The following is a 72,089-nucleotide window of genomic DNA, read 5'->3' on the forward strand; positions in this document are numbered from 1 at the left end:
ACATACAGACACTTACAAACACACACTGACATTCAGACACTAAGACTTACATACAGACACTTACATACAGACACTTACATAAAGACATTTACATACAGATACTGAGACACTTACATACATACACTTACATACAGACACTTACATACAGACACTTACATACAGGCACTTACATACAGACACTTACATAGACACTTACATACAGACACTTACATACAACCACTTACATATACACTTACATACAGACACATACAGACACTTACATACAGACACTTACATACAGACACTTACATACAGCCACTTACATACAGCCACTTACATACAGATACTTACATACAGACACTTACATACAGACACATACAGACGCTGAGACACTTACATACAGACACTTACATACCGACACTTACATACAGACACTTACATACAGACACTTACATACAGACACTTACATACAGACACTAAGACACTTACATACAGACACTTACAAACAGACATTTACATACAGACACTGAGACACTTACATACAGACACTTACATACAGACACTGAGACACTTACATACAGACACTTACATACAGACAATTACATACAGACATTGAGACACTTACATACAGACACTGAGACACTTACATACAGACACTTACATAAAGACACTGAGACACTTACATAGACACTTACATACAGACACTTACATACAGACACTTACATACAGACACTGAGACACTTACATACAGACACTTACATACAAACACTTACATACAGACACTTAAATACAGACACTTACATACAGACCCTTACATACAGACACTTAGACACTTACATACAGACACTTACATACAGACTCTTACATACAGACACTTACATACAGACACTAAGACACTTACATACAGACACTTACACACAGACATTTACATAGAGATACTTACATACAGACACTTACATACAGACACTTACATACACACACTTACATACAGACACTTACATACAGGCACTTACATACAGACACTTACATAGACACTTACATACAGACACTTACATACTGACACAAACAGACACTGAGACACTTACATACAGACACTTACATACAAACACTTACATACAGACACTTAAATACAGACACTTACATACAGACACTTACATACAGACCCTTACATACAGACACTTAGACACTTACATACAGACACTTACATACAGATTCTTACATAAAGACACTTACATACAGACACTTAGACACTTACATACAGACACTTACATACAGACACTTACATACAGACTCTTACATAAAGACACTTACATACAGACAATTACATACAGACACTTACATACAGACACTAAGACACTTACATACAGACACTTACATACAGACACTGAGACACTTACATAGACACTTACATACAGACGCTTACATACACTTACATACAGACACTGAGACACTTACATACAGACACTTACATACAGACAATTACATACAGACACTGAGACACTTACATACAGACACTTACATACAGACACTGAGACACTTACATACAGACACTTACATACAGACACATACATACAGACACTTACATACAGACACTTACATACAGACACTGAGACACTTACATACAGACACTTACATACAGACACTGAGAAACTTACATACAGACACTTACATAAAGACACTGAGACACTTACATAGATACTTACATACATATGCTTACATACAGACACTTACATACAGACCCTTATTATACAGACACTTAGACACTTACATACAGACACTTACATACAGACTCTTACATAAAGACACTTACATACAGACACTTAGACACTTACATACAGACACTTACATACAGACTCTTACATAAAGACACTTACATACAGACAATTACATACAGACACTTACATACAGACACTAAGACACTTACATACAGACACTTACAAACAGACATTTACATACAGACACTGAGACACTTACATACAGACACTTACATACAGACACTGAGACACTTACATACAGACACTTACATACAGACAATTACATACAGACACTGAGACACTTACATACAGAGGATGGCCTTAAGCCCTTTTTTTTTAATCCGAACCGGGACCTGGGGAATGCGCAGGTCCCCGGTTCGGATAATAATAATATTCACTGGCGTTGGCCGCGAGCGGGAATCGAACTCGGGTTGGCAGGTTCGTAGCGCAGCGTGCTGACCGCTACACCACCGCTCCCCTTCGCCAGGAGCACGGCGACATCACCACTCCAACCACAGCTGCACAATCAACAACAACAACCGCACAATCAACAACCGCACAAACAACAACCGCACAATCAACAACAGCAACGCGCGTCGCGACGCGAAGCCGCTTGTGAACGCCTCGGCGGGGCGCGTGGTGGCGGTGCCCTCTTTGCGAGGCTTTCTAAGATTGGTTTCACACGACGGCTGTCTCCCCACAAGTAATCTGTCTCATCGTGCCGCAGGGCCCAGGTGCCGCTAGCGGGCGCGACGTTCGCCACGGCTGTTTGAATTTGGGTTCTCGAGCGTGTGATTGGAATCGGGTGAATTAATGTTCAACGCTGCTTTTTTCATCTCTCTCATAACGTTGAGCGTAGGCGATCAAACCGGCCTGCAACCACAGCCACCTGGGGTGGTTTACTCTCCCCCCACCCCCCGGTTGTTGCAGCCTTTCCAGAATTCCTGCCTAAATTAAAACGTCGAGTTTAAATTTCGCTTTAAAGCTTTCGTGACTGCAAGGATTCATCTTCTTTGGTTCTTTCGGTAAGGTCACGTAGAATGAGAATAAAATAATAAAATAACACAATAAAATTCTCACGACGTTTCGGCCACAACGCAAGCGGCCGTCTTCAGGTGAAAGGTACAGACCTGTCGGGACAACAGAGCTTCAATGTCTGTCATCCCGTTAGGTCTGTACCTTTCACCTGAAGACGGCCGCTTGCGTTGTGGCCGAAACGTCGTGAGACTTTTATTGTGTTATTTTGTTGTTGAGTTTGCGTGCTAAGATTGGTCCACAGCCACACACCAAGATCCTACAGGGACGTCTCTATCTTTAATGTGGAACACCGGAATGGAGTGAAGTCACAGCTGACGCATCTGAATGCATTCCTGTATTCCCCCGGAGAACGTTTCACCCCACACGTACGTGTGTGCGTATATACGTCTCTTTATAAAATGAGTGCAAACCTGCAAGGGAGGAAATATTAATATAATTACGTGTAAGTTGAAATGGATTTTTGTTGTTGTCAAGGACAAGGTATGCCATTTGAGCCTCTGATGCAGCCGGACGTCATCAGTAAATGTCAAAGCAGCCAGACGAACTTCCCTCAACACGAGCAGCAGAGAGATTGTCAACACCGCTGGCGTTTCCCTTTGTACCCCAACTCCCATCGCTCGCCTCTTTTATTTTTACGCACAATTAAAGAGTCATTGCCCGAAACGCCGCCGACTGTATACACGTTTAAACATTTTGATTTAAAGCTTTCGTGACTGCAGTGATTCATATTCTTAGCTCTTTCGGTAAAGTCACATAGAAGAGAAACAATAAAATAATAAAATATATAAAATAATATATCTTATTCTTAGTTTTTTCGGTAAAGTCACGTTGAAGAGAAACAACAAAATAACAAAAATATATATAAAACAATAAAAAATTCTCACGACGTTTCGACCATAACTCAAACGGTCATCATCAGGTGTGTCGGTTTGCATAAATTTATTTTGAAAACGGCATATTTATTTATTTATATATAAAAAATATAACGTTTGCGTCACGCGCAGCGATTGGCAGTTTGCCCAGGACTAGTCCATCTATTTTTTGAAAAGAGGAGGGGGGAGACGAAATTTGTTTTTATGTATGCTGTCTGAAAGCCACTGTAAGCGTGAACAATCAATCAAGAACTGAAATGATTTATCAAATCTTTCCAATGATTGCTAAGATAGAATCCATCTTCTCGGTTGAAATTGTCTCTGTGCCTGTATATGTGGATAGCCTCATGAACGAATCTCTCATGGAAGCCAGATGGCTTACAAAGAACCTCCGTCTTGGAAAAGTCAATGGCATGTGAGCCTACTGAATTAGAACAATGATCTGCTACGGCCGAGGTGTTGGTCCTACCGTGTTGAAGGTCTGCTTTATGTTCACGAATGCGGTCCGAGATATGGCGTTTGGTTTCTCCAATGTAACTACTACCACAGAGGCAACTTAGTTTGTAGACACCAGGGTATTGTATGTCCGGAATCACATCTTTTACAGACGGAACCAGATCACGGATTTTATGTAATGTGTTGAAACGGACCTGGATCTTGTGTTTATTCAAGATTTTGGAGATCTTTTTTGTGATCCCAGCAATGTAGGGTAAAGTGATGGTTTTGAAAGGCTCCTCAAGAGGGTTCTTCTTCATGGTTTGAGTGAGTAACCATTAGCCCTAAGAGCTTGGTGTACGTGCTTGAGTTCACTGCTTATGTGTTCCTGGTCGGATATGCATTGGGCTCTATGATACAGAGTCTTGATGAGAGAATTCTTCTGTGATGGATGGTGGTGGGAATCCGGTTTCAGATAAGCATCCGTATGGGTAGCTTTCCTGTAGACAGAGTGGCTCATTGAACCATCAGGTCTCTTTTTAATTAGGACATCCAAAAAAGGTATCTTGCCATCTATTTCGACTTCCATGGTAAATCTGATGGCTGGGTGTATGGAATTGATGTGGTCGAAGAATTGGTCTAGAGCAGGCCGGCCATGTGGCCAGATGACAAAAGTCTCATCCACGTACCTCTTCCATAAGGTTGGGCGCAGAGTGGCAGTCTGGATGGCGTCAGTCTCAAATTTCTCCATGAAAATGTTAGCTATAACTGGAGAAAGGGGGGAGCCCATTGGGGTGCCCTCAGTTTGTTTGTAGAAAGTTCCATTCCAAGTGAAGTATGTATTGGTTAAACAGTGTCTCACCAGGGGGGTACCTCAGTGTTTAGTCCTTGATGAACCAAGTCTTCAATGATTGCAATGGTGTCAGGTACAGGAACCTTGGTGAATAAGGAAACTACATCAAAACTGACAAGCAGGTCTTCTGGGGACAGGGAAATACCCTTGATTGTTGATACCAGGTGAGTAGAATTTTGTACCGCAGAGGTGGTCTTTCCAGTGAAAGGACGCAGGATTTCAGACAAAAAACGAGCTAGTTTGTAGGTGGGGGAGCTGATAGTAGAGACTATGGGACGAAGAGGTGTATCAACTTTATGTATTTTTGGTAAGCCGTATAATCTTGGTGGCCTGGCAGCAGAAGGTTTCAACGAAAACTGTTTAGATTGATTAATTAATGCGGTTGAATCGAAATTATTTTGTTGGTTTGTGTGACGAGGCTGTTGGTGGGATCTCTTTTTATTTTTGTATAACTACCATCGTCGAGTAATTCTTTAATTTTGTTGTTGTATTCTATTTTATCCATGATGACACTAGCATTGCCTTTGTCAGCTGAGAGACGTCAACAAAGTCGTAAATAATCGCAGTAACAGTTCCATTTCTGATGGTCTGAAATCCGTTTTAGCTAAAGGTCTAAACTTTGCTGTCACACCGAGACACTTACCGGTTAATGATATCATTGCCCATGTCGACGTTGCACTCAAGGGCTTGAGTCACATCTCTGCAGACGTAGCAAGATCTGAAATCGCTGCAACCCTCAAAAACGCTAAGTTGCCACCTAGCAACATCAGCAAAGACAAACGTTTTGAATTATCTCAATTAAAAAAGAGGGATGATATTGTCGTTCTCTCAGCCGACAAAGGCAATGCCACTGTCATCATGGACAAAACAGAATATAACAACAAAATTCAAGAACTACTCAACGATGGCAGCTATACAAAAATAAAAAGAGATCCCACCAACAGCCTGGTCACCAAAACGAACAAAATTATCTCTGATTCAACAGCATTAATTGATGAGAACAAACAGTTCTTGTTGAAACCCTCTGCTGCCAGACCACCAAGATTATATGGCCTTCCAAAGATACACAAAGAAGATACACCCCTTCGTCCCATCGTCTCTACTATCAGCTCCCCCACCTACAAACTGGCACGTTTTCTGGCTGATATACTGCGACCTTTCACTGGAAAAACCACCTCTGCGGTACTAAATTCTACTCACCTGGTATCGACAATCAAAGACATTTCCCTGTCCCCAAACGACCTGCTTGTCAGTTTTGATGTGGTGTCCTTGTTCACCAAAGTCCCGGTACCTGACACCATCGCTATCATTGAAGACCTGGTTCATCAAGGACTGCATACTGATGTACCCCCCCTGGTGAGACATTGCTTAACCAACACATACTTCACCTGGAATGGAACTTTCTACAAACAAACTGAGGGCACCCCAATGGGCTCCCCCCTATCTCCGGTTGTAGCCAACGTATTCATGGAAAAATTTGAAACTGACGCCATCCAGACTGCCACTCTACGCCCGACCTTATGGAAAAGGTACGTTGATGACACCTTTGTCATCTGGCCACATGGCCAGCCTGCTCTAGACCAATTCCGCGACCACATCAATTCCATACACCTAGCCATCAGATTTACCATGGAGGTCGAAAAAGATGGCAAACTACCCTTTCTGGATGTCTTAATTAAAAGGAGACATGATGGTTCAATGAGCCACTCTGTCTACAGGAAAGTTACCCATACAGATGCTTACTTGAAACCGGATTCCCACCACCATCCATCCCAGAAGAACTGCCTCATCAAGACTCTATACCATAGAACCCAATGCATTTCCGACCAGGAACACATTACCAGTGAACTCAAGCACGTACACCAGGCTCTCAGGGCTAATGGCTACTCCGACTACACAATCCGCAAAGCCATCACTCCAGTCATGAAGAAGGATCCTCTTGTGGAGCCACTCAAAACCATCACCTTACCCTACATTGCAGGGGTCACTAAAAAGATCTCCAAAATCCTGAATAAACACAAGATCCAGGTCCGATTCAACACAGTACACAAAATCCGTGATTTAGTTCCATCTGTAAAAGATGCTCTTCCAGACATACAGTACCCGGGCGTTTACAAACTAAAGTGCCTCTGTGGTAGTAGCTACATTGGAGAAACCAAAAGACATATCTCGGACCGCATCCGCGAACATAAAGCAGACTTGAAACACGGTAAGACGAACTCCTCGGCCGTGGCAGATCACTGTTACAATTCAGTGGGCTCACATGACATTGACTTCTCCAAGACGGAGGTTCTTTGCAAACCAACTGGCTACTATGAGAGATTCGTTCATGAGGCCATTCACATATACAAGCACAGAGACAATTTCAACCGAGAAGATGGATTCAGGCTTAGTAACCACTGGAAAGATGTGTTAAATCATTTCTGTTCTTAATTAATTGTAATTTTACGATGACCTTCAGACCGCAGCTCTTTCGCCAGCATTGCCTCTTAATACCTCTCACACCACGGTTAATGGTATGGTTTACAACATGGAGTATACTAGGGCTTCGCAGCTGTCTCTCTCCCCTCCTCTGTTCCGACCATGGACGAACTCGTCCGTCTGAACGGGGCCCGTAGCTATCCGTGGTACGGAAATTTGAGGGTAAGAATCCACCCATTTTTTCGCCATATAGCATTGTGATATATAACGACTTATGGTTGGTAGCTTAGCTGATTGGAGAATATAGAGTTTATTGATAACATGAAGGTAATTTATATTTTAGTTTTTATTGGTTCACTATATAGTACTGTGAATAGCTCAGATTTGTAGTCATTTCTGTGACCAGTCACTAGCAAATCACCCAGTTATTTCAATGCTAAATTCGCCTAGTTATTTCAATGCTAAATTCTCCTGTTTTGATTTGTACTAAGTGCCTCGGTGAATGTGTATGCTCTGACTTCAACGTAACTATTTCTGTAGCAGTTACAAGCGAATGCCTTAATTTAGCTATTTCAATGCTAAATTCTATGCTAATTCCTTTTAACAATGGGTGCCTCTGCGGATGTGTATGCTTTAACTTTTAACATAGCTATTTCTTTGACCAGTCACAAGCTAATCATTCAGCCTTTTCAATGCTAAATTTTATGCTAATTCCTTCGTCAAGGCTCTTTGTTCCTCTCACACAGCTTAAAAGCCGTGATCTGAACGTGGCTCTCTCACTCCAGCGCTGTCCTACCAGACAGTCTCGCTCCCTTCACCTGATGAAGGCCGCTTGTGTTGTGGCCGAAACGTCGTGAGAATATTATTGTGTTATTTTATTTTATCAATTTATTATTTTATTCTCATTCTACGTGACTTTACCGAAAGAACCAAAGAAGAAGAATATCATTCCTCTTTTTTAATTTATATAATTCAAAACGCTCATCTTTGCCAGCTAGCAACCTCAGCAAAGATGAGCGTTTTGAATTATATAAATTAAAAAAGAGGAATGATATTGTAGTTCTCTCAGCTGACAAAGGCAATGCTACTGTCATCATGGATAAAATAGAATACAACAACAAAATTAAAGAATTACTCGACGATGGTAGTTATACAAAAATAAAAAGAGATCCCACCAACAGCCTCGTCACACAAACCAACAAAATAATTTCTGATTCAACCGCATTAATTAATCAATCTAAACAGTTTTCGTTGAAACCTTCTGCTGCCAGGCCACCAAGATTATACGGCTTACCAAAAATACATAAAGTTGATACACCTCTTCGTCCCATAGTCTCTACTATCAGCTCCCCCACCTACAAACTAGCTCGTTTTTTGTCTGAAATCCTGCGTCCTTTCACTGGAAAGACCACCTCTGCGGTACAAAATTCTACTCACCTGGTATCAACAATCAAGGGTATTTCCCTGTCCCCAGACGACCTGCTTGTCAGTTTTGATGTAGTTTCCTTATTCACCAAGGTTCCTGTACCTGACACCATTGCAATCATTGAAGACTTGGTTCATCAAGGACTAAACACTGAGGTACCCCCCCTGGTGAGACACTGTTTAACCAATACATACTTCACTTGGAATGGAACTTTCTACAAACAAACTGAGGGCACCCCAATGGGCTCCCCCCTTTCTCCAGTTATAGCTAACATTTTCATGGAGAAATTTGAGACTGACGCCATCCAGACTGCCACTCTGCGCCCAACCTTATGGAAGAGGTACGTGGATGACACTTTTGTCATCTGGCCACATGGCCGGCCTGCTCTAGACCAATTCTTCGACCACATCAATTCCATACACCCAGCCATCAGATTTACCATGGAAGTCGAAATAGATGGCAAGATACCTTTTTTGGATGTCCTAATTAAAAAGAGACCTGATGGTTCAATGAGCCACTCTGTCTACAGGAAAGCTACCCATACGGATGCTTATCTGAAACCGGATTCCCACCACCATCCATCACAGAAGAATTCTCTCATCAAGACTCTGTATCATAGAGCCCAATGCATATCCGACCAGGAACACATAAGCAGTGAACTCAAGCACGTACACCAAGCTCTTAGGGCTAATGGTTACTCCGACTATACAATCCGCAAAGCTATCACTCAAACCATGAAGAAGAACCCTCTTGAGGAGCCTTTCAAAACCATCACTTTACCCTACATTGCTGGGATCACAAAAAAGATCTCCAAAATCTTGAATAAACACAAGATCCAGGTCCGTTTCAACACATTACATAAAATCCGTGATCTGGTTCCGTCTGTAAAAGATGTGATTCCGGACATACAATACCCTGGTGTCTACAAACTAAGTTGCCTCTGTGGTAGTAGTTACATTGGAGAAACCAAACGCCATATCTCGGACCGCATTCGTGAACATAAAGCAGACCTTCAACACGGTAGGACCAACACCTCGGCCGTAGCAGATCATTGTTCTAATTCAGTAGGCTCACATGCCATTGACTTTTCCAAGACGGAGGTTCTTTGTAAGCCATCTGGCTTCCATGAGAGATTCGTTCATGAGGCTATCCACATATACAGGCACAGAGACAATTTCAACCGAGAAGATGGATTCTATCTTAGCAATCATTGGAAAGATTTGATAAATAATTGCAGTTCTTGATTGATTGTTCACACTTACAGTGGCTTTCAGACAGCATACATAAAAACAAATTTCGTCTCCCCCCTCCTCTTTTCAAAAAATAGATGGACTAGTCCTGGGCAAACTGCCAATCGCTGCGCGTGACGCAAACGTTATTTTATATATATATATATAAATAAATAAATATGCCGTTTTCAAAATAAATTTATGCAAACCGACACACCTGATGATGACCGTTTGAGTTATGGTCGAAACGTCGTGAGAATTTTTTATTGTTTTATATATATTTTTGTTATTTTGTTGTTTCTCTTCAACGTGACTTTACCGAAAAAACTAAGAATATGAATTACTGCAGTCACGAAAGCTTTAAATCAAAATATAATATATCTTCTTTGGTTCTTTCGGTAAAGTCACGTAGAATGAGAATAAAATAATAAATTAATAAAATAACGCAATTAAATTCTCATATATTTTATTATTTTGTTTCCCTTCACGTGACTTTACCGAAAGAGTGAAGAATATATACGTTTAAACATTCTAAGGCCACGGTGTTGTTAAACGTTTTGCTGTTGTGGGTAATTATAACCGTCATCAGGTTGCGAGTGTGACATTTAAAATGCTTATTGCCGCATGAGCCGAGTGGAACGGTGGCGCAGTGGTTAGCACACATCCCGGATTCGATTCCTCGCCCACGGCGGCGCGCATCAGTGGCAATATTCGAACCGGTCCTGGACCTGCCCACCCACCCCTCCCTCCCCACACACCCCTCCCTCCCCACACTTCACCAGCCCCCACTGGCCAGAGTGGTCAAATATGGTGAATCACCCCCCCACCACCACCATCACGACCGACAACAACGGCGTGCGGAAGGGGTGAAGTGACCGTGACCATCATCCAGCAGTGGGTCAATCAAGGACTGACTTCAATCTTTATTTAAAGATTTCGTGACTGCAGGAATCCATACGTAGTAGGTAGAAAATAAAAATATATATTTTATTTTATACCTACGTATAAAATAAAATGTTATTTCGGTAAAGTCACGTGGCTTTTCCGAAAGAACCAAAGCGTAAGGACTGACTTGGTCCTTACATTACGGAACACGTGACAAGCCACAGCAATGAGCATCACCCCCCCTGTCCCCCCCACCCCACACACACTTCCGCTCATACACGTCACTTCCGCCCACGCCCCTCAGTTTCACTTCCTGCCCACGCCCGTCACTCTCTGCCCACGCCTCACTTCCGCCCAATTACGTCACTTCCGCCCACGCCCGTCACTTTCACTTCCTGCCCACGCCTCACTTCCTGCCCACGCATCACTTCCGCCCACACCTCACTTCCTGCCCACATCTCACTTCCTGCCCACGCCTCACTTCCGCTCACGCCTCAATTCCTGCCCACGCCTCACTTCCTGCCCACGCCCGTCACTTCCGCCCACGCCCCTTGGCTCTGCTGTTCGGTGGCTGAGCACGTGGGTGGGGTGGGGGTGGTGGTGGGGGTGGGGAGTTTCCCACAAGTCGACGAGAAGCGAGCGAGTGGCGAGCGGCACATCCGAAGGGCGACTCCACTCACAGTCGCCCAGGGCTCCGCACCGCCTCCACGCCCCCCGAGGTAAGAGACGGGACGCGGCGAGGATGGAGCGGTGGGGACGCCCGCGCCGTTCCTGGCCGTGCCCCCCGGTGGTCGACTCGGCCTCGAGTGAGCTCCTCGTCGGGTGCGGCCCTGGCGCTTGGTCCACCCTCCCGCCTCGTGCAACCTTTCCCCGGCCTTCGCGGCCCTGCTCGCCGGCAGCGCTTTGCCCCCGGCGGTCTTGCCGGAGGCTACCCGGGGGATCTTTGTCTTTGGGTACATCGAGCGTGACCTGAGACAGTGGGGGCCGAAGTTTGACTCCCTGCCGCGGTGAACGCGACGAGCGGAGAGAGCCTCGTGGCGTGTACACAAATCGATTAAAAAGCACCAGTCGGAATTTCGATTTAAAGCTTTCGTGACTGCAAGGATTAATCATCTTTGGTTCTTTCGGTAAAGTCACCAACACGTAGAATAAGAATAAAAATAATAAATTGATTAAATAAAATAATAAAATTCTCACGACGTTTCGGCCACAACACAAGCCGTTTCAATGCTAAATGCTATGCTAATTCCTTTGTCAAGGCGCTCTGTTTCTTCTCACACAGCTTAAAGGTCTGAGCTTGGCTTTGTTCGCTCCAGCGCTGTCCTCCAGACAGTCTTGTCCCTTCACCTGATGAAGGCCACTTGTGTTGTGGCCAAAACGTCGTGAGAATTTTATTGTGTTATTTTATCAATTTATTATTTTATTCTCATTCTACGTGGTGACTTTACACAATACCTCCAGTCAAAATGTAAACAAAAAACATACTATGATAATATATAATGCATTGACCTTGAAACTGATTGGTCCACACCAAGGGACGGCTTTCTTTCTAAGGGACAATGCCACATATATTATCATAGTATGTTTTTTGTTTGCATTTTGACTGCAGGTATTGTGGTTAATGCAGTAGACATGATTCCTTGTTAAAAGGTTTCAGTTTTGTTGCCAGAAAAAAAGGGGAAAAACCCTATTATTATTACAAATCGTGCGATTGATAAAGAGTTGGAGCCGTGATTGGAATACGTGATTGTAGCGTTTGACCAAGGCGAAATGCCGAAGTCGCTCGCGACACTGCCCCAGGCTTGGGGCTTGAGTCCCCTGCTGATGTCTCTGTGCGGCAGGATGTGGCGATCCACTCGGCATACAACCTCGCACTCCCCACCAAACATTCCCCGTATCCCTCCCCCCACCTCGATGTCCCAAGATCCCCGTCCTCTCATCCCCCCCCACCACCACGATCCGATTGTGTCGGGAAGATTCCAGAAGAATGGATTATTTAATAAAGAATTAAAGCTTTCGTGACTGCATAAATTAGTTACTGGTTTTTTCGGTAAAGTCACGTATGTAGGAATACCATAACGTTATATTAAAATAAATCAATCACGATGTAAAGGTAACTTCCCCGTAGAAGTGTGTTAATAAAGAATTAAAGCTTCTGTGACTGCATAAATTACTCATTGGTTTTTTCGGTAAAGTCACGTATGTAGGAATACCATAACGTTATATTAAAACAAATAAATCACGACGTTTCCTCCTGCCCCGTCCTTTCTCTCTGGCCCCTCCCCCCACCTTCACTTCTTATTTAAGGCTTCCGTTTCATCCGACCTCACTTCTCTGTCCGTCCTTGCCTCTTGGTGTCTCTGTATTTCTGACTTGTACCTCGTATTTGTTCACTCTGTCTATGCTGGTATGTTCAATCCAGAGGTTGAACACGAAATTTAACACTCTTCTGAAATTCGTGGTCCGCCAGGTAAGTGTCTGTGTTGTTGACCTGACTGGTTGTGTATCACGTAATTTTCCTTAGGTTTGTTGAATTCTCGTCTCTCCTTGTTGTATTTGCCTCCGTGATTCGTTTCTTACGCCTGATGAGGATCGCTTGTGTTGCGGTCGAAACATCGTGATTGATTTTTTTTTAATATAATGTTATGGTATTCCTACACACGTGACTTTACCGAAAAAACACAATGAGTAATGTATAATTTGTCTCATTGTTTTATCCCCGTTGTCTGTGAACTCGCGTTTGAACTCTGCGGTTTTGCCTTCGTCTCGTTGCGCCCCCGCGCGGTCCGTCTCTTTGCCGAACAACACTTGTGGTGATCGCATCGGTGCCCATCGAATGGTCGGCGATGATACCGCCCCCCCCGCCTTGCTGATCTCGACGCGGCGGTCATCGTTGTCGTCAGCCACGCGGTCATCGTTTTCGTCAGCCACGCTCGATCCTTGGCGGAGATGAAGACGCTCCCGCCAACCCACGGCCGTCTCTCAGCGGTCGCTGGTGACGACGCACCAGCGATGTAACGCGATGCACGGCATCTCCCGCCCGCCTGTGCTTAAACACAAAACGTGCGCGCTCCTCCCGCACCCCCCCCCCTCGCAGATCGCATCGGGGCTACGCTAGCGATGACAATGATGACGACGATGACGACGACGATGTTGCTGCTGCTGCTGGTGGTGATGACGGGGGCGGCGGCGGCGGCGTCGGCAGACGTCTCGCCGATGCCTTCACCGTCCCAGCCGCCGTGCGGGCTGTGTCCCCCGGGCCACCACGTCTCGCTGCCGTGTTCCACCAAGGCCAGCGAGCAGCAGCAGCAACAGCTCCTCCTGGAGGACGCGTCCGACGTGGAGGCGCGTTGCACGCCGTGCCCGCCGCGCCACTACACGCAGTTCTGGAACTCCCTGGACCGGTGTCTCTACTGCGGCTCGCCGTGCAAGGAGGGCCAGCGGCTCGCGAAGGAGTGCAGCCCCACGCACGACCGCGTGTGCGAGTGCGAGCCGGGCACCTTCCTGACGCTGCCGCAGGAGTTCTGCGAGCGGCACAGCGGCTGTGCCGCCGGGCACGGCGTCGTCACCAAAGGCACGCGCGGGGTGGGGGGCGGGGCGGGGTGGGCGGGGAGGGGCTGGGCTACACTACGTGTGTCGTTGCCATTCGTCCGGCGATCGATTCGCCCGTGACCAAAGACGCCGCTCAATCGTTGCGTCCGATTTAATTAGTTGAATCGATAAGGGTTCGTTCCGCGTGGCCTCCCCCGTCAACAGATCCCTGCGGCGAAAAACGCACGAACGCCCAAACTCCCCGTTCATGCATTCTTCATTCATTGGCTAGAGGTTAAATCGTTCACGTTCCATCGGGACAGAGCTCCTTCGCGCGCAGCGCGAGATTTCTACCCCACTCAGAAATCAATTGGTTCCTACTTTCACTCTTTTGATGATCATTCATTTGTAAACGTATTTACTGTGCCCCGCCGGCCAGTGCTCGTCAAGTCGGGGGGAATCTTATCTCCACTCTCCTATCTCCCAGCTATCTCCCGGCGCCAATTTGTGCCTATTCTTCTTCTTCTTTGGTTATTTCGGTAAAGTCACCCCGTAGAATGGGAATAAAATAATAAAATAACACAATAAAATTCTCACGACGTTTCGGCCACAACGCAAGTGCCCTTCAGGTGAAAGGAACAGACCTGTCGGGACGACAGAGCTTCAAGTCGTCCCGACAGGTCTGTTCCTTTCACCTGAAGAAGGCCACTTGTGTTGTGGCCGAAACGTCGTGAGAATTTTATTGTGTTAATTTATTATTTTATTCTCATTCTACGTGGTGACTTTACCGAAAGAACCAAAGAAGATGAATCCTTGCAGTCACGAAAGCTTTAAATCGAAATTTATGCCTATTCTCTTCTCATCTTTCTCTCTCTCTACGCAGGGCGGCGGCGGCGCGGGAAGCAGGGGGGAAGGAGGCTGGAGAAGCACTTGAAGCTGCTGCTCCGGGTTTGCGCGAGGAGACCGCCCCGCCGGGAGGAGGGTCGGTGAGGATGCACGGTTCACCGTTGCGGAGAAAGACGTGGTCGAACAAGACGGGGGTGGGGGGGCGGGGGAAGGGCCTTTTAAATGGTCGTGTTGTTGTAGTCACAAACCGAGTGTGAGGGCTCAGAAACATTGATATAGCAACCATTTAAATCGATGTTTCAGCTGCCCAGCCGTGATTATATTGGGTTCTTAAGTTCGGCGAGTTGACTGCGCAAAAATTGCCATCTTAAAGTTGTATTCTTAGCTCTTTCGGTAAAGTCACGTTGAAGGGAAACAATAAAATAATAAAATAAATATTTCGGAATAAAAATATATTTTATTATTTTATTGTTTCCCTTCAACGTGACTTTACCGAAAGAGCTTAGAATATGAATTACTGTAGTCACGAAAGCTTTAAATCAAAATCTTAAAGTTGATTTGTCGAATAATTCTGGGTTTCAGAATTTAAAATGTTGGTTTGATCGCCATGCGCGTAGGGAAGCCGTGGCTCCTGGTGGTAGTTCTGCGTGACATGCTTCTGTGGGCCGTTGGGCAAACTGCAGAAACATTTTTGGGAAAGAGATGACAGTTTTATATAAGCTGTAGCCGGAGTCTTTCAAGCCCGTCGATTGAAGTCCTCTAAATTATCCAATATAGAACACTCATCGCATTAATTAAATCGATTGTAGAGGGTTAAATAATTACACGATGAGTGGTGATGATGAGGTATGATTAATTAAATTACATTCCGTAAATTGAGACGTAGCTTGTAACAGAGGACGCACATTAAGGTTGTCGCATGCCACAAACTGCTTTGGGGACAACATAACAGTGACTAACTTTAATAAGCCCACATTATTAACAAACGCTTCCTCACGACTGAAACCTTTAATCGCTGAACATGTCAGACAATTTGCCGTGCTATGAGGTGCAGAAGAGTACGGCGTAGTTACGAAGAGCGACCACCGTTACAGCTAAAATGTTACAAAAATCCCCAATTTGAAGACGGTTCATCGATAAACACATTCCTGCGGAGGGAGGGAGCTGGTAGGAACGTTGGGTTGCTCGGTCAATGGCCAGGGTCAACGGCGGCACCACGTGGTGTATTCCACAAATAGGTCCGACTGTGAGGGCGGGCACAAGCCGGCGTGAGTAGGTGAAATGTTGAGTTTTATAAGGGCACCACGGGGTGACCAGCCCCTCCCCACACAGCCCCACCTCTCCCACCCCCCACCCAGCCCCTCCCTCCACACCCAGCCGCTCCCCACCATCCCCACCCAGCTCCTCCCTACCCTCCCCTCCCCACCCTCCCCTCCCCTCCCCACCCAGCCCCTCCCTCCCCACCCAGCCCCTCCCCTCCCATTTTTGGATGCACGACGGACGGACACAACAATAATCCCCTGTGGGCTGCTGGTGTAATAACCAGGAGGTTCCTACACAGTACAAGCATGTGTTTCACGTGAAGAGAGAATGGAAATATATTTCAGCAGTATTCACAAACTCTCCTACAAGCAGGGCTCTCAATGTTTCCCTAGAATGCGTGCTGGCTTGGAGTTAGGAATTATCAGCAGAAGGCACTGCACCTAGTGAGTGTGAGATACACCCATCGTAAGAGTACATGTTGTTGTGTAGGCCAATCAGTTTAAAGGGCAATGCATACATTACCGAAGTATATTTGTTTGAACGGTTTACCGCAAGTATGTGTGGTTAATGCAGACTGGATGCCTTGTAACAGGGGTCCATTTGGTGTTTGAACATCTTAACACCTGCCGCCTTATTGCCAGAAAGGGTAAATCCTTCTTTTTGTATTATTCCACCGCTATGTTTATTGCACCAAATATCCTTACAATCAATCCAATGAGATCTTTATACAAGAACAATGAGGATACACGAGGATATGGCTCGTCAAAGATCCCAGAAGAGTGTTGATGCGAACAAAAATAACAAAAAAATATTTCGTTGGTGAGATTTATAGAGAGGCATTTCTGGAGCGGAGCGTAATGTACCTCTAAGTACTGGGGGACTGGTTAACGCAGTCCCTCCACATGTTTGTTGACAGCACAGTATTTTTATAGTTGCGTGTGCACACGCGTCACATGACGTGTGACGTGCATCACATGACGTGTGCACACGCGTCACATGACGTGTGCGTGCGCGTCACATGACGTGTGCACACACGTCACATGACGTGTGCACGCGCACGACTTTTTTTGGAATGTTCAATGTGTTTTTGTAATTGTCACGGATGGTTACGTGTCGACTGTTGAAACCTATGAATAAAAGTTGCACGAAATGGACGCGCGTTCAAAATTCCTCGCCAATTCGGAGCGGATCCGAAATCCGCAAATACGTCGTCAGCTACGATCTGTCGTTTTCCGGCTGAATACCTCCCTTCAATCGTGGCTGCGGTGGCAAAAAAGCCACCGAGCTTTTTCTGCCCGTGAGCTGTGATCTTACCGCCTCGTCTGCGTTCATCGGTTATCGCCCCCTTATCGCCGTGCCGCCCTGGCCAAACTCAACAGGACGCCTCCACGGTAATATTATATTGTTCTGAGAGGCGTTATGGTCGTCCTGAAGCCAACTCTACCAGAGCGAGAGAGAGAGAGGAGGCAGTGTGCGTAGAGTTGTGGTGGGCCCCCGAAAGTTCACCGCGACAATTCAGGGGCCCCGATGCTGATGGGAAGATCGCCAGTTGGGGTAGACACGTGGCCGCGCCTCACCACGTGATTCCCCCGCACGTGACCTCTTGACCCGCACGACCGAATTCCGCATTCCTAAGGCTACGCGAGCACCCCGCACCCTTCCCGTGCACTTACAAGAACAGAACCCACACCCCCAGTAGCCCCCCCCCCCAGCCTTAACAGCGTGTTAGGGCAAATACTAATAGGAGTCCACTGGAGACAGAGCCGGGTTAAGATTGTGTAAGCCCCCTGGGCTACAGGTACCGTGAGGCCCTCCGGTAAAAATTGTTCAAAAGGAAAACAAATTTTGATTTAAAGCTTTCGTGACTGCAGTAATTCATATTCTTAGCTCTTTCGGTAAAGTCACGTTGAAGGGAAACAATAATTTTTTTGTTGTTTATATATTTTTTTATTTTTTTATTGTTTCCCTTCAACGTGACTTTATATATTTTATTATTTTATTGTTTCCCTTCAACGTGACTTTACCGAAAGAGCTAAGAATAAGGAAGACAACGTTAAAGAAAAATAAAAAGTATTTTTTGTTACTAGGCTAACAACGAATAAAATTCCGCATGCGCAACTGAAATCACTTTTCACTTCGTCTCTGGAGGCGCTTCAGCTGGACGAGGCCCCTGGGCTGCAGCCCCTGAAGCCCCCCCCCACGCCCGAATCCGGCCCCGATGTTGGATGTTGGTGGATGAGTGAGCGAGTGAGGACGAGTGAGTGAGAGAGAGTGAGAGAGGGGATTGTGAGTGAGGACGAGTGAGTGATGTAAGCGCTATCGGTTCATCCGGCGGTTGTTTATTTTAGCGTTTCGGACGAATCGCGCGGCGGCAAACGTGCGATCGGGGCGACAAGCTCGTACGCGCGGAACGTTGCAAATCACGCGGCTGTGGAAACTTTAGCTGACGTGAAAATAAGTCGATAATCCTTCGACGCGCCCGCGCACACAAAAACCAGAACGCCGCGCAAATTCGAGAACGGTGTTGAAACCGCGTCAACGATTGGGGGAAAACAATAAATCTCGAGGCTCACTCAAATAACAAATATTAAGGAACGCGACCCTAAATAACAAACCGTGGGGCGGCGTGGTACGCTCGCGAGTCCCAACGTACCGCGGCGACGGTGCCGAAGCAGACGAGCAAAAAAATTCTAGATTTGAAGATTTAGTGACCGCGAGGATCCACACACTCTTTGGTTCTATTCGGTAAAGTCACGCAGGTAAAAAAAATGAAACAATAAAAAATCACGACGTTTCGGCCACAACACAAGCGGCCTTCATCAGGTGACTTCTTGTCCCGTTGTCTGTTAAAAGCTCTAACAGATAGGTGAAAACCCTCCCCGTAGAGGCTATCAATTCTAGATTGGACGCTTTCGTTGACCGCGAGGATCCACGCTCTTTGGTTCTATTCGGTAAAGTCACGCGGGTAAAAAAAAATAAAACAATAAAAAATCACGACGTTTCGGCCGCAGCACAAGCGGGCGTCAAAGGTCTCGCCACGGAGCCCACGCCACTGGGTGGCGGGCCAAGGAGCTCGGGGAACGAGCGGCGAGGGTCGTCGAGCATTCCGGCAAACTCGTAGCCACCTACCCGGCGGGTAACGGGGGCGGTTCCGTGTACACAACGCGCGCGCACGTAGCATCGTGACGTGTACACAACGCGTGTGCACGTGGCATCGTGACGTGTGCACAACGTGTGTGCACGTGGCATCATGACGTGTGCACGTGGCATCGTGACGTGTACACAACGTGTGCACGTGGCATCGTGACGTGTACACAATGCGTGTGCACGTGGCATCGTGACGCGTACACGTGGCATCGTGACGTGTGCACGTGGCATCGTGACATGTGCACAACGCGCGTACACGTGGCATCGTGACGAGTGCACGTGGCATCGTGACGTGTGCACGTGGCATCGTGACGTGTACACAACGCGTGTGCACGTGGCATCGTGACGTGTGCACGTGGCATCGTGACATGTACACAACGCGTGTGCACGTGGCATCGTGACGTGTACACGTGGCATCGTGACGTGTGCACGTGGCATCGTGACGTGTGCACGTGGCATAGTGACGTGTACACAACGTGTGTGCACGTGGCATCGTGACGTGTGCACGTGGCATCGTGACGTGTACACGTGGCGTCGTGACGTGTGCACGTGGCATCGTGACGTGTACACAACGTGTGCACGTGGCATCGTGACGTGTGCACGTGGCATCGTGACGTGTACACAACGTGTGCACGTGGCATCGTGACGTGTGCACGTGGCATCGTGACGTGTGCACAAAGTAAAGGATTGGCGACGTTGTTGCCGGCGGTTTGGTGACGATGTTTCTCGCGTTGCTTTACGGAGATCGAGAAAGTTTTGATTTAAAGCTTTCGATTCATATTCTTGGTTCTTTCGGTGAAGTCACCACGTTGAAGGGAAACAATAAAATATATTGTATTATTTTGTTTTATTATTTTATTATATATTTTGTAATACATTTTTATAATAACAAATATATAATAAAATATGCATTTCATTTTTTATATATTATATTATTTTATTGTTTCCCTTCAACGTGACTTTACCGAAAGAACCAAGAATATGAATATACATTTTGATTTAAAGCTTTCGTGACTGCAGCTAAATTCAGCTGACATAGCAAAGGGTGTTGAAAACAATACTATTTGTGTTATGCATAAATTAATGTTCAATCGCAACTTAGAGGTGTGAATCCAGGCTCAGATGTCCTTAAATGCTGGGATGAACAGTTCCGATTTCAGCTGCATGTGCGTACTGTGTTAACTTCCTGTTTCCATTCTTATAAAGAGTTCCAGAGGAAAACAAAAGTAAACTATTGTTACGCTATAACCTCCGTGTTCAACAGAGTTAATAGACGTTACTGCAAACACAAACTGTACACTGTCACTGGGTAAACAGGCGGTAGCGTGTCTAGAATCACGCCTGGCCACCTTCATCTGCTTGGCATGAATGCTTCCTCACTCCACCAAGTAATTAATTGAGGATCAATGAACATAGCTGAGGCTAACTGGAGTTTGCGTGTCTCTCTCCGTGGTGTGATGTTAACTACCTCACCTGGTATACAGGAAGTCGTGGGTTCGATTCCGACCCTGACGCCTGCTGTATATTTGGAGTTTGCGCGTCTCTCCGTATAGCATCTTTGACCGATAGACATTGACACACGTATTCTTGTTTCTTTCAGTAAAGTTACGTAGATAGAAAATAACAATAACTGATAATACAATTACATTAAATAAAGACTACTTGTGTTGCGATCAAAACGACGTGAGTTTTTTTGCTTTATTTACATTTATTTTTATTGTTATTTTCATTTAATTTTCTATCTACGTGACTTTACCGAAAGAACCAAGAATATTAATTCCTGTAGTCACCAAAGTTTTAAGTCAAAACATTCACACACGTTGACAAAGCCTCACCTTGTGTTGTTGTGGGCAGGTCGCTTCTGATAACAAGAGCGGTATAGCAGCTCAAGCGGGCTTGGCCTGGTGAAAAAGAAAATAAAAACTGCGTGAATATTGACATTAAAACAAAGTTACAAAGTGGCGAGCCGGGTGAAGACAAATTAAACTTAAGTGAGATAATTAAAGTGAATGCAATCAGGCGAGGGCAGGAGGCAAGGCCCCGCATGGCTAGGCCCCGAGTTTTAAAGTTCCAACCTGGACATCGATTCCCATGCTCGCTGCTACTCAACTGAGATCCCTGAGAGAGAGAGAGGCTCTACCTTGGTAAACAACAACAACCACCACCACAACCATGAGAATTTCTCACCTCGGATTTCAGTGCAAGCGCGGATCGGCAGCCTCCTGTTACCTCGCGACCTCACGCGTGTAAGCAGGTAACATGACGTAACTTCCGGGGTAAGAGATACGCCCCTCCCATAATAAGCGGCTCTGTAACTGAATAAATTATGTTAATGAGCCCGGCCCATATGTCGAGGGATGGGGCGTGGCTGCTGAACTCGTCGCAATGAACTCTCAACGGCTTCAACGAATACATTATGTTAATGAACCGCCAGTCACTGGGCGTAGCTTTGCCCAAATAAGGATTGGCACTGGATTGATATCGGCAGTGACCCAAGCGGAGGTGACGTCACGCTCAAGAGCGCTGTGGACGGGGGAGGGCTGAATACCTTGGTGACATGACGTCACTAGCTGCCACTTCATGCCGATGAGGTCATGGGGATGGAGTTTAAGTTGATTTAGATTCATTTTCCATTGCCCCCTCCCTTGAGTGCGTGAACTCAGCAACAACAACGTGGACATTATTGTGTATACGTACACACTGTGTACACTTTGAGGCCACGTGAAGTGTCAAAGGCTCGCTGGAAGGAGGAAGTCGCGTGACAGACTCAGCAGTTGCGATGGGTTAACCGACGGATGGCCATCGATTAGAAATCACATATCCCCGAGTCTCACCTGTGAGTGGCACCGCCTCACGCTGTTGTGGATCCCCACGTGGCTCGGAGCCTCAAAAGCTCCGTGACTCCTGGGTGGTGATACAAAGACAAAGATCCCCCGTGTAGCCTTAACAGACTGTTGGGGCAAGTGTTGTTAGCAAGTAGCAGCACCACCTATGAAGGCCGGCGCGGCACGCGAAGGGAGTGGGTGGCCAGCACCGCTCCCGACCGCCTTTGTCTCCCCAGTAGCGATGTTTGCACACCACACCGGGTACTCACTTGAGGCTGAGTCGACCTAGGGGAGGCCCAGAACTGGTTCAAATAATCGTCACTGGGTGTTGGCTGTGAGCAGGAATCAAACTCGGGTCGTTATGTTCGTAGAGCAGCGTACTAACCGCTGGACTACCGCCGAACACGTTACACACACACACACAGTACACACACAGTACACACACACACACACAGTACACACACACGGTGCACACACACACGCACAGTACACACACACAGTACACACACACACAGTACACACACACGGTGCACACACACGCACGACACACACACACAGTACACACACACATGCACGGCATGCACACACACACGCACAGTACACACACACGCACAGTACACACACACACGCACGACACACACACACGCACGGTACACACACACACGCACAGTACACACACACGCACAGTACACACACACACACTCACAGTACACACACACGCACGATACACACACACACGGTACACAGACACGCATGGTGCACACGTATGCACGGTACACACACACACGCACGGTACAGATACACACACGCACAGTACACACACGCACAGTACACACACACGGTACACACACACACGGTACACACACACAGTACACACACACGGTACACACACACACGACACGCACGGTACACACACACGCAGTACACACACGGTACACACACACACAGTACACGACACACACACACGGTGCACACACACGCACAGTACACACGCACAGTACACACACACGGTACACACACACACGACACACGCACAGTACACACACAGTACACATACACACACACAGTACACACACACGGTACAAACACACACAATACACACACGTACGCACGGCACGCCCACACTCCTTCAGTCACGTGACTAAGGTTGACGCGCCGCCCCGTCTCCCGAGGTGACCTCTTGGCTCTCTCGTCTCTCCTCGACACGTAGATTCATTTCTTACTCTTACCTAGAAACTTCATTGTCAGTCTGTCTCTGCGGATGCAACTTGCGAGGAATTGTACTCACAAACTGTGGGGTTTACGTTTCAAATAAAGTGCCCAGATACCACGCGATAAGCCCCTTGGTGAGCCAGTGCTATTCCTATTTCCAATCCGTCAACATTAAAGTAGTTAAATGAACAATTTATTACCAATCGCCATATATATCAAAGGCAAAGTTGTGAATGTGTGCGTCTGTTCAAAATGTTTAGCGTACTTCCCAACACGCACCAAGCTTGAAATTTGCCATGTGGGTAATTTCCAGACTGTACACCGTGCAAACATTATAAAAATACACTTTTGTATATTTTTTTTGGGGGGCGCGCAATAATGGATAAGCATGAAAACACCACGATACATAGGACTTACTTTGATTAGAATCTTGGAATTGTGTACATGTTGAAATTGTTAAATGAGCATTTTGAGCACACTGCTGTTTTAATAAATGTTCATGATTCTGAGAATATAAGTGTAATTCTGAGCATCATAATGACCATATTGGAATTGTCATCATGAATGGGGGTACAATGATTTTTATAACAATAGGAATGCGGTTTTGAGCATGACTATTGATATTTCGGACTCATTTATGACAATAGATTGATGACTTTGTTTTGCTCATCAATCAGGATACTGTTAATGATGCGCATGCCCATAAATTGTTGAAATTACTAGAAATGCAAGTTGTGTATACTCTCCAACCCCATTCCTCTACCTACCCATTCCCTTGACGGGCTCCGTGCCCACTTAAACCCATGACGATGGCGGTGATGATTCCACCTCTCGCTGTAACAATCAAAGCACCTCCAACTTCTGAATGCAAAGGTGCTGGTTGGTGTAACGCCAAAACACATCGTCAACGCCGCTCCCAAGCCCGCCCTACGTTAGTTACATCGCTAGAATCAACAAAATAAAAAGTTCCACAGAGGAAACTAAAATGACATTACGCAATCCCCAAAGTCGCACGCGGTAGGCTACACGACTCGGAGAACAGCGTCAGACTTCAAGACTTGCATCGCCATCATCATTCTTCCTCTCCACAAGTCATCGCACGTCATTATTCAACAAGCTGCACACACGTGCAAGTCACCTCTCGACCCGCCAACTGCACAGTTAACGCGATCAGACCCGGGGGTCAAATTAAAATTGTGTCGTCTTTGGTGACGTATTGCAATCGGTGTCATTTTAATGATGTACGTACAGCAACTGCTGTACGTATATCAAATTATCATTGACAACGGGGTCCCCTTTTGCGGTATCTGCGTGTGGTCTTTTAATTATATAGATACGTAGTCAGTTCATTAGTATGGGGTTCCTCTATAAGGAATTGTAATTGTAAAATGTATTACTTAATAATACGCTTCCAGGCCGCACTTAGATTGTAGCAGTCAGAGCAGTTAAAATGACTGTACATGTGTAGGTATAAAATAAAATAAATTTAAATTAAATAAATTTTATTTATTAAAACATTTAATTTAACGTAGGTATAAAATGAATTTCAATAAATAAATCATAAAAAAGATTAACGTAGGTATAAAATAAATTTCATTAAAATAAAATAAATTTAATTTATTACAAATTTAATTTAACGTAGGTATAAAATAAAATTAAATCAAATAATGTAATTTATTTAAAAAAATAAATTAAACGTAGGTATTAAATTAAATAAATGTAATTTAAATAAACTAAAATTTTATTGATTACAAATTTCAATTAAATTTAACGTAGGTATAAAATAAATTTTAATTAAATTGAAATTATAAAAACTCATTCATTTATAAAAAAAAATACGTAGGTATAAAATAAGTTTCAATTAACTTAATTAAAATTTTAAATTTAATTTAACGTAGGTATAAAAGAAAAATTAATTAAATTAAATAATAAATAAACATTGTTTTCTACCTCCGTGACTTTACCGAAAGACGCAAAGAGTGTGGACCCACGTGACATCAAGGCTGTCCTAGTCTAGGCAAGGCCTCAGGGTGTACCGGGCCTTTCACAACAGCAGCAGCAGCAACAACGGTTCTCTTGAGAAAATGCTTTAAAAAATAAAGTCAACGTAGCTTACCTTGACACTCGCGAACTTTAATGATTAAAATAATTAAAATAAAACTAAACACTCGCACGCACATGGGCGCGCGCTGTTCAGCGTGTAGGGCATTGAAAATGGTAGCGTCCTCCCGCGATCTGATTGGTCGCCGCGTGCCAAAGTAGGGAGGGGGGGGGAGGGCCAGCGATCCGATTGGTCGAGAGGCAAACTTGGGAGCGTCTCCGGTGATGGTGCGCAGCGATTGGTCAACGGTTGTCCTATGCTAATTTTGGTATGCTAATTAATTTTAATCTGTATGCTAATGCAGTATATTTATCCATACTCATTAAGTTTAATGTTTATCCTAAATTAGTTAAAAAATTATGCTCGTTTAGTTAACTTTCTATGATAGTATCGTTATATTTTTTTATGCTATAACAGCAGTGCATACTGTGGTGGTACCTGCTATGATTACAGCAGGCATATTGTGGTGGTTACCTACTTTCACTAAAGCAGTGCATATTGCTGGGGTGGTACCTGCTAAGATTACAGCAGGTATACTGACTAGTGGTACCTGCTATGATCACAGCAGGCATACTGACTAGCGGTACCTGCTATAATTACATCAGTGTATACTGTGGTGGTACCTGCTTTCACTACAGCAGTGCATACTGACTGTGGTGGGTACCTGCTAAGGTTACAGCAGTGCATACTGCTTATATGCTTCATCACGTGTCGTGAATGTGATAGTTTCATCCCAGAAATGGTGTCCTTGACCGGCCCAGAGCAGACATTTCACTTTGCCTTAGAACCTGAGGTTGGGATAGCATTAGCAATTCCAAGTTCTTTATGTGACCAATAGCAACGAATTATGTGGCAAACATTTTAAATGAGTGGGTTATGACGTACTGTACTTCACTCTTATCGACCACTAACATAAGTCTGTGTTACTGGCGTTGTGCTGCCTTGGCTGGTACCAACTTAAATTTCGATTTAAAGCTTTCGTGACTGCAATGATTCATCTTCTTTGGTTCTTTCGGTAAAGTCACGTAGAATGAGAATAAAATAATAAATTGATAAAATAAAATAACACAATAATATTCTCACGACGTTTCGGCCACAACACAAGCGGCCTTCATCAGGTGAAGGGACGAGACTGTCTGGTAGGACAGCGCTGGAGTCTCGTCCCTTCACCTGATGAAGGCTGCTTGTGTTGTGGCCGAAACGTCGTGAGAATATTATTGTTATTTTATTTTATCAATTTATTATTTTATTCTCATTCTACGTGACTTTACCGAAAGAACCAAAGAAGATGGTACCAACTTCTTCTTTGACCACGTGGACCACGCGGATGAATGGTCTACGCGAGTCGAGCGACCGATGGAGAAGACCTATGGGGGCACGCGGCGGGAGACTCTCAGGCGAATCGTGGAAGTCGCGTGACAGAGGCCACGCGTGGAGGATAGATGCATGCTGGTGAGACGTCGTCTTCAGTTTAATTTAAGTTTCATTTGTCAGGTGTAGAGCCCTGTGAGCCGTGCGGCCCTTGACTCGGGTGCAACCGCAACAAAACAAAAACGTGAACATATTCATGTTGTGGGTCACTGTTGACGATGTGGGTCCCTAATGACGAGGTGAGTGTCCATATTCATGTTGTGGGTCAATGTTGACGATGTGGGTCCCTACTGACGAGGTGAGTGTCCATATTCATGTTGTGGGTCACTGTTGACGATATGGGTCCCTAATGACGAGGTGAGTGTCCATATTCATGTTGTGGGTCGCTGTTGACGATGTGGGTCCCTACTGACCAGGTGAGTGTCCATATTCATGTTGTGGGTCAATGTTGACGATGTGGGTCCCTACTGACGAGGTGAGTGTCCATATTCATGTTGTGGGTCACTGTTGACGATATGGGTCCCTAATGACGAGGTGAGTGTCCATATTCATGTTGTGGGTCGCTGTTGACGATGTGGGTCCCTACTGACCAGGTGAGTGTCCATATTCATATTGTGGGTCAATGTTGACGATGTGGGTCCCTACTGACGAGGTGAGTGTCCATATTCATGTTGTGGGTCTCTGTTGACGATGTGGGTCCCTACTGATGAGGTGTCAATATTCATGTTGTAGGTCGCTGTTGACGATGTGGGTCCCGATTGAAGATATGGGTCCAGATTAAAGAGGTGAGCGTCCCTTTTGATGTGGGTCTCTATTGACGAGGCGAGCATCCCTGTTGGCGATGTGGGTCCCTGATGACGATGTGGGTCCGTGTTAACGATGTTAGTACTGAATTGGTCCTCGTCTAATAGCCTATATGTTCTACCATATGTAAACCCATACGACAATAAATGTTACAATACATAGCATGTATAAGAATTCAAATTCATGTCAACCACCACTCACCCTCCCCTCGACTCACTCCCACGCTCAGCCCTCCACTAGGGTACCCCCCCCCCGCCCACACCGGTGGCAGAGGGCCTTGTTGGACCCAAGACACCTCTCCTTCTTTCCACAAAGCTACAAGACAATCAGAGTCTAGTCGTCCTACACATCGTCAGCAAGACGGATGAGGTGAGCTACGTCTGGCTGTGTGTGGCGCCGAGCGTGAAGATTTTCTTCTCTTCTGCAGCGTGCGTCCACGTCAACTTTCACCATCAAGCGCGCCCAGACTCCTCCACGGCTCCGCTGCCTCTCCTGCCCTCGTCCTCCTGCTTCCGCTCCGTCCGATCGCCCCCCTCTCCTCCCGCCCCTTGCCGTCTCTCTTCACACGCGCACTCCGACCTCCCTCGCCTTCCACGTCAGGAGGGACGCCCGAGATCACTCGTCCTGCCCGCACCAGCGGCTCACCCATCGTCTGACCGCGTCTCCGTTCATGCAGGTAAGGGCACCATCACGGCGTAGCGGTTAGCGGCGCTGCGCCATTCTCGCTCACGGCCAATACCAGCGACAATTAGGGGCCGTCCGTGAATGACGTCACACACCTAGAGGGGGGGGGCGGGGTCAGACATTTGTGACGATGTGTGACAAGGGGGGGGGGGGTTTGAGAAGCGTGACGTGACGTCACATCAAATTGCGCAACTTTAAATAAACAACACGTTCTACTTAATTAGACTTTGTAATGTTTTCTCCTACATCAGAGTGCAGCGCCACATTAACTACGCACTACAATGACAATAGTTTAAAGGGATTTGAAGCATGTTTTTTTTTTGGGGGGGGGAGGGGGGCAGAACTTTGTGACGTCATAATTGAGGGGGAGGGGTCTGACTTTGTGACGTCGTGTGACGATGGGGGGTCAAAAATCCTCTAAAATCGCGTGACGTCATTTAAGGTCGGCCCCTTACCTGAAGCAGTCCTGAGCGTCACTTAGGTGGACTCAGCCATAATTAAGGAGGTGGTGAGGTGGGTGGGGGTGCTAACATCAGAATTTGAGAGACGAGCGGCCAGCTGTGGTTCTGTCCACACCAGCCCCTGGTGTTGTTCCATTGCGACCCTCACCGGTGCTCGCTAACAGCGCACGCCCAGTGGGAGTCGATGAGTCCGTGGGTTTCTGTGCGAGTCCGTGGGTTCACGTGTGGGTCTGTGGATGCGTCAGTCTACATTGGGGAGCCTTTGTCTTTGCATTTTGGGGACTAGTGCAGCACTAGTGTGTAGTAGTGTATAGTGTAGTGTATAGTAGTGTATAGTGTAGTGTATAGTAGTGTATGGTGTAGTGTATAGTGTAGTGTATAGTAGTGTATAGTGTAGTGGATAGTGTAGTGTATAGTAGTGTAGTGTATAGTGTAGTGTATAGTGTAGTGTATAGTGTAGTGTATAGTGTAGTGTATAGTGTAGTGTATAGTGGTGTGTAGTGTATAGTAGTGTATGGTGTAGTGTATAGCTTAGTGTATAGTGTATAGTAGTGTAGTGTATAGTGTAGTGTATAGTGTAGTGTATAGTGTAGTGTATAGTGGTGTGTAGTGTATAGTGTAGTGTATAGTAGTGCATATTGTAGTGTATATTGTAGTGTATAAGTGTATAGTGTAGTGTATAATAGTGTATTGTAGTGTAGTGTATAATAGTGTATAGTGTAGTGTGTAAGTGTATAGTGTAGTGTATAATAGTGTATATTGTAGTGTATAGTGTAGTGTATATTGTAGTGTATAAGTGTATAGTGTAGTGTATAATAGTGTATTGTATAGTAGTGTAGTGTATAGTAGTGTATAGTGTAGTGTATAAGTGTATAGTGTAGTGTATAATAGTGTATTGTATAGTAGTATATAGTGTAGTATATAATAGTGTTTAGTATAGTGTAGTCACTGTAGTGTATAGTAGTGTAGTGTATAGTGTAGTGTATAGTTTAGTATACTAGTTATCACGTGACTAGTGTAGCTAGCCAGGTGGTGACCACACTCGTGCGTGCATCTCCACTCGTCCGTGTTTGCAAGTAAGCGCTCGTGTGCGTATGTGCACCCGCGTGTTTGTTCGTGTCTGTATGTACGCACACTGTTGCACATGGTTCGCTCGTTTGGGTGTGTAGTGGAACGCACTGCTTGTGAAAACGTTGCCTCGTTACGCGGTAAATGATGCGGCACAACAGGAGGGAACTGCAGGGATGAGGCTCTCCACTCTTGGTGCCGTGAATTAAAACAGCGCCAGTGTGGAGAATCCTGTCCCTACAGCTCGTAGCTGTGACGGAGTGAGAGTGATCAGCGGACAGCCACCATGGTTGCCAGGTAAGGGGAGACTTCACCCGGAACTCGCCTCCACACGTGTTCCCTGTGAACATTGTCGCAATAAACGTACGATCAGGAATCTTTAAAATATCCGACCTTTGTTGTTCCGCAACAATATTAACGCTCAAACTCGTATCGAACTCTTCATGAAGTCACTTGGTCAAACAGTTCAGGTACTCGGCAAAGAATTTCACCACCCGGTATGCAACAGTTAAACAATCTACTCCAAATCAACACCGAAATGTCAAATTATCATCCACCATTGACTTCCACATCGATGGAAGCCATTTGCCACGACGTCCAAGCCATTAAACACCGGAACAACGAACGTGCCATTCAAGTACATCTTGAAACCCATTATCTGAAGTAGTTGGTATTAAACAATAACTAAATAATAGAAACACGTTTACAATATTGAGCGAAGTTATAGTCACAGACTTTTTTCAACTTTAGCTCAACAGGACCACAAAAGCTCAGTAATGTGGTGCATAATGAATCAATCTGATTGAAATCATCAACTGGCCAAACACTTTTCGATTTCAACATCACCTTATAAAAGAACAACATTTTAAATATAAGCGCACAACTTTATCTATCTGTGATGAGCGCTGCACTTTCCGTTGTTTTCATGCAGGGGGCGCTGCAAACCTACGCACCCCCTGCATGGACGACGGAGGCGCAGGGACAGACGTTCGATTACGTTGGAATCGATCTGCAGACAGCGGTCTTCTCGCACGGCCAGCTCCGTGTCGCCTTATCTCGATCCCGCAATCCCAAACAGGTGAAAGTCAGCATCGAACCGAACCCCCGGCAAGGCCATCTACTTAACGTTGAGAGAAAATTCACTCGAAATGTCCTTTTCAATGAAGTCTTCCAGGTGTAAATTGATACAAGCTTTTAATGAAGAAATAAAATCATCTAATTCAAAACACAACACAATTCAAAGATGTTTCATTTTAAAACTTCAAAACGGAGAACGGGGTACTTGCGTGAAAGCGTCCTTCGTGTGCAAATGTTGTGACTTTCCTGGCCTGAAGGCCGTCAATGTGTTGGACCATTATTGGTGCACAGCGTCTCAACAACAGCAGTGTGGTTTGCTTCAACCGATAGGTACGAACATCCAGACGTCAATCAGCAAGGAGCACTTCTAGTCCCAGTTAGACAAAATCTACGTCAACACGTAACACAAAACTACAATTCGTGTTGTAGAGAATGTGCCTCCTCCTATACGTGTAACTTTCAAGTGGTATGCCTTGTAACTGATGAATGATCCGAGCGTGCTCCCTATTTCAAAGACGATGAGTTGCTTCAGAGGCAGATGCTTCGTGAAACACAAAAGTACCCTTTGACCTGTATCACAAGAACAACGGGTCTCACCTGAGTTCTCTGTACAGGTTACTTCCAATCACACACACACTTTGTCCTAACATCACTTATTCAATGTTTGACCCTCAGACAAAATGTTACATGTACGCGCACAATCAGACAAGTATTCATTCTAAATCATTGACGGCCATATTAACAACATTGAATTACTGCAGCGAAATTGACTGCATCACGTTACATCGTATTAACAAGAAGTTATTTTACAAATACGCACCGTCTGCTTAACAGTGTATGTACAACGTACTATTGTTGCGTCATTCAAAACGAGTAGGCCGTTGCATGCTGGCGTCTGGGTCAAAATGTATCAAATTCTAAACATTACGCTACAAATAGATCACGGCGTTTCAATGGCAACACAAGCAATCGTCATCAGGTGGGACAAGCACAGCAGCAACAAGAAACTGCTGGAGTAGGCGCCTACTACTTCAGCAGTTTCTCTTGCTGTGGTTGTCCCACCTGATGACGATTGCTTGTGTTGTGATCTAAATGCCGTGATCTGTTATGTTTCTACTACGTGGTGACTTTACTGAAAGAATTCAAGAGTGTGGATTCCTGCAGCCACGAAAGCTTCGAATCAAGATTGCCTACAAACTACACAACTGAGATGACGCATCAATCATCGCCCCCTACTGACAGGCTCTTGTCCACATGCAGGCCGGTGCAGGGCCACCACCTTGTGCCACACAGGGGCAGCTGCTACTTGGGGATGTTTCAGACGAGGTACGACACAAAACTCTTGAGTTGCTGAGGCGGTTAAGAAAGCACCGTGTAAATGCAATTATTATAACATAGTGAATGCTTGGGGGCTTATTGTCTCTCGCTCCTGGTTAAAGATCTACCCAACCCACAGGTCCACAAAGACGGGCCGCTCTTACCCTGCAGGTTGAACCAAGGAACTGATTGTCCAACTTCACGTTCTTGTCATTAAAGGCCTGTGACAAAGGTGCATCTATTGGAGCGACATTGTCTCAAGCTTACACATCTACCGGGTCTCCACTTGACTTTGTATTGTCTCGGAGGAAGTCCACCCACACCTCCACTTCCACAAACTGCTGGGAGTTGCCTCGCTCTGCCTCACAGTCAGAATTCTCCTCCTGCTTCACGTTGCCTCCATCGATGTGAAGGTCCCATTTTGGATTTGAATCTTCATCTTCACATTTCACCTTCACTTCTTCACTCTTCACCATCACTTCTTCACATTTCACCTTCACTTCTTCACATTTCACCATCACCTCTTCATATTTCACCTCGATACCTTTAAAAGTGTCGAAGCTGGGATTTTCCTCCGGTTCGTGTTTCATGAGGGATGGGCTCATTGCGGCACTTTGACTTTCACAAGCTGATTTCAGACTGCACTCCTTGTGGATCTTCTGATGCTTGTGCGTTCTCTGGTGTACTTGAAGATTTGATGAATTTGCAAATGCCTTCCCACACACACTGCACTTGAAGGGTTTCTCTCCCATGTGTGTTCTCTGGTGTTTTTTAAGAGCAGATGACCGTGAAAATGCCTTCCCACAAACAGTGCACTTGAAGGGTTTCTCTCCCGTGTGTGTTTTCTGGTGTCTTTGAAGATTAGATGAATCTGAAAATGCCTTCCCACAAACACTGCACTTGAAGGGTTTCTCTCCCGTGTGCATTCTCTGGTGTTTTTTAAGAGCAAATGAACCTGAAAATGTCTTCCCACACACACTGCACTTGAAGGGTTTCTCTCCCGTGTGTGTTCTCTGGTGTGTTTTAAGAGCAAATGAATCTGAAAATGCCTTCCCACACACACTGCACCTGAAGGGTTTCTCTCCCGTGTGTGTTCTCTGGTGTTTTTTAAGAGTAGATGAATCTGAAAATGTCTTCCCACACACACTGCACCTGAAGGGTTTCTCTCCTGTGTGTGTTCGCTGGTGTGTTTTAAGAGCAGATGACCGTGAAAATGCCTTCACACAGACACTGCACTTGAAGGGGTTCTCTCCCGTGTGTGTTCTCTGGTGTACTTTAAGATGTGGTGACTGTGAAAACGCCTTCCCGCACAGAGTGCACTTGAAGGGTTTCTCTCCCGTGTGTGTTCTCTCGTGTACTTGAAGATTTGATGACTGTGCAAACATCATCCCACACACACTGCACCTGAAGGGTTTCTCTCCTGTGTGAGTTCTCTGGTGGGTCTTAAGAACTGATGGCCATGCAAATGCCTTGTCACACACACTGCACTTGAAGGGTTTCTCTCCCGTGTGTGTTGTCTGGTGTCTTTGAAGATCAGATGAATCTGAAAATGCCTTCCCACACACACTGCACTTGAAGGGTTTCTCTCCCGTGTGTCTTCTCTGGTGTGTTTTAAGAGCAAATGAACCTGAAAATGTCTTCCGACACACACTGCACCTGAAGGGTTTCTCTCCCGTGTGTGTTCTCTGGTGTTTTTTAAGAGTAGATGAATCTGAAAACGTCTTCCCACACACACTGCACTTGAAGGGTTTCTCTCCCGTGTGTGTTCTCTGGTGTGTTTTAAGAGCAGATGACCATGAAAATGTCTTCCCACACACACTGCACCTGAAGGGTTTCTCTCCCGTGTGTGTTCTCTGGTGTGTTTTAAGAGTAGATGAATCTGAAAATGTCTTCCCACACACAGTGCATTTGAAGGGTTTCTTTCCCGTGTGTGTTCTCTGGTGTTTTTTAAGAGCAAATGACTGTGAAAATGCCTTTACACACACAGTGCACTTGAAGGGTTTCTCTCCTGTGTGTGTTCGCTGGTGGGTCTCAAGAACTGATGACCATGCAAATGCCTTGTCACACACAGTGCACTTGAAGGCTTTCTCTCCTGTGCGAGTTCTCTGGTGCTGGGTCAAATTTCCAGTCCGATCCGTGCTGTATGCACGCTGGTCGCATTGTTGACTTGTCGTACCGAGCTGCTGTGCTGACTGCCTTTGCTCCATCAGACCAGCGTCAGCTGCAGACAGAAAATAAGAATATCCACACCATCTACACGTCAGTATCGAGCCATGGAGGAATTAATATATACAGTCACACGTGACTTACACGTCTATATTCATTCATATATTCATGACTAGCTGTACTACCCGGCTTCGCCCGGGACTTGGATCCACCACGTCCGGCCGCCTTTGTCTCCCCAGTGGCGATGTTCACACCACCACAGCAGTTACTCGTTTGAGGCTGAGTCGACCTAGGGGAGGCCCAGAAGCGGTTCAAATAATCATCACCGGTGGTGGCCGTGAGCGGGAATCGAACTCGGGTCGCCGGGTTCATAGCGCGGCGTAGCGCTAACCGCTACACTACAATGCGTGACGCTTCCACACACACACACACACAGATACAAAGATCCCCCGTATAGCCTTAACAGACTGTAGGGACAAGTGCTGTTAGCGAGCACCTATGAAGGCCGGAACGGTACACGAGGGGGTGGGTGGCCAGCACCACGCCCGACCGCCTTTGTCTCCCTAGTGACGATGTTTACACACCACACCAGGTACTCATTTGAGGCTGAGTCGACCTAGATACACAGATACACACACACAGAAACACACACAGACACACACACACAGACAACGCTAACCGCTACACTACAATGCGTGACGCTTCCACATACGAGGGTCACGAGACAGATTTGACGTCACAGCTCACTTGCCGTGCAAAAAATCTATACATTATTGAGCTCCCCCCCCCCAAAAAAAACACAAAAGTGTATTTGTATAATGTTTGCACGGTGTACAGTCTGGAAAGTACCCACATGGCAAATTTCCAGTTTGTTGCATGTCGGGAAGTACGCTAAACATTTTGAACAGACAACACACACAATCACAACTTTGCCTTTTATATATATTTGGAGATGCAGTGAAAAACTTTCCCAAAATTCATCACGCGGTTTCAGTTTTTTGATTTTCAGTTTGATTTATTTTGGTTATAGTCCCGTGAGCCATTCGGCTCTTGAATCGGGTGCAACCACAACAAGCAACAAAACAAAACCACGACCAAGAAAAACATCTTACAGTGACTATGTGTGACTGTGCAAACAGCACTGTCATGGCACGCAATGAGAGGGCAAATGTCATAAATATTCCTGTAAGCCCTCGCATCTTCAACATTAATGTTGCCATAGAAATGTTGTTGGGTGTTTTGCTTCATTTAAAAAAAGAAAAAATATTATGTTATTTTGTTATTTAATTTTCTATCTACATGACTTTACCGAAAGAACCAAGAATATTAATTCCTGCAGTCACCAAAGTTTTAAGTCAAAACATTCACACACGTTGACAAAGCCTCACCTTGTATTGTTGTGGGCAGGTCGCTTCTGATAACAAGAGCGGTATAGCAGCTCAAGCGGGCTTGGCCTGCAAACAAAATAAAATAAAAACTGCGTGAATATTTACAATAAAACAAAGTTACAAAGTGGCGAGCCGGGTGAAGACAAATTAAACTTAAGCGAGATAATTAAAGTGAACGCAATCAGGCGAGGGCAGGAGGCAAGGCCCCGCGTGGCTAGGCCCCGCGTTGTAAAGTTCCAACCTGGACATCGATTCCCATGCTCGCTGCTACTCAACTGACATCCCTACGAGAGAGAGAGGCTCTACCTTGGTAAACAACAACAACCACCACCCCCACCACAACAACCACCACCACCACAACGATGAGAATTTCTCACCTCGGATTTCAGTGCAAGCGCGCACACGGCAGCTTCCTGTTGCCTCGCGACAGCAGGAAGTAGTATGGCGTCACTTCCCTCCCACGAGCGGCTGTGTAACTGAATAAATTATGTTAATGAGGCCGGCCCATATGTCGAGCGATGGGGGCGTGGGCGCTGAACCCGTCGCAATAAACTCGCGACGGCTTTAACAGAAACATTATGTTAATGAGCTACCAGTCACTGGGCGTAGCTTTGCCCAAATAAGGATTGCCACTAGAACGATATTGGCAGTGACACAAACGGAGGTGACGTCACGCTCAAGAGCGCGGTGGACGGGGGAGGGGTGAATACCGTGGTGACATGACGTCACTAGCAAGGTAGACCTCCCCCTGGGGTTTCACGCCGATGAAGTAATGCAGAGTGGTGACGTCACAGAGTTGGAGTTTAAGTTGATTTAGATTCATGTTCCATTGCTCCCTCCCTTGGGTGTGTGAGCTCAGCAACAACGTGGACATTATTGTGTATACACTGTGTGTGTGTACACTGTGTGTGTGTCACTATGTCACTGTGTGTGTGTCACTGTGTGTGTGTACACTGTGTGTGCACACTGTGTGTCACTGTGTGTGTGTACACTATGTGTATACACTGTGTGTGTCACTGTGTGTGTGTACAGTGTGTGTATATATACACTGTGTGTACCCTGTGTGTGTACACTGGGTGTATACACTGTATGTACACCGTGTGTACACTGTGTGTGTGTGTACACTGTGTATATCCTGTGTGTGTACACTGCGTGTGTGTACACTGTGTGTATAAACTGTGCGTGTACACTGTGTGTGTGTACACTGTGTGTGTGTGTACATTGTGTGTGTACACTATGTGTGTGTGTGTGTGTACATTGTGTGTGTGTACACTGTGTGTGTGTACACTGTGTGTGTACATTGTGTGTACACTGTGTGTGTTTACACTGTGTGTGTGTGTACATTGTGTGTGTACACTGTGTGTGTGTACACTGTGTGTGTGTGTGTGTCACTGTGTGCGTCACTGTGTCACTGTGTGTACACTGTGTGTGTACACTGTGTGTGTCACTGTGTCACTGTGTGTGTGTACACTGTGTGTGTACACACACACTGTGTGTGTACACACACACTGTGTGTGTACACTGTGTGTGTACACTGTGTGTGTACATTGTGTGTGTGTGTACATTGTGTGTACACTGCGTGTGTGTGTACATTGTGTGTGTGTACACTGTGTGTGTACACTGTGTATACACTGTGTGTGTGTACACTGTGTGTGTACACTATGTGTGTGTACATTGTGTGTGTACACTGTGTGTGTGTACATTGTGTGTGTGTACACTGTGTGTACATTGTGTGTGTGTACACTGTGTGTACACTGTGTGTGTGTACACTGTGTGTGTGTATCACTGTGTGCGTCACTGTGTCACTGTGTGTACACTGTGTGTGTACACTGTGTGTGTCACTGTGTCACTGTGTGTGTGTACATTGTGTGTGTGTGTGTACACTATGTGTATACACTGTGTGTGTACACTGTGTATGTGTACACTGTGTGTGTGTACACTGTGTGTGTACATTGTGTGTGTGTGTACTGTGTGTGTACATTGTGTGTACACTGCGTGTGTGTGTACATTGTGTGTGTGTGTACACTATACTCTTTGGTTCTATTGGGTAAAGTCACGTAGGTGAAAATAAAATAAAAATCACGACGTTTCGGCCACAACACAAGCGGCCTTCATCAGGTGAAGGGACGAGACTGCCTGGAGGACAGCGCTGGAGTGAGAGAAGCCACGCTTAGATCACGACCTTTAAGCTTGTGATCGTGGCATCTTTTGAGGAAGGTCAGCGTCTCGATGAGTTGCGACTTCTTGTCCCGTTGTCTGTTAATAGAATAGAACCAAAGAGTATGGATCCTAGCAGTCACGAAAGCTTTAAATCTAGAATTGTGTATACACTGTTTGTATACAGTGTGTGTGTGTACACCGTTTGTATACACTGTGTGTGTACACTGTGTGTATACACTGTGTGTCACTATGTGTCGCTGTGTGTGTCACTGTGTCACTGTGTGTGTCACTATGTGTGCGTCACTGTGTCAGTGTGTATATACTGCGTGTATATATACTGCGTGTGCACACACTGTGTGTGTACACTATGTATATACACTGTGTGTGTACACTGTGTCACTGTGTGTGTACACTGTGTGTGTGTACACTGTGTACCCTGTGTGTACACTGTGTGTACACTGTATGTGTGTACAGTGTGTACAGTGTGTGTACACTGTGTGTGTGTACACTGTGTGTGTGTGTACACTGTGTGTGTACACTGTGTATACAGTGTGTGTGTACACTGTGTGTGTACCCTGTGTGTGTACACTGTGTGCACTGTGTGTGTGTACACTGTGTGTACACTGTGTATACAGTGTGTGTACACTACGTGTTTACACTGTGTACATACACTGTGTGTGTACACTGTATGTGTTCACTGTGTGTACAGTGTATACACTGTGTGTGTAAACTGTGTGTGTACACTGTGTGTGTACACTGTGTGTGTGTACACTGTGTGTACACTATGTGTGTGTACACTGTGTATACACTGTGTGTGTACACTGTGTGTGTGTGTACACTGTGTGTGTGTACACTGTTTGTGTCCGCATTGAACCGAACCCCCAGCAAGGCCATCTACTTAACGACGAGAGAAAATTCACACGAAATCTCCTTTTCAATGAAGTCTTCCAGATGTAAATTGATACAAGCTTTTAATGAAGAAATAAAATCATCCAATTCAAAACACAACACAATTCAAAGATGTTTCATTTTACAACTTCAAAACGGAGCATGGGGTACTTGCGTGAATGCGGCCTTCGTGTGCAAATGTTGTGACTTTCCTGGCCTGAAGGCCGTCAATGTGTTGAACCCTTATTGGTGCACAGCGTCTCAACAACAGCAGTGGGGTTTGCTTCAACCGATAGGTAACGAACATCCAGACGTCAATCAGCAAGGTGCATTTCTAGCCCTAGTTAGACAAAATCTACGTCAACACGTAAGACAAAACTACAATTCGTGTTGTAGAGAATGTACCTCCTCCTATACGTGTAACTTTCAAGTGGTATGCCTTGTAACTCATGAATGATCCGAGTGTGCTACCTATTTCAAAGACAATGAGTTGCTCCAGAGGCAGATGCTTCGTGGAACACAAAAACACCCTTTGACCTGTATCACAAGAACAACGGGTCTCACCTGAGTTCTCTGTACAGGTTACTTTAAAACACACACACACACTTTGTCCTAACATCACTTATTCAATGTTTGACCATTACAGATCAAATGTTACAAGTATGCACAAAACTAGACAAGTATACATTCTAAATTTATTGACAGGCATATTAACCATTACTGCAGTGAAATATACTGCATCACGTTACATCGTATTAACAAGAAGCTTTTAAAAAAAGTTGCACAGTCTGCTTCAAAGTGTATGTTAAACGTACTATTGTGTCATTCAAAACGAGTAGGCCATTGCATGCTGGCATCTGAGTGAAATTGTAGCAAATTCTAAACATTACCTACAAACTACACAACTGAGATGACACATCAATCATCGCCCCCTACTGACAGGCTCTAGTCCACATGCAGGCCGGTGCAGGGCCACCACCTTGTGCCACACAGGGGCAGCTGCTACTTGGGGATGCTCTTCGAGTGTTTCAGAAGAGGTACGACACAAAACTCCGAGTTGCTGAGGCAATTAAGCAAGCACCATGTAAAAGCAATTGTTATAACATAGTGAATGCTTGGGAGCTTATTGGCTCTTGCTCCTGGTTAGAGATCTACCCAACCCACGGGCCCACAAAGTGCTCAACTTCACATTACTGTCATTAAAGGCCTGTGACAAAGGTGCATCTATTGTAGCGACATCGTCTCTGGCTTACACATCTACCGGGTCTCCACTTGACTTTGTATTGTCTAGGAGGAAGTCCACCCACACCTCCACTTCCACAAACTGCTGGGAGTTGCCTCACTCTGCCTCAGTCAGAATTCTCCTCCTGCTTCACGTTGCCTTCATCAATGTAAAGGTCCCATTCTGGAGATGAATCTTCATCTTCACATTTTACCTTCACTTCTTCGCTTATCACTTCTTCACATTTCACCTTCACCTTTTCACATTTGACCTTGATACCTTTAAAAGTGTCCAAGCTGGGATTTTCGTCTGGTTCTTGTTTCATGAGGGATGGGCTCATTGCGGCACTTTGACTTTCACAAGCTGATTTCAGACTCCGACTCCGCTCCTTGTGATGCCTTTTTGTTCTCTGGTGTCTTCGAAGAGTTGATGAATCTGCAAACGGCTTCCCGCACAGAGCACACTTGAAGGGTTTCTCTCCTGTGTGTGTTCTCTGGTGTTTTACAAGATCAGATGACTGTGCAAATGCCTTCCCACAAACACTGCACTTGAAGGGTTTCTCTCCCGTGTGTGTTCTTTGGTGTTTTACAAGATTACATGACTGTGCAAACGCCTTGCCACACACACTGCACCTGAAGGGTTTCTCTCCCGTGTGTGTTCTCTGGTGGGTCTGAAGAACTGATGGCCATGCAAATGCCTTGTTACACACAGTACATTTGAAGGGTTTCTCTCCTGTGTGACTCCTCTGGTGCCGTGTCAGATTTCCAGTCCGGTCCGTGCTGTATGCACGCTGGTCACATTGTTGACTTGTCGTACCGAGCTGCGCTGAGTGCCTTTGCTCCATCAGACCAATTCTGCAGAGGAAGCGTCAGCTGCAGACAGAAAAAAAGAATATCCACACCATCTACACGTCAGGCACAGAGGAATGCACACGTGACTTACACGTCTATACTTATTAATATATTCATGATGTAGTGAAAAGTTTCCCAAATTCATCAGATTTGATGAACGTGCAAACGCCTTCACGCACAGAGTGCACCTGAAGGGTTTCTCTCCACGGGCTGTTATGGCACACAATGAGAGGGAAAATGTCATTAATATGCCTGGAAGCCTTCATATCTTCAAGATGAATGTTAACCAAAAACTCTAAGCACACAATTTCGGCTGTCTGACTACAAAATGAATATTTATGAAAGCTAAAATCAGCTGACATAGCAAAGGGTTTTGAAAACAATACTATTTGTGTTTTGCAGAAATGCATGAATTAATGTTCAATCACAACTTAGAGGTGTGAATCCAGGCTCAGATGTCCTTGAATGCTGGGGATGAACAGTTCCGACTTCAGCTGAATGTGTGTGCTGTGTTCACCTCCTGTTTCCATTCTTATAAAGAGTTCCTGAGGAAAACAAAAATAAACTATTGTTTTGATATAACCTCCGTGTTCAACAGAGTTGATAGACTATACTACAAACACAAACTTGACACTGTCACACACTGCCATGAGTAAACAGGTGGTGGTGTGACCAGAACCATGCCTGGCCACCTTCATCTGCTCAGCATTAATTCTTCCTCACTCCACCAAGTAATGAATCGAGGATCAATCAACATAGCCGAGGCTATCCGTGTCTCTGTCTCTCTCTCCCCGTGGTGAAGGTGTTCCCCTCCACACATTCAGAGTCAACAGCGGCACGCGCTTAGCGTCTTTGACCGATAGATACATTGACGCACGTATTGTTGGTTCTTTCAGTAAAGTCACGTAGATAGAAAATAAAGATAACAGATTAAATTTAATAAGATAAAGACCACTTGTGTTGCGATCAAAATGTCGTGGGTTTTTTGCTTTATTTAAAAAAATATATTCTTCATTTAATTTTATTTTCTGTTATTTTAATTTAATTTTTTATCTACGTGACTTTACCGAAAGAACCAAGAATATTAATTCCTGCAGTCACCAAAGTTTTAAGTCAAAACATTCACACACGTTGACAAAGCCTCACCTTGTGTTGTTGTGGGCAGGTCGCTTCTGATAACAAGAGTGGTATAGCAGCTCAAGCGGGCTTGGCCTGGTAACAAAAGAAAATAAAAACTGCGTGAATATTTACAATAAAACAAAGTTACAAAGTGGCGAGCCGGGTGAAGACAAATTAAACTTAAGAGAAATAATTAAAGTAAACGCAATCAGGCGAGGGCAGGAGGCAAGGCCCCGCGTGGCTAGGCCCCGCGTTGTAAAGTTCCAACCTGGACATCGATTCCGATGCTCGCTGCTACTCAATTGACATCCCTAGGAGAGAGAGCGAGGCTCTACCTTGGTAAACAACAACAACAACCACCACCACAACGACCACCACAACGATGAGAATTTCTCATCTCGGATTTCAGTGCAAGCGCACAAACGGCAACTTCCTGTTACCTCGCGACAGCAGGAAGTAGTATGACGTCACTTTCCTCCCACGAGCGACTAACTGAATAAATTATGTTAATGAGGCCGGCCCATATGTCGAGGGATGGGGCGTGGGCGCTGAACCCGTCGCAACAAACTCGCGACGGCTTTAACGGACACATTATGTTAATGAGCCATCAGTCACTGGGCGTTGCTGTGCCCAAATAAGGATTGCCACTGGAACTATATCGGCAGTGACCCAAGCGGAAGTGACGTCACGCTCAAGAGCGCGGTGGACGGGGGAGGGGTGAATACCTTGGTGACATGACGTCACTAGCGAGGCACACCTCACCCTGACGTTTCACGCCGATGAGGTAATGCAGAGTGGTCACGTCACAGAGTTGGAGTTTAAGTTGATTTAGATTCATTTTCCATTGCTCCCTCCCTTGGGTGTGTGAGCTCAGCAACAACGTGGACATTATTGTGTATACACTGTGTGTGTATACACTGTGTATGTACACTGTGTGTGTGTACACTGTGTGTATACACTGTGTCACTGTGTGTCGCTGTGTGTCATTGTGTCACTGTGTGCGTGTCACTGTGTGTCAGTGTGTGTGTGTCACTATGTCACTTTGTGTGTACACTCTGTGTGTATATATATACACTGTGTGTGTACCCTGTGTGTGTACACTGGGTGTATACACTGTATGTACACCGTGTGTACACTGTGTGTGTGTACACTGTGTTTACCCTGTGTGTGTGTACACTGTGTGTGTACACTGTGTATATACTGTGTCTGTACACTGCGTGTGTGTACACTGTGTGTACACTGTGTGTATACACTGTGTGTACACTGCGTGTTTGTACACTGTGTGTGTGTACACTGTGTGTGTACATTGTGTGTGTACACTGTGTGTATACACTGTGTGTGTACAGTTTGTGTACACTGTGTGTGCACACTGTGTGTGTACACTGTGTGTACACTATTTGTATACACTGCGTGTACACTTTGTATACACTGTGTGTGTACACTGTGTATACAGTGTGTGTACACTGTGTGTGTACACTGTGTATACACTGTGTGTACCCTGTGTGTGTACACTGTGTGTGTGCACTGTGCGTGTGTGTACAGTGTGTACAGTGTATACACTGTGTACAGACACTGTGTGTGTACACTGTGTGTTCACTGTGTGTGTACACTGTGTGTGTGTACACTTTGTGTATACAGTGTGTGTACACTGTGTGTACACTCTGTGTACACTGTGTACACTGTGTGTGTACACTGTCTGTGTACACTGTCTGTACATTGTGTGTACACTGTGTATAAACTGTGTGTGTACATTGTGTTTGTGTCCGCATTGAACCGAACCCCCGGCAAGGCCATCTACTTAATGATGAGAGAAAATTCACACGAAATGTCCTTTTCAATGAAGTCTTCCAGATGTAAATTGAAACAAGCTTTTAATGAAGAAATACAAATTATCTAATTCAAAACACAACACAAGTCAAAGATGTTTCATTTGAAAACTTCAAAACGGAGCATGGGGTACTTGCGTGAATGCGTCCTTCGTGTGCAAATGTTGTGACTTTCCTGGCCTGAAGGCCGTCAATGTGTTGGATCATTAAATGGTGCACAGCGTCTCAACAACAGCAGTGGGGTTTGCTTCAACCGATAGGTAACGAACATCCAGACGTTAATCAGCAAGGAGCATTTATAGTCCCAGTTAGACAAAATCTACGTCAACACGTAACACAAAACTACAATTCGTGTTGTAGAGAATGTACCTCCTCCTATACGTGTAGCCTTTAAGTGGTATACCTTGTAACTGATAAATGATCCGAGCGTACTACCTATTTCAAAGACAATGAGTTGCTCCAGATGCTTCGTGGAACACAAAAACACCGTTTGACCTGTATCACAAGAACAACGGGTCTCACCTGAGTTCTCTGTACAGGTTACTTCCAAACACACACACACACTTTGTCCTAACATCACTTATTCAATGTTTGACCCTTACAGATCAAATGTTACAAGTATGCACAAAACCAGACAAGTATACATTCTAAATTATTGACAGGCATATTAACAACATTGAATTACTTCAGTGAAATATCCTGCATCACATTACATCGTATTAACAAGCTTTTAAAAAAGAAGTTGCAGTCTGCTTCAGAGTGTATGTAAAACATACTATTGTGTCATTCAAAACGAGGCCATTGCATGCTGGCGTCTGAGTGAAAATGTAGCAAATTCTAAACATTACCTACAAACTACACAACTGAGATGACACATCAATCATCGCCTCCTACTGACAGGCTCTTGTCCACATGCAGGCCGGTGCAGGGCCACCACCTTGTGCCACACAGGGGCAGCTGCTACTTGGGGATGCTCTTCGAGTGTTTCAGACGAGGTACGACACAAAACTCCGAGTTGCTGAGGTGGTTAAGCAAGCACCATGAATGCTTGGGAGCTTATTGGCTCTTGCTCCTGGTTAGAGATCTACCCAACCCACGGGCCCACAAAGACTGGCCGCCCTTACTCTGCAGGATGAACCTAAGAAATGAGTGTTCAACTTCACGTTCTAATCATTAAAGGCCTGTGACAAAGGTGCATCTATTGTAGCGACATCGTCTTAGGCTTACACATCTACCGGGTCTCCACTTGACTTTGTATTGTCTAGGAGCAAGTCCACCCACACCTCCACTTCCACAAACTGCTGGGAGTTGCCTCGCTCTGCCTCAGTCAGAATTCTCCTCCTGCTTCACAATGTGAAGGTCCCATTTTGGAGTTGAATCTTCATCTTCACATTTTACCTTCACTTCTTCGCTCATCACTTCTTCACATTTCACCTTCACCTCTTCATATTTCAGCTTCACCTCTTCATATTTCACCTTTATACCTTAAAAGTGTCTAAGCTGGGATTTTCGTCCAGTTCTTGTTTCATGAGGGATGGGCTCATTGCGGCACTTTGACTTTCACAAGCTGATTTCAGACTCCACTCCTTGTGGATCTTCTGATGCTTCTGTGTTCTCTGGTGTACTTGAAGATTTGATGAATGTGCAAATGCCTTCACGCACACACTGCACTTGAAGGGTTTCTCTCCCGTGTGTGTTCTCTGGTGTCTTTGAAGATGTGGTGACTGTGCAAACGCTTTCCCGCACAGAGTGCACTTGAAGGGTTTCTCTCCCGTGTGTGTTCTCTCGTGTACTTGAAGATTTGATGACTGTGCAAACATCATCCCGCACAAAAAGCACCTGAAGGGTTTCTCTCCTGTGTGTGTTCTCTGGTGTCTTTTAAGAACAGTTGACTGTGAAAATGCCTTCCCACACACACTGCACTTGAATGGTTTCTCTCCTGTGTGTGTTCTCTGGTGTCTTTTAAGAACAGTTGACTGTGAAAATGCCTTCCCACACACACTGCACTTGAAGGGTTTCTCTCCCGTGTGTGTACTCTGGTGTCTTTGCAGACTTGATGAATGTGCAAACGCCTTCCCACACACACTGCACCTGAAGGGTTTCACTCCCGTGTGTGTTCTCTGGTGGGTCTGAAAAACTGATAGCCATGCAAATGCCTTCCCACACACACTGCACTTGAAGGGTTTCTCTCCCGTGTGTGTTCTCTGGTGTAATACGAGATTATATGATTGTGTAAACGCCATCCCGCACATCGTGCACCTGAAGGGTTTCTCTCCCGTGTGTGTTCTCTGGTGTTTTACAAGAGCAGATGAATGTGCAAATGCCTTCACGCACACAGTGCACTTGAAGGGTTTCTCTGCCGTGTGTGTTCTCTGGTGTGTTACAAGATGACATGAATCTGAAAACGCCTTGCCGCACAAAGTACACTTTAAGGGTTTCTCTCCTATGTGTGTTTTCTGGTGTTTTTTAAGAGAAGATGAATGTGCAAATGCCTTCCCACACACACTGCACTTGAAGGGTTTCTCTCCCGTGTGTGTTCTCTGGTGTATTACAAGATTACATGACTGTGCAAACGCCATCCCGCACATCGTGCACCTGAAGGGTTTTTCTCCTGTGTGTGTTCTCTGGTGACGTGTCAAATATCCAGTCCGGTCCGTGCTGTATGCATGCTGGTCACATTGTTGACTTGTCGCACCGAGCTGCGCTGAGTGCCTTTGCTCCATCAGACCAATTCTGCAGAGGAAGCGTCAGCTGCAGACAGAAACAAAGAATATCCACACCATCTACATGTCAGGCACAGAGGAATGCACACGAGACTTACACGTCTATACTTATTAATATATTCATGATGTAATGAAAAGTTTCTCAAATTCATCAGATTTGATGAACGTGCAAACGCCTTCACGTACAGAGTGCACCTGAAGGGTTTCTCTCCACGGGCTGTTAGGGCACACAATGAGAGGGAAAATGTCATTAATATGCCTGGAAGCCTTCATATCTTCCAAGATGAATGTTAACCCAAAACTCTAAGCACACAAATTTGGCTGTCTGACTACAAAAGGAATATTTATGAAAGCTAAATTCAGCTGACATAGCAAAGGGTGTTGAAAACAATACTATTTGTGTTAGGCAGAAATGCATAAATTAATGTTCAATCGCAACTTAGAGGTGTGAATCCAGGCTCAGATGTCCTTGAATGCTGGGATGAACAGTTCCGAATTCAGCTGCATGTGTGTGCTGTGTTCATCTCCTGTTTCCATTCTTAGTAAGAGTTCCAGAGGAATACAAAAATAAACTATTGTTTTGATATAACCTCCGTGTTCAACAGAGTTAATAGACTTTACTGCAAACACAAACTTGACACTGTCACACACTGCCATGGGTAAACAGGTGGCGGTGTGACCAGAACCATGCCTGGCCACCTTCATCTGCTCAGCATTAATTCTTCCTCACTCCACCAAGTAATGAATCGAGGATCATCAACATAGCCGAGGCTATCCGTGTCTCTGTCTCTCTCTCTCCCCGTGGTGAAGTGTTCCCCTCCACACATTCAGAGTCAACAGCGGCACGCGCTTAGCGTCTTTGACCGATAGACACATTGACACACGTATTGTTGTTTCTTTCAGTAAAGTCACATAGATAGAAAATAAAAATAACAGATTAAATTCAATAAGATAAAGACCACTTGTGTTGCGATCGAAACGTCGTGGGTTTTTTGCTTTATTTTCAATTTTTTATTTTATTGTTATTTTAATTTTATTTTCTATCTACGTGACTTTACCGAAAGAACCAAGAATATTAATTCCTGCAGTCACCAAAGTTTTAAGTCAAAACATTCACACACGTTGACAAAGCCTCACCTTGTGTTGTTGTGGGCAGGTCGCTTCTGATAACAAGAGCGGTATAGCAGCTCAAGCGGGCTTGGCCTGGTAACAAAAGAACGAAAATAAAAACTGCGTGAATATTTACAATAAAACAAAGTTACAAAGTGGCGAGCCGGGTGAAGACAAATAGCGAGATAATTAAAGTAAATGCAATCAGGCGAGGGCAGGAGGCAAGGCCCCGCGTGGCTAGGCCCCGCGTTGTAAAGTTCCAACCTGGACATCGATTCCCATGCTCGTTGCTACTCAATTGACATCCCTACGAGAGAGAGGCTCTACCTTGGTAAACAACAACAACAACCACCACCACCACGACCACCACCACAACGATGAGAATTTCTCATCTCGGATTTCAGTGCAAGCGCACAAACGGCAACTTCCTGTTACCTCGCGACAGCAGGAAGTAGTATGACGTCACTTCCCTCCCAAGAGCGAATCTACAACTGAATAAATTATGTTAATGAGGCCGGCCCATATGTGGAGGGACAGGGGCGTGGGCGCTGAACCCGTCGCAATAAACTCGCGACGGCTTTAACGGACACATTATGTTAATGAGCCGCCAGTCACTGGGCGTGATGAGTACTAGGTGCCTCGTTGAATGTATATGCTCTGACTTTAACATAGCTATTTCTGTGACCAGTTACAAGCTAATCACTCAGCTATTTCAATGCTAAATTCGATGCTAATTCCTTTATCAAGGGGTACCTCTGCGGATGTGTATACTTTAACTTAGCTATTTCAATGAGCCATTTCAATGCCAAATTATATGCTAATTCCTTTGTCAAGGCGCTTGGTCTTTTTCTTCTCACACAGCTTAAAGGTCGTGATCTAAGCGTGGCTTCTTCCACTCCAGCGCTGTCCTCCAGACAGTCTCGTCCCTTCACCTGATGAAGGCCGCTTGTGTTGTGGCCGAAACGTCGTGATTTTTTGTTAATTTTTTATTTTATTTTCACCTACGTGACTTTACCCAATAGAACCAAAGAGTATGGATCCTAGCAGTCACGAAAGCTTTAAATCTAGAATTTACCCAATAGAACCAAAGAGTACTGGGCGTAGCTTTGCCCAAATAAGGATTGCCACTGGAACGATATCGACAGTGACCCAAGCGGAGGTGACGTCACGCTCAAGAGCGCGGTGGGCGGGGTTGGGGTGAATACCTTGGTGACATGACGTCACTAGCGAGGTACACCTCCCCCTGGCGTTTCACGCCGATGAGGTAATGCAGAGTGGTGACGTGACAGGGTTGGAGTTTAAGTTGATTTAGATTCATTTTCCATTGCTCCCTCCCTTGGGTGCGTGGGCTCAGCAACGTGGACATTATTGTGTATACACTGTGTGTGTGTACACTATGTGTGTGTACACTGTGTCACTGTGTGTGTCACTGTGTGTCACTGTGTGTGTACACTGTGTGTGTACACTGTGTGTGTACAGTGTGTGTACACTGTGTGTACGTATATACATTGTGTGTGTACACTGTGTGTGTACACTGTGTGTCACTGTGTATACACTGCGTGTGTATACACTGTGTGTACACTGTGTGTGTGTACACTGTGTGTATACACTGTGTGTCACTGTGTGTCACTGTGTGCAGCTGTGTGTGTCACTGTCACTGTGTGTGTGTCACTGTGCCTGGCACAAGCATCGTGGTGACGTCACCACCACTTAGTGGCGAATGGCGGTTGTTACGTGACTGTGTCACTGTGTATGTCACTGTGTCACTGTGTGTACACTGTGTGTGTACACTGTGTGTCACTGTGTGTGTGTCACTGTGTGTGCACACTATGTGTGTCACTGTGTCACTGTCACTGTGTGTGTACACTGTGTGTGTACACTGTGTATACACTGTCACTGTGTGTACACTCTGTGTATACACTGTGTCACTGTGTGTCGCTGTGTGTGTCACTGTGTCACTGTGTGTGTGTCACTGTGCCTGGCACAAGCGTCGTGGTGACGTCACCGCCACTTAGTGGCGAATGGCGGTTGTTGTTGTGTCACTGTGTCAGTGTGTGTCACTGAGTGTGTACACTGTGTGTGTGTACACTGTGTCACTGTGTGTCACTGTGTGTGTACACTGTGTGTGTCACTGTGTGTGTACACTGTGTATACACTGTGTGTATACACTGTGTATGTACCCTGTTTGTGTCCACATTGAACCTAACCCCCGGCAAGGCCATTTACTTAATGACGAGAGAAAATTCACACGAAATGTACTTTTCAATGAAGTCTTCCAGATGTAAATTGATACAAGCTTTTAATGAGTAAATAAAATCATCTAATTCAAAACAACACAATTCGAAGATGTTTCATTTTAAAACTTCAAAACGGAGCATGGGGTACTTGCGTGAATGCGTCCTTCGTGTGCAAATGTTGTGACTTTCCTGGCCTGAAGGCCGTCAATGTGTTGGACCATTATTGGTGCACAGCGTCTCAACAATAGCAGTGGGGTTTGCTTCAAACGATAGGTCCGAACATCCAGACGTTAATCAGCAAAGAGCATTTCTAGTCCCAGTTAGACAAAATCTACGTCAACACGTAAGACAAAACTACAATTCGTGTTGTAGGGAATGTACCTCCTCCTATACGTGTAACTTTCAAGTGGTATGCCTTGTAACTGATGAATGATCCGAGCGTGCTCCCTATTTCAAAGACGATGAGTTGCTCGAGAGGCAGACACTTCGTGAAACACAAAAGTACCCTTTGACCTGTATCACAAGAACAATGGGTCTCACCCGAGTGATCTGTACAGGTTACTTCCAAACACACACACACACTTTGTCCTAACATCACTTAATCTAGATTTGAACACTTAATCAATGTTTGACACACATAGAAAAATGTTACATGTACACGCACAATCAGACAAGTATTCATTCTTAATTATTGACAAGCATATTAACAAAATTTAATTACTGCAGTGAAATATCCTGCATCAGGTTACATCGTATGAACAAGAAGCTATTTTTAAAAATGTGCACCGTCTGCTTAACAGTGTATGTACATATTCTTGGTTCTTTCGGCAAAGTCACGTAGAAGGGAAACAATAAAATAATCAAAATATAAAACAATAAAATTCTCACTGCAGTCGAAACGTCGTGAGAATTCTGTTGTTTTATATTTTTATTATTTTATTGTTTCCCTTCTACGTGGCTTTACCAAAAGAACGAAGAATATGAATCCCTGCAGTCACGAAAGCTTTAAATCAAAAGTGTATGTACACCGTACTATTGTTGCGTCATTCAAAATGAGTAGGCCGTTGCATGCTGGCGTCTTGGTCAAAATGTATCAAATTCTAAACATTACGCTACAAATAATAGATCACGGCACTTCGATGGCAACACAAGCAATCATCATCAGGTGGGACAAGCACAGCAGCAATAATAAGAAACTGCTGGAGTAGGCGCCTACTACTTCAGCAGTTTCTCTTGCTGTGGTTGTCCCACCTGATGACGATTGCTTGTGTTGTGATCTAAACGCCGTGATCTGTTATGTTTCTACCCACGTGGTGACTTTACCGAAAGAACTCAAGAGTGTGGATTCCTGCAGCCACGAAAGCTTCGAATCAAGATTACCTACAAACTACACAAACTGAGATGACGCATCAATCATCGCCCCCTACTGATAGGTTCTTGTCGACATGCAGGCTGGTGCAGGGCCACCACCTTGTGCCACACAGGGGCAGCTGCTACTTGGGGATGCTCGAGTGTTTCAAACGAGGTACGACACAAAACTCCGAGTTGCTGAGGCGGTTAAGGAAGCACCGTGTAAATGCAATTATTATTATAACATAGTGAATGCTTGGGAGCTTATTGTCTCTCGCTCCTGGTTACAGATCTACCCAACCCACGGGCCCACAAAGTGTCCAACTTCACGTTCTTGTCATTAAAGGCCTATGACAAAGGTGCATCTATTGGAGCGACATCATCTCAAGCTTACACATCTACCGGGTCTCCACTTGACTTTGTATTGTCTAGGAGCAAGTCCACCCACACCTCCACTTCCACAAACTGCCTCAGTCAGAATTCTCCTCATGCTTCACGTTGCCTCCATCGATGTGAAGGTCCCATTTTGGAGTGGAATCTTCATCTTCACATTTTACCTTCACTTCTTCCCTCTTCACCATCACCTCTTCATATTTCACCTCGATACCTTTAAAAGTGTCCAAGCTGGGATTTTCTTCCGGTTCGTGTTTCATGAGGGATGGGCTCATTGCGGCACTTTGACTTTCACAAACCGATTTCAGACTCCACTCCTTGTGGATCTTCTGATGCTTTTGTGTTCTCTGGTGTACTTTAAGATTTGATGAATTTGCAAATGCCTTCCCAGACACACTGCACTTGAAGGGTTTCTCTCCTGTGTGTGTTCTCTGGTGTGTTTTAAGAGCAGATGAAACTGAAAAAGTCTTCCCACACACACTGCACTTGAAGGGTTTCTCTCCCGTGTGTGTTCTCTGGTGTGTTTTAAGAGCAGATGACCATGAAAATGTCTTCCCACACACAGTGCATTTGAAGGGTTTCTCTCCCGTGTGTGTTCTCTGGTGTCTTTGAAGATGAGACGAATCTGAAAATGCCTTCCCACACACACTGCACTTGAAGGGTTTCTCTCCCGTGTGTGTTCTCTGGTGTGTTTTAAGAGCAAATGAACCTGAAAATGTCTTCCGACACACACTGCACCTGGAGGGTTTCTCTCCCGTGTGTGTTCTCTGGTGTTTTTTAAGAGTAGATGAATCTGAAAATGTCCTCCCACACACACTGCACTTGAAGGGTTTCTCTCCCGTGTGTGTTCTCTGGTGTCTTTGAAGAGTAGATGAATCTGAAAATGTCTTCCCACACACAGTGCACTTGAAGGGTTTCTCTCCCGTGTGTGTTCTCTGGTGTTTTTTAAGAGTAGATGAATCTGAAAATGTCCTCCCACACACACTGCACCTGAAGGGTTTCTCTCCCGTGTGTGTTCTCTGGTGTTTTTTAAGAGTAGATGAATCTGAAAATGTCCTCCCACACACACTGCACCTGAAGGGTTTCTCTCCCATGTGTGTTCTCTGGTGTGTTTTAAGAGTAGATGAATCTGAAAAAGTCTTCCCACACACAGGGCATTTGAAGGGTTTCTCTCCCGTGTGTGTTCTCTGGTGTTTTTTAAGAGCAAATAACTGTGAAAATGCCTTTCCACACACACTGCACTTGAAGGGTTTCTCTCCGGTGTGTGTTCTCTGGTGTGTTTTAAGAGCAAATGAATCTGAAAATGTCTTCCCACACATACTGCACTTGAAGGGTTTCTCTCCGGTGTGTGTTCTCTGGTGTGTTTTAAGAGCAGATGAATCTGAAAATGTCTTCCCACACACACTGCACTTGAAGGGTTTCTCGCCCGTGTGTGTTCTCTGGTGTCTTTGAAGATGAGATGAATCTGAAAATGCCTACCCACACACACTGCACTTGAAGGGTTTCTCTCCCGTGTGTGTTCTCTGGTGTGTTTTAAGAGCAAATGAATCTGAAAATGTCTTCCCACACACACTGCACTTGAAGGGTTTCTCGCCCGTGTGTGTTCTCTGGTGTCTCTGAAGATGAGATGAATCTGAAAATGCCTTCCCACACACACTGCACTTGAAGGGTTTCTCTCCCGTGTGTATTCTCTGGTGTCTTTGAAGAGTAGATGAATCTGAAAATGCCTTCCCACACACACTGCACTTGAAAGGTTTCTCTCCCGTGTGTGTTCTCTGGTGTACTTTAAGAGCAGATGACTGTGAAAATGCCTTCCCACACACAGTGCACCTGAAGGGTTTCTCTCCCGTGTGTGTTCTCTGGTGGGTCTCAAGAACTGATGGCCATGCAAATGCTTTGTCACACACAGTGCACTTAAAGGGTTTCTCTCCTGTGTGAGTTCTCTGGTGCTGTGTCAAATTTCCAGTCCGATCCGTGCTGTATGCACGCCGGTCGCATTGTTGACTTGTCGTACCGAGCTGCTGTGCTGAGGGCCTTTGCTCCATCAGACCAGCCTCAGCTGCAGACAGAAAATAAGAATATCCACACCATCTACACGTCAGTATCGAGCCATGGAGGAATTAATATATACAGTCACACGTGACTTACACGTCTATATTCATTCATATATTCATGACTAGCTGTACTACCCGGCTTCGCCCGGGACTTGGATCCCCACGTCCGGTCGCCTTTGTCTCCCCAGTGGCGATGTTCACACCACAACAGTTACTCGTTTGAGGCTGAGTCGACCTAGGGGAGGCCCAGAAGCGGTTCAAATAATCATCACCGGTGGTGGCCGTGAACGGGAATCAAACTCGGGTCGCCGGGTTCGTAGCGTAGCGCTAACCGATACACTACAATGCATTACGCTTCCACACACACACACACACAGACACACACACAGACACACACAGATACACACACACAGACACACACACAAACAGACACACACACAGACACAGATACACACACACAGACACACACAGACAACAACAACCGCCATTCGCCACTAAGTGGCGGTGACGTCACCACGACGCTTGTGCCAGGCTATGTGCACCCTGAGGCCACGTGAAGTGTCGAACGCCCGCTGGCAGGAGGTCACGGGGCAGACCCAGGTGCCATGGGTCGACTGACTGAGATGACTGGCTGATGCACCACCTGTGCCCCCTACTGTGCCAACCTGCTGTGCTTTCGCCACCCGGCGCTTCGCTCGTTGTTCTGAGCGTCGCTCCTCCGCCTTCCGTTGTTGTTGGAGGGCGACTGCCTCCAACTGCCCAGTAGCATCCTTCACGAGCCTCCTCCACAGAGGCCGATCTTGACACCGCTGGTACCAGTCATCGGCGAGTCCACTCAGCTCCACGTCCTCCTGTACCACATCACTCCATCTCTTCTCTAGCCCGTGCCGCGCCCGCCTAGCCCCCTCAATCCGGCCAAACAAAAGCTGTTTCGGCATGCGGTGGCTGTGCATGCGGGCTACATGACCCAGCCATCGCAGCCTTGCCTGCCGGAGGAGCTCACCGATGGGACCCTGCCCAGATCTTTCAAGGATTTGTGAGCTCCTCACACAATCCAGTCTGGTTAAACCCAGGATGGATCGTAGGCAGGCCAGCCTAAATGTTTCTAACCGGCGAAGATGTTCCATTAGGGGGGTCCACGTTTCGCAAGCGTAGAGAAGGGAGGGAATGACCGTGGCCGAGAAGACCTGAAGCTTAGTGCGGAGCGACAGACCAGGTAGCTTCCACACAGCGTTACGCAACCGATGAAAAGATATTGCCGCTCGACTGATTCGGAGTGAGACCTCTGCTGTTAAACTGGAGCCAGTCATAAGCACACTGCCCAGGTATGGGAAACTCTCCACTCTCTCCACAACTGCCCCATCACCGATTGGGAGTTGTGGGGGTGGAGTGTCCGATGGTACAAAATACCCAGGCAGGTGCTTAGTTTTGGTGGGGCTGATGGTAAGGCCCCACCTCTTAGTGGCACGCTCCAGTCTCAGCAGCAGCGTCTCCAACTCCTCCTCTGACTGAGCAGCTATTACAAAATCATCAGCATACATAACGTGGTTGAGCAACAGGGAGCCATCCCTTGACCGCACCCGGGCATCGATTAGCCTCCCATTATATCTGTACCATATGGAGATTCCCCCGGTACAGCTATTGAAGGCTTCACGAACTACGTGGTCAAAATAGATGTTAAATAATGTGGGAGCTAGAGGACATCCCTGTCGCACCCCAAGGTGTACAGGGAATGGCTCTGACTCCCGGCCACGCAGTTTTACCCTGGCCCGCTCACCATCATGAAGGTCCTTAATGATCGTGAGCAGAGGGTCAGGTACTCCAAAAGCACGAAGAACGACCCAGAGCCCAGGCCTACTGATAGTATCATAGGCCTTGACCAGGTCAATAAAGCAGAGATGTAGGTCTTGTTGGAATTCCCTACACCTCTGCTGTAGCAGACGGACAGAAAATATGGCATCTGTGCAGGACCGCCCTTTCCTGAAACCGCATTGGGGCTCCGCAAGCCTCTCCTCAGCGTGCCTGGCAAGGCGATGCTGAATAATCCTTACCAGGACCTTTCCCAGCACACTGAGGAGTGAGATGCCCCTGTAGTTGTTACAGTCTGTGCGGTCACCCTTCTTAAAAAGGGGGACCACCAGGGCATCCTTCCAATCCTGCGGAACCCGTCCAGTGGTCCAGACTGTTGTTATGCTGTCATAGAGGGCAGTCTGTGCACAAACGCCACCCTCCCTCAGCATTTTGTTTGGGAGATCATCTCTGCCCGCTGCCTTTCCTGGTCTCAGACTCCTGATCGCCTTCAATACTTCCTCAGCAGATGGCACCGCAGCCAGCCACTCACAGGGGGTGACTTCTTCCAATATTTGAGGCACCGCAGCCTCAGCAGGGTCATCCTCACTTTGTGCCACGATGTTTTCCTGGCTGAAGGATTTTCCCTCCCCCAGGACCTCACAGAAATGCTCACCAAATCTGCGAACCTGTTCCTGGGGGTCGGAGATTGGATCACCGTTTTTTCCCCTAATGATGGTAATAGGTGTGGCGCTGCAGGTTACTTTTTTGATGGAGTTAAATAGAGATTTGTGATCACGGGCCACTGAGGCAGACTCCATCTCCTCAGCAACCCGCGACCACCACCCATCCTTGCAGCGCCTCACGGCTCTCCGAAGCTCCGAGCGAAGGCTGCGGTAAGCCTCCTCATTCTCTGACGTGGGATTCTGTAGCCGATGACAGTGGGCCTGTCGCTTTTTCTCAACCATCCTAAACACCTCCTCTGTCAGCCAGGGTCTCTGGGGAGGTCTGGACCGCGTACCCAAAGCAGCCATTGCAGCTGCATGAGTCACAGTCCTAAACCTCGCCCATTTACCCTCGACATCAGGAGGAGTCGGGGACGATGCCAATCCCAGCCACAAGCGATGATTAAATTCTCGCTTGCAACTTTCATCAGATAACTGAGATCAGGCCACTTTAGGTTGGAATGGGGTCCTGGGTGTACACCCACCACCGGAGTAGAAGAATGGCAGGCGCATCTTACAGATGACTAGTCGATGGTCAGAGGGCAGAACAGCTCCACGGTAGGTCCTGGTGTCAAGGACATGGGCTCGCATCCGCTGGTCCGTCACTATGTAGTCCAGCAGATGTTCTTGCTTGGACCCGGCATGCATCCATGATGTTGTGTGAATGCGCCTATGCCGGAACAGCGTGTTGGTAATTACAAGCCCATGGGCTGCACAAAAATCTAGCAGCCTCCTACCGTTGTTATTGAGCTGATCTGGTCCATGCCCTCCAATCACTCCAGACCAGGTGCCAGCATCATGACCAACTCGGGCATTGAAGTCACCCAACATGATGACTCTATCCCGAGGGGCCACTTTAGCCAGCACCTGTGACAGGAGGTCATAGAAGGCATCTGACTCATCGGCTTTGCCTGCATCCCTCCACGGATGTTCATCTTCGGTGGGGGCATAAGTAACCACGACCACCATTCCTCGCCTCCGGTTGATGGGAAGGCGAGCCCAAAGTAGCCTGGGGCTTACAGCTTCCCACACCTCACCGCCACGCTCCCACGCCCTCTTCATTCTTTTGTTCAAAAGAAGACCCACAACCTGTTGTTTGGCAGTCTGCTGCCCCGAGTAGAGGACTGTCCACCCCTCATGGTGGCAGGAGCCAGAGCCGGTCCACCGGACCTCCTGAATGCCGCATAGATCCAGGCGGTACCGGTCCAGCTCCCGACAGAGGAGTGGCAGCCTCTCCTCTGCAGTGAGCGTTCGAACATTCCACGTGGCCACCCGTAGTGGCTTTTCGTTGTTTCTGGAGTAGCCCCGAGGGTAGGTATTCAATCTCCTGGCTCCGCCAATTGGGGTTTGGCCAGGAGACGTCATAGACGCCTGGCCCCCCGGGGCCTCCGGCACAAGCTTATTAGTTACATATTTCAGTTTAATTCGTGGTTTCGTGGTAATTAATTGAAGGTGGAGGGGTTACCAGCCCCTCGCACCCGTCCAGAGCCCCCGTTTAGCCCCTGTGGTGGACACATATGCCATGAGGGGAGGAGCCAATCAAAATTGGATCTCCCCCCACAGCACTGTCCACGACAGAGTTGCCCGTCCGGCACCGCGAGGAGGTAGGGGGTTGTTTTGCCGGACACACACACACAGACACACACACACAGACACACACACAGACAACGCTAACCGCTACACTACAATGCGTGACGCTTCCACATGCGAGGGTCACGTGACAGATTTGACGTCACAGCTCACTTGCCGTGCAAAAAATCTATAAATTATTGAGCTCCCCTCCCCCCCCCAAAAAACACAAAAGTGTATTTGTATAATGTTTGCACGGTGTACAGTCTGGAAAGTACCCACATGGTAAATTTCCAGTTTGTTGCATGTCGGGAAGTACGCTAAACATTTTGAACAGACAACACACACAATCACAACTTTGCCTTTTATATATATTTGGAGATGCAGTGAAAAACTTTCCCAAATTCATCACGCGGTTTCAGTTTTTTGATTTTCAGTTTGATTTATTTTGGTTAGAGTCCCGTGAGCCATTCGGCTCTTGAATCGGGTGCAACCACAACAAGCAAAAAAACAAAAACCCGACCAAGAAAATCATCTTACAGTGACTATGTGTGACTGTGCAAACAGCACTGTCATGGCACGCAATGAGAGGGCAAATGTCATAAATATTCCTGTAAGGCCTCGCATCTTCAACATTAATGTTGCCATAGAAACGTTGTGGGGTGTATTGCTTCATTTAAAAAAAGAAAAATTATTACCTGTTATTTTAATTTAATTTTCTATCTACGTGACTTTACCGAAAGAACCAAGAATATTAATTCCTGCAGTCACCAAAGTTTTAAGTCAAAACATTCACACACGTTGACAAAGCCTCACCTTGTGTTGTTGTGGGCAGGTCGCTTCTGATAACAAGAGCGGTATAGCAGCTCAAGCGGGCTTGGCCTGCTAACAAAAGAAAATAAAAACTGCGTGAATATTTGCAATAAAACAAAGTTACAAAGTGGCGAGCCGGGTGAAGACAAATTAAACTTAAGCGAGATAATTAAAGTGAATGCAATCAGGCGAGGGCAGGAGGCAAGGCCTCGCGTGGCTAGGCCCCGCGTTGTAAAGTTCCAACCTGGACATCGATTCCCATGCTCGCTGCTACTCAACTGACATCCCTACGAGAGAGAGCGAGGCTCTACCTTGGTAAACAACAACAACCACCACCACCACAACGACCAACACCACAACGATGAGAATTTCTCACCTCGGATTTCAGTGCAAGCGCGCACACGGCAGCTTCCTGTTACCTAGCGACAGCAGGAAGTAGTAAGACGTCACTTCCCTCCCACGAGCGGCTTTCTAACTGAATAAATTATGTTAATGAGGCCTGCCCATACGTCGAGGGATGGGGGCGTGGGCGCTGAACCTGTCGCAATAAACTCGCGACGGCTTTAACGGATACATTATGTTAATGAGCCACCAGTCACTGGGCGTAGCTTTGCCCATATAAGGATTGCCACTGGAACGATATCGGCAGTGACCCAAGCGGAGGTGACGTCACGCTCAAGAGCGCGGTGGACGGGGGAAGGGTGAATACCTTGGTGACAGAGATGTCACTGGCGAGGTACACCTCCCCCTGGCGTTTCACGCCGATGCTGAGTGGTGACGTCACAGAGTTGGAGTTTAAGTTTATTTAGATTAATTTTCCATTGCTCCCTCCCTTGCGTATGTGAGCTCAGCAACAATGTGGACATACACTGTGTATACACTGTGTGCGTGTGTGTACACTGTGTGTGTACACTGTGTCACTGTGTGTCGCTGTGTCACTGAGTACCTGGTGCGGTGTGTAAATATCGCCACTAGGGAGACAAAGGCGGTCGGGCGTGGTGCTGGCCACCCACCCCCTCGTGTACCGTTCCGGCCTTCATAGGTGCTCGCTAACAGCACTTGCCCCTACAGTCTGTTAAGGCTACACGGGGGATCTTTGTCTTTGTGTGTCACTGTGCCTGGCACAAGCGTCGTGGTGACGTCACCGTCACTTAGTGGCGAATGGCGGTTGTTGTTGTGTCACTGTGTCACTGTGTGTGTGTCACTGTGTGTGTATATACACTGTGTGTGTACAATGTGTGTGTACACTGTGTGTGTACTCTGTGTGTGTGTGCACTGTGTGTGTGCACTGTGTGTGTACCCTGTGTGTGTGTACACTGTGCGTGTGTACACTGTGTATCACTGTGTGTGTGTACATTGTGTATACACTGTGTGTACAGTGTGTCTACACTCTGTGTGCACACAGAGGGTACACTGTGTGTGCACTGTGTGTACATTGTGTACACTGTGTGTGCACACTGTGTGTACACTGTGTGTACACTGTGTGTGTGTACACTGTGTGTGTCCGAACCCCCGGCAAGGCCATCTACTTAATGACGAGAGAAAATTCACACGAAATGTCCTTTTCAATGAAGTCTTCCAGATGTAAATTGATACAAGCTTTTAATGAGGAAATAAAATCATCTCATTCAAAACACAACACAATTCAAAGATGTTTCCTTTTAAAACTTCAAAACGGAGCATGGGGTACTTGCGTGAATGCGTCCGTGTGCAAATGTTGTGACTTTCCTGGCCTGAAGGCCGTCACTGTGTTGGACCATTATTGGTGCACAGCGTCTCAACAACAGCAGTGGGGTTTGCTTCAACCGATGGTTACGAACATCCAGACGTGAATCAGCAAGGAGCATTTCTAGTCCCAGTTAGACAAAATCTACGTCAACACGTAAGACAAAACTACAATTCGTGTTGTAGAGAATGTACCTCCTCCTATACGTGTAACTTTCAAGTGGTATGCCTTGTAACTGATGAATGATCTAAGCGTGCTCCCTATGTCAAAGACAATGAGTTGCTCCAGATGCTTCGTGAAACACAAAAGTACCCTTTCACCTGTATCACAAAAACAACGGGTCTCACCTGAGTTCTCTGTACAGGTTACTTTCAAACACACACTTTGTCCTAACATCACTTAATCAATGTTTGACCCTTACAGATCAAATGTTACAAGTATGCACAAAACCAGACAAGTATACATTCTAAATTATTGACAGGCATATTAACAAAATTGGATTACTGCAGTGAAATATACTGCATCACGTTACATCGTATTAACAAGAAGCTTTTAAAAAAAGTTGCAGTCTGCTTCACAGTGTATGTAAAACTATTGTGTCATTCAAAACGAGTAGGCTATTGCATGCTGGCGTCTGAGTGAAAATGTAGCAAATTCTAAACATTACCTACAAACTACACAACTGAGATGACGCATCAATCATCGCCCCCTACTGACAGGCTCTTGTCCACATGCAGGCCGGTGCAGGGCCACCACCTTGTGCCACACAGGGGCAGCTGCTACTTGGGGATGCTCTTCGAGTGTTTCAGACGAGGTACGACACAAAACTCCGAGTTGCTGAGGCGATTAAGCAAGCACCATGTAAAAGCAATCATGATAACATAGTGAATGCTTGGGAGCTTATTGTCTCTTGCTCCTGGTTAGAGATCTACCCAACCCACGGGCCCACAAAGTGTTCAACTTCACATTCTTGTCATTAAAGGCCTGTGACAAAGGTGCATCTATTGGAGCGACATCGTCTCTGGCTTACACATCTACCGGGTCTCCACTTGACTTTGTATTGTCTAGGAGCAAGTCCACCCACACCTCTACTTACACAAACTGCTGGGAGTTGCCTCACTCTGCCTCAGTCAGAATTCTCCTCCTGCTTCACGATGTGAAGGTCCCATTTTGGAGTTGAATCTTCATCTTCACATTTTACCTTCACTTCTTCGCTCATCACCTCTTCACATTTCACCATCACCTCTTCATATTCCACCTTTATACCTTTAAAAGTGTCCAAGCTGAGATTTTCGTCCGATTCTTGTTTCATGAGGGATGGGCTCATTGCGGCACTTTGACTTTCACAAGCTGATTTCAGACTCCGACTCCGCTCCTTGTGATGCTTTTGTGTTCTCTGGTGTCTTCGAAGATTTGATGAATCTGCAAACGGCTTCCTGCACAGAGTACACTTGAAGGGTTTCTCTCCTGTGTGAGTTCTCTGGTGTTTTATAAGACCAGATGACCATGATAATACCTTCACACAAACACTGCACTTGAAGGGTTTCTCTCCCGTGTGTGTTCTCTGGTGTTACAAGATTACATGACTGTGTAAACGCCACCCCGCACATCGTGCACCTGAAGGGTTTCTCTCCCGTGTGTGTTCTCTGGTGTGTTTTAAGAGCGGATGGCCATGAAAATGCCGTCCCACACACACTGCACCTGAAGGGTTTCTCTCCCGTGTGTGTTCTCTGGTGTTTTTTAAGAGTCGATGAATCTGAAAATGCCTTGTCACACACACTGCACTTTAAGGGTTTCTCACCTGTGTGTGTTCTCTGGTGGGTCTCAAGAACTGATGGCCATGAAAATGCCTTGTCACACACACTGCACTTGAAGGGTTTCTCTCCTGTGCGAGTTCTCTGGTGCTGTGTCAAATTTCCCGTCTGATCTGTGCTGTATGCACGCTGGTCGCATTGTTGACTTGTCGTACCGAGCTGCTGTGCTGAGGGCCTTTGCTCCATCAGACCAAAAAGGGTAGTTTGCCATCTTTTTCGACCTCCATGGTAAATCTGATGGCTGGGTGTATGGAATTGATGTGGTCGCGGAATTGGTCTAGAGCAGGCTGGCCATGTGGCCAGATGACAAAGGTGTCATCAACGTACCTCTTCCATAAGGTCGGGCGTAGAGTGGCAGTCTGGATGGCGTCAGTTTCAAATTTTTCCATGAATACGTTGGCTACAACCGGAGATAGGGGGGAGCCCATTGGGGTGCCCTCAGTTTGTTTGTAGAAAGTTCCATTCCAGGTGAAGTATGTGTTGGTTAAGCAATGTCTCACCAGGGGGGGTACATCAGTATGCAGTCCTTGATGAACCAGGTCTTCAATGATAGCGATGGTGTCAGGTACCGGGACTTTGGTGAACAAGGACACCACATCAAAACTGACAAGCAGGTCGTCTGGGGACAGGGAAATGCCTTTGATTGTCGATACCAGGTGAGTAGAATTTAGTACCGCAGAGGTGGTTTTTCCAGTGAAAGGTCGCAGTATATCAGCAAGAAAACGTGCCAGTTTGTAGGTGGGGGAGTTGATAGTAGAGACGATGGGACGAAGGGGTGTATCTTCTTTGTGTATCTTTGGAAGGCCATATAATCTTGGTGGTCTGGCAGCAGAGGGTTTCAACGAGAACTGTTTGATCTCATCAATTAATGCTGTTGAATCAGAAATGATTTTGTTCGTTTTGGTGACCAGGCTGTTGGTGGGATCTCTTTTTATTTTTGTATAGCTGCCATCGTTGAGTAGTTCTTGAATTTTGTTGTTATATTCTGTTTTGTCCATGATGACAGTGGCATTGCCCTTGTCGGCTGAGAGGACGACAATATCATCCCTCTTTTTTAATTGAGATAATTCAAAACGTTCGTCTTTGCTGATGTTGCTGGGTGGCAACTTAGCGTTTTTGAGGGTTGCAGCGATTTCAGATCTTGCTACGTCTGCAGAGATGTGACTCAAGCCCTTGAGTGCAACGTCGACATGGGCAATGATATCATTAACCGGTAAGTGTCTCGGTGTGACAGCAAAGTTTAGACCTTTAGTAAAACGGATTTCAGACCATCAGAAATGGAACTGTTACTGCGATTAATTACGACTTTGTTGACGTCTATCTTTTCGGTGTGTGGATCCGATTTTTTGCTGGAGAGGTGATTGAATTTGGAAATCAAATTGTCCCTACATTTGGTCGACATAGTGGCAGCCGAAGAGGTAGTCATATTGTCTACATGTTCCCAATCCGATGTAGACATTGTTGCTGTCAATTTTAAGCGTGATTTGTAGAGTGTCTTGTCTAACTGATCGAGTTCGGTGCGTGTAAGTCTGATTTTTTCCCGAGATAAGAGCGAAGCTAGTTCTAGCTAGAATTCGTTTTGCATTGAGAGAAGTTGCAACAGCAGAGGTTAGTGTAAATGCGGTTAGTATTACCTTAGAGTCGCGGCATCTCTTCAGAAAGGTGAGAGACTCGATTAGTTGAGCCTTCTTATCCCGGAGTCTGTTGAATGATCTTAAGGATGTGTGGAATCCCTCCCCGTAGAGGCGGTTAAATTTCGATTTAAAGCTTTCGTGACTGCAATGATTCATCTTCTTTGGTTCTTTCGGTAAAGTCACGTAGAATGAGAATAAAATAATAAATTGATAAAATAAAATAACATAACACAATAATATTCTCACGACGTTTCGGCCACAACACAAGCGGCCTTCATCAGGTGAAGGGACGAGACTGTCTGGTAGGACAGCGCTGGAGTGAAAGAGCCACGTTGAGATCACGACCTTTAAGCTGTGTGAGAGGAAACAAAGCGCCTTGACAAAGGAATTAGCATATAATTTAGCATTGAAATGGCTGAGTGATTAGCTTGTGACTGGTCACAGAAATAGCTATGTTAAAAGTTAAAGCATACACATCCGCAGAGGCACCCCTTGACAAAGGAATTAGCATAGAATTTAGCATTGAAATAGCTGAGTGATTAGCTTGTAACTGGTCACAGAAATAGCTACGTTGAAGTCAGAGCATACACATTCACCGAGGCACTTAGTACAAATATAACAGGAGAATTTAACATTGAAATAACTAGGCAAATTTAGCATTGAAATAACTGAGTGATTAGCTAGTGACTGGTCACAGAAACGACTATGTTGAAGTCAAGGCCTACACATCTGAGCTATTCACAGTACTATATAGTGAACCAATAAAAAACTAAAATATAAATTACCTTAATGTTATCAATAAACTCTATATTCTCCAATCGGCTAAGCTACCAACAATAAGTCGTTATATATCACAATGCTATATGGCGAAAAAATGGGTGGATTCTTACCCTCAACTTTAGCACCACGGATAGCTACGGGCCCCGTTCAGACGGACGAGTTCATCCATGGTCGGAACAGAGGAGGGGGAGAGAGACAGCTGCGAGGCGCTATTATACTCCATGTTGTAAACCATACGAAAGCTTTAAATCAAAATTTCTTTCGGTAAAGTCACGTAGATAGAAAATTAAATAAAAATAACAATAAAAATAATTTAAAACAATTGTAAATAAAGCAAAAAACCTCACGTCGTTTTGATCGCAACACAAGTGGTCTTTATTTAATTCAATTGTATTATCTGTTATTGTTATTTTCTATCTTCGTAACTTTACCAAATGAAACAAGAATACGTGTGTCAATGTCTATCGGTCAAAGACACTAAACGGAGAGACGCGCAAACTCCAAATATACAGCAGGCGTCAGGGTCGGGATCGAACCCACGACTTCCTGTACACCAGGTGAGGTAGTTAACATCTCACCACGGAGAGAGACACGCAAACTCCAGTTAGCCTCGGCTATGTTCGTTGATCCTCAATTAATTACTTGGTGGAGTGAGAAAGCAATCATGCCGAGCAGATGAAGGTGGCCAGGCGTGATTCTAGACACGCCACGGCCTGTTTATCCAGTGACAGTGTACAGTTTGTGTTTGCAGTAACGTCTATTAACTCTGTTGAACACGGAGGTTATAGCATAATAGTTTACTTTTGTTTTCCTCTGGAACTCTTTATAAGAATGGAAACAGGAAGTTAACACAGCACGCACATGCAGCTGAAATCGGAACTGTTCATCCCAGCATTTAAGGACATGTGAGCCTGCATTCATTGATTTAGTATTGTTTTCAACACCCTTTGCTATGTCAGCTGAATTTAGCTCTCATAAATATTCCTTTTGCAGCCAGACAGCTGCAATTGTGTGCTCGGAGTTTTTGGTGAACATTCATTTTGAAGATGCGAGGGCTTCCAGGCATGTTTATGACCATTTGCCCTCTAATTGTGTGCCATAACAGCCCTGTGATGAATTTGGGAAACGTTTTTACTACATCCTGAATATATGAATAAGTATAGACGTGTAAGTCACATGTGACTATATATTCATTCCTCTGTGCCTCGATACTGACGTGTAGATGGTGTGGATATAATTTTTTTCTGTCTGCAGCTGACGCTTCCTCTGACGCTTCCTCCGCAGAATTGGTCTCATGGAGCAAATGCGCTCAGCGCAGCTCGGTAGGACAAGGCTCCAATGCGACCGGTGTGCATACAGCACAGATCGTACTGGATATTTCACACAGCACGAGAGAACTCACACAGGAGAGAAACCCTTCAAGTGCAGTGTGTGTGGGAAGGCATTTGCACGTTCATTTGCTCTTGTAGAAGACCAGAGAACACACACGGGAGAGAAACCCTTCAAGTGCAGTGTGTGTGGGAAGACGTTTGCACATTCATCTACTCTTGTAATACACCAGAGAACACACACGGGAGAGAAACCCTTCAGGTCCAGTGTGTGTGTGAAGGCGTTTGCACGTTCATCTCTTCTTGTAGAACACCAGAGAACTCACACAGGAGAGAAACCCTTCAAGTGCAGTGTGTGTGGAAAGGTGTTTGCATATTCATCTGCTCTTGTAATACACCAGAGAACACACACGGGAGAGAAACCCTTCAAGTGCAGTGTGTGCGTGAAGGCGTTTGCACGTTCATCTCTTCTTGTAGAACACCAGAGAACACACACGGGAGAGAAACCCTTCAAATGCAGTGTTTGTGGAAAGGTGTTTGCATATTCATCTGCTCTTGTAATACACCAGAGAACACACACGGGAGAGAAACCCTTCAAGTGCAGTGTGTGCATGAAGGCGTTTGCACGTTCATCTCTTCTTGTAGAACACCAGAGAACTCACACAGGAGAGAAACCCTTCAAGTGCAGTGTGTGTGGGAAGGGGTTTGCACAGTCATCTACTCTTGTAGCACACAAGAGAACACACACGGGAGAGAAACCCTTCAAGTGCAGTGTGTGTGGAAAGGTGTTTGCACATTCATCTGCTCTTGTAATACACCAGAGAACACACACGGGAGAGAAACCCTTCAAGTGCAGTGTGTGCGTGAAGGCGTTTGCACGTTCATCTCTTCTTGTAGAACACCAGAGAACTCACACAGGAGAGAAACCCTTCAAGTGCAGTGTGTGTGGGAAGGCGTTTGCAGATTCATCACATCTTCAAGTACACCAGAGAACACACACGGGAGAGAAACCCTTCAGGTGCACTCCGTGCGGGATAGCGTTTGCACAGCAACAACATCTTCAAGTACACCAGAAAACACAAAAGCATCAGAAGATCCACAAGGAGTGGAGTCTGAAATCAGCTTGTGAAAGTCAAAGTGCCACAATAAGCCCATCCCTCATGAAGCACGAACCGGAAGAAAATAACAGCTTGGACACTTTTAAAGGTATCGAGGTGAAATATGAAGAGGTGATGGTGAAGAGGGAAGAAGTGAATTTGAAATGTGAAGAAGTGATGGTGAAGAGCGAAGAAGTGAAGGTGAAATGTGAAGATGAAGATTCAACTCCAAAATGGGACCTTCACATCGATGGAGGCAACGTGAAGCAGGAGGAGAATTCTGACTGTGAGGCAGAGTGAGGCAACTTCCAGCAGTTTGTGGAAGTGGAGGTGTGGTTGGACTTCCTAGTCAATCCAAAGTCAAGTGGAGAGCCGGTAGATGTGTAAGCCAGAGACGATGTCGCTCCAATAGATGCACCTTTGTCACAGGCCTTTAATGACAATAATGTGAAGTTGAACACTCAGTCCCTAGGTTAAACCTGCAGAGTAAGAGCGGCCAGTCTTTGTGGACCTGTGGGTTGGGTTGATCTCTAACCAGGAGCGAGAGCCATTAAGCTCCCAAGCATTCACTGTTTTATCAATTGCATTTATATGGTGCTTGCTTAATCGCCCCCACGTGACTTTACCGAAAGAACCAAGGAGTATGGATCCCTGCAGTAACAAACTTCAAATCAAGATTGCCTCAGCAACTCGGAATTTTGTATCCCGTTTCAAACACTCGAAGAGCATCCCCAAGTAGCAGCTGCCCCTGTGTGGCACAAGGTGGTGGCCCTGCACCGGCCTGCATGTGGACAAGAGTCTGTCAGTAGGGGGCGATGGTTGATGTGGCATCTTAGCTGTGTAGTTTGTTGGTCATTTTTCGATTTGAAGCTTTCGTGACTGCAGGGATTCATCTTCTTGGTTCTTTCGGTAAAGTCACGTAGAAGGGAAATAATAAGATAATGAAAATAAAACATAAAATAAAATTCTCACAACGTTTCGGCTGCTTGCGAACGTCGTGAGAATTTTATTTGATTATTTTATTATCTTATTATTTCCCTTCTACGTGACTTTGTAGGTAATGTTTAGAATGTTATCAATTTTGACCGAGACGCCAGCGTGCAAATGGCAATAGTACGTTGTACATACACTGTTAAGCAGACGGCGCATATTTTTTTTAAAACAGCTTCTTGTTAATGCGATGTAACCTGATGCAGTCTATTTCACTGCAGTAATTCAATTTTGTTAATATGCCCGTCAATGATTTAGAATTAATACTTGCGTGATTGTGCGTGTGCATGTAACATTTTGTCTGAGGGTCAAACATTGAATAAGTGATGTTAGGACAAAGTGTGTGTGTGTGTGTTTGGAAGTAACCTGTACAGAGAACTCAGGTGAGACCCGTTGTTCTTGTGATGCAGGTCAAAGGTACTTTTGTGTTTCACGAAGCGTCTGCCTCTGGAGCAACACATTGTCTTTGAAATAGGTAGCACGCTCGGATCATTCATCAGTTACAAGGCATACCACTTAAAAGTTACACGTATAGGAGGAGGTACATTCTCTACAACACGAATTGTAGTTTTGTCTTACGTGTTGACGTAGATTTTGTCTAACTAGGGCTAGAAATGCCCTTTGCTGATTCATGTCTGGATGTTCGTTATCTATCGGTTGAAGCAAACCCCACTGCTGTTGTTGAGACGCTGTGCACCAATAAGGGTCCAAGCATTTTAGGGCCTTCGGCCAGGAAAGTCACAACATTTGCACACGAAGGACGCATTCACGCAAGCGCCCCGTGCTCCATTTTGAAGTTTTAAAATGAAACATCTTTGAATCGTGTTGTGTTTTGAATTAGATGATTGTTATTTCTTCATTAAAAACTTATTTCATATTACATCCGGAAGACTTCGTTGAGAAGGACATTTCGTGTGAATTTTCTCTCGTCGTTAAGTAGACGATGGCCTTGCCGGGGGTTCGGTTCGATGCGGACTTTCACCTGTTTGGGATTGCGGGATCGAGATAAGGCGACACGGAGCTGCTGGCCGTCTGCAGATCGATTCCAACGTAATCGAACTTCTGTCCCTGCGCCTCCGTCGTTGGTACAGGGGGTACGTGTCTCCATTGTGGAGTTTCTGGATAGTGTCTGGAATTGCCACAATTTTGACCGTGACACCAACATGCAATGTGCGTTGTGAGTGACACAGTGGTTTGTTTGACATTCGCTGTTAAGCAGACTGCGCATATTTTGGTGAATGTTACTGGGGTAGCCAGATATGCCTGTCGGATTTAAACCTTGAACCTCGGCAACAAATATAGAATGCGGTACCATATTCCTGGTTCTTTCGGTAAAGTCAGGTAGATAGAAAAATAAAAGATACAAATAATAAATTAACATTTTAATAATAAAAATAGTAACAAATACAAAATAAATTGAAAATAAATTGATGAAAAGATGCCATGTGTCGACTGAGATGACTGGCCAATGCACCACCTGTGCCCCCCACTACACACACAGTGTACACACACAGCGTACACACAGTGTACACAGACACATTGTACACACACAGTGTACACACACACAGTGTACACACACACAGTGTACACACACAGTGTACACACACATTGTGTACACACACAGTGTACACACACACAGTGTACACACACAGTGTACACACACACAGTATGCACACAGTATACACACAGTGTACACACACACTGTACACACACACATTGTGTACACACACACACATTGTGTACACGCAGTGTACACACACATTGTGTACAGACAGTGTACAGTGTATACACACACACACATAGAGTGTACACACACACACACTGTACACACACATTGTGTACACACACAGTGTACACACAGTGTACACACCCACAGTATATACACACAGTGTACACACAGTGTACACACACAGAGTGTATACACACACAGTGTACACACACAGTGTATACACACAGTGTATATACGTACACAGTGTACACACACACACAGTATACACACACACAGTGTACACACACAGTGTATACACAATAATGTCCACGTTGTTGTTGTTGCTGAGCTCACGCACCCAAGGGAGGGAGCAATGGAAAATTAATCTAAATCAACTTCAACTCCAACCCCGCTCTGTGACGTCACCACTCAGTATTACTTCATCGGCGTGAAACTCCAGGGTGAGGTGTACCTCGCTAGGGACGTCATGTCACCAAGGTATTCACCCCTCACCCGTCCACCGGGCTCTTGAGCGTGACGTCACCTCCGCTTGGGTCACTGCCGATATAGTTCCAGTGGCAATCCTTATTTGGGCAAAGCTACGCCCAGTAACTGGTGGCTCATTAACATAATGTGTTCGTTAAAGCCGTCGCGAGTTTATTGCGACGGGTTCAGCGCCCACGCCCCCATACCTCGACATATGGCCCAGACTCATTAACATAATTTATTCAGTTACAGAGCCGCTCGTGGGAGGGAAGCGACGTCATACTACTTCCTGCTGTCGCCAGGCAACAGGAAGCTGCCGTGTGCGCGCTTGCACTGAAATCCGAGGTGAGAAATTCTCATCGTTGTGGTGGTGGTTGTTGTTGTTGTTGTTTACCAAGGTAGAGCCTCGCTCTCTCTCGTAGGGATGTCAGTTGAGTAGCAGCGAGCATGGGAATCGATGTCCAGGTTGGAACTTTACAACGCGGGGCCTAGCCACGCGGGGCCTTGCCTCCTACCCTCGCCTGATTGCATTCACTTTAATTATCTCGCTTAAGTTTAATTTGTCTTCACCCGGCTCGCCACTTTGTAACTTTGTTTTATTGTAAATATTCACGCAGTTTTTATTTTCTTTTTTCACCAGGCCAAGCCCGCTTGAGCTGCTATACCGCTCTTGTTATCAGAAGCGACCTGCCCACAACAACACAAGGTGAGGCTTTGTCAACGTGTGTGAATGTTTTGACTTAAAACTTTGGTGACTGCAGGAATTAATATTCTTGGTTCTTTCGGTAAAGTCACGTAAATAGAAAATAAAATTAAAATAACATAAAAATAATTAATAATTGTAAATAAAGCAAAAAAAACACGTTTCGATCACAACACAAGTGGTCTTTATTTAATTTAATTGTATTATCTGTTATAGTTATTTTCCATCTGTATTTGCAGTAAAGTCTATTAACTCTATTGAACACGGAGGTTATATCAAAACAATAGTTTATTTTTGTTTTCCTCTGGAACTCTTTATAAGAATGGAAACAGGAAGTTAACACAGCACACACATGCAGCTGAAGTCGGAACTGTTCATCCCAGCATTCAAGGACATCTGAGCCTGGATTCACACCTCTAAGTTGCGATTGAACATTAATTCATGCATTTATGCATAACATTAATGGTATTGTTTTCAACACCCTTTGCTATGTCCGCTGAATTTAGCTCTTTTAAATATTCCTTTTGTAGCCAGACAGCCGAAATTGTGTACTTAGAGTTTTGGGTGAACATTCATCTTGAAGATACGAGGGCTTCCAGGCATATTAATGACATTTTCACTCTCATTGTGTGCCATGACAGCCGTGTGATGCATTTGGGACACCTTTTCACTACATCATGAATATATGAATAAAAATAGACGTGTAAGTCACATGTTACTATATATGCATTTCTCTGTGCATCGATACTGACGTGTAGATGGTGTGGATATTATTTTTTTCAGTCTGCAGCTGACGCTGGTCTGATGGAGCAAAGGCAGTCAGCACAGCTCGGTATGACAAG

The 72,089-nt window shown here is 45.6% G+C and overlaps 1 protein-coding gene and 1 pseudogene across 1 annotated transcript; one reads left to right on the top strand and one right to left on the bottom strand.

Moving 5' to 3' along the window:
• The first annotated feature begins 11,531 nt into the window (after nt 1–11,531).
• LOC142916596 (tumor necrosis factor receptor superfamily member 6B-like) lies at nt 11,532–17,686 on the top strand. Its single transcript, XM_076061732.1, has 3 exons — nt 11,532–11,611; nt 13,990–14,466; nt 15,307–17,686. The coding sequence occupies exons 2-3, from the start codon at nt 14,013–14,015 to the stop codon at nt 15,411–15,413; spliced, it is 561 nt and encodes a 186-aa protein (XP_075917847.1). The 5' UTR covers nt 11,532–11,611; nt 13,990–14,012; the 3' UTR covers nt 15,414–17,686.
• Nucleotides 17,687–19,523: 1,837 nt separating this feature from the next.
• Nucleotides 19,524–54,077, bottom strand: LOC142916555 (uncharacterized; annotated as a pseudogene).
• Between the last annotated feature and the right edge of the window lie 18,012 nt (nt 54,078–72,089).

The sequence above is a fragment of the Petromyzon marinus genome, unplaced genomic scaffold, assembly GCF_048934315.1.
Source record: "Petromyzon marinus isolate PM22_M1 ecotype Great Lakes invasive population unplaced genomic scaffold, UKy_Petmar_22M1.pri1.0 PM_G_Scaffold_4, whole genome shotgun sequence".
Taxonomy (NCBI): Eukaryota; Metazoa; Chordata; class Hyperoartia; order Petromyzontiformes; family Petromyzontidae; genus Petromyzon; species Petromyzon marinus.

Coding starts and splice junctions, on each gene's coding strand:
- LOC142916596 (XM_076061732.1), top strand. CDS start 14,013: ATGACAATGATGACGACGATGACGACGACGATGTTGCTGCTGCTGCTG. Junction 14,467..15,306: donor GCACGGCGTCGTCACCAAAG/GCACGCGCGGGG, acceptor CTCTCTACGCAG/GGCGGCGGCGGCGCGGGAAG.